The sequence below is a fragment of the Camponotus floridanus genome, unplaced genomic scaffold (assembly GCF_003227725.1).
Source record: "Camponotus floridanus strain SB8 unplaced genomic scaffold, Cflo_v7.5 scaffold199, whole genome shotgun sequence".
Lineage (NCBI taxonomy): Eukaryota > Metazoa > Arthropoda > Insecta > Hymenoptera > Formicidae > Camponotus > Camponotus floridanus.
This window is the reverse complement of record NW_020229324.1, coordinates 137,239-209,327: the sequence shown is the minus strand read 5'-3', so window position 1 is coordinate 209,327 and position 72,089 is coordinate 137,239. Positions and strand designations below refer to the sequence as shown.

Below are 72,089 nucleotides of genomic sequence, written 5' to 3'. Positions count from 1 at the left end.
TTTATGTCAACTTTGAATTGATTTAAGAACTGTTCTAACATATAAGAATCTAATATTTGACTAAAGGTATATCAATCTGTTTTAGCATGTCTTATATTGCATGTAAAACAGATTAGAAATAAAAACAATCATTCGAAAACTGAATTACAATCTATGGATAAAAGAAAACTTGTTATTAAGTATCTACATAAAACGAATGTATAACTAATTAATTATATACAATCGATATTATAATTACATTGATAATACCTTTTCTCTCTCTCGAGTATAATTTTCATTTATATTCCAATATACGTATGTATTGATTTCCATGCGACGTTTAATTAAACAATAGAATACGTTTGTAATTCTCTGCCACTATGTTTTTTTTTTCAATGAAAAAGAAATCGATAAATGAAAAACAATTTCCTTTTCTCTTAATTTTTAATTATAACTAATATTTTATGTATCTCTTTTATATATATTGTATGTTTCTTTAGCATATTAATCTTCACGAATGAAATATTTAAATAAATATCTTGTATTGGGCGTCGAAAAAAAAGTCGATAAAAGTATTTAAAAATATTCTTAAGCTCAGAAAGGTGTTTTGATAGGCAATAATAAATCGATAATGTACAACCATCCTCCAAATTAATATATTCTACATTAGAAATATTTCTCTCCATATTGACTTGTAGCACATTTATCGCTGTTCTAAATCATGGAGATCGGAAAATGTCGCTTTCGACGATATGCCGTGTAGTGTATATTTCATATGGATTTAATATCATTTCCGACATCATTTTAACACAATACGAAATGTTATCGTAAGGAGAGAGATCGGCTGCTGACCCGAGGAACCGACAAGACTGTGTCGATTATCGCATCTTCTTCCGACGATACCAACAAACTGCGTGATCGTTCCATCGCGAGGAAAAACGAGAACGACAATTCGCATAAGAATTTCTCTCTCTCTTTCCTTTCTCCCCCCTCTCTCTCGGGAGAAAAGCGTCAATGTCCGCAAAATCTCGCGCGAATCGAATGTACTCGGATCGCCGAGGAAGGGACAGCGTTGGTGGGAAGGAAGCCCCGCCTCCATCGTGCACGCCTCTCTGCCCCCTCTACCGCAATCGGGTTACGCCCCCACGAGCCCGGGACGCGTGGGTGGCGGCGATGCTGGGTGCTATTCGGCGAGATAAATCGTCGAGACCAGAGAGAATTCCACCTACTGACCGAGACTCTTCTCGGTTGCCCGAAAGACGAGAGTGATTCGGTACTCGTTGCCCGAAATAGCAACGAAAGCGCACTATCTATACTTTGATTAAGGCCCTAGAAGCGCACGCGACCCGAGTACGGTTTGTCCTGACATTTTGCTGACTCGTCTTTTCGCGGAAAGAGGTTTTGCCAGTTATTGTCCCGCGATGAAGCGGTACAATCAAAAGACTCGCGTCACTCTTTTACGATACAAATTTGTATTTCGGTAAACATTTCAAGGAGAAATGTCTGTGCCGAGATTTAAAGTCACGAGCATCTTTGTGACGGATGAAGGGGGAGTTGCTTATACGCGATTCGCTTTCTCTGTTCTTGAATTTAAGTTATATTCTCTGTTGATTTTTTTATCAGGAAATTTCAATGGAGAGCTCAAGATTTCCGAATGTATTTTGAACTTTGTTAGAAACACTGAAATTTTCATTTAAAGAGGTTTCAGTTAAACCATCCGGATCTTCTCTACAAGCGACTAAGTGGTTCTTGGGAAAATTAAGCAGAACTTTGGTCAATAGCTCTAACTATTCTACTTGTGCACAAGAAGATATCTCAAAAAATGATATACTCGTAGAGTAACAGACTATTATTTCTTGTTTGGGATTATTTATGGAAAATCTAAAACCTAGTGCTTTTTTCAAATGTCTTTCTATTGAAAATACAATTAAGTTGGAATTAATTCTGTAAAGATATTAGTCAAGATGGACAGCATAGACATAAGCAATTTATAATTTTTAATTATTTTAATAATTAATAATTTATTACAACGTATCTTGCAACTGACAGAAATCTACAAAAGAAACGAAGAGAAAATTGAAGACGAAAGAATTTTTGAAAACTTATAAAATATATATTTGTAATAAAAACAAATTTATCCTTGTCATCAAGAGATATGGAGCAAAAGCAAAATAGGTCGGGAATAAATAAATTTTGTATCGATGAATTAAATTCATTTTAACGATAAATTCCTGTTTCTACAACAAATTTACTCAGATTCCTCCAATTTACCAATACAAACAAATTTCGATACATTTTTTGCAATATCGAATAATTAATTGTAGCAGCAAGATCACTTAGTCAGTTTTATATCGAATAAGAATAATATTTTGTTGTGGCAAGTTTCTTTCTTTATCCAAAATAAAAGTTAAAAAATTTTAGTAACAAAAGAAATCATCCAAGAATGCGAAACCGTATAAAATCATTAGGAAGGGGGAGGGGAATATACACCCAGATGTATAAAATAATACTATTTTCACGAATTTTTCTCCCAGAAAGTATTAGGATTATCAAAGTTGAGTTCAATATATTATCAATGTATCAATATATATATTATCAATGCATGAGTTTCAATATATTATCAATGTATCAATATATTATATATATTTTTCTTAATACAGCGTTAAATTTTTATTAAAAAGTATACGAGATATCATCTGTTGATCTGTTGATCTGTTGATGTCAAACGTTCGCATGTGTTACGCTTTGCGTTAACCATTGTGTCATCTACAAGGTTAATTTGAAATTTAAAAAAATCAATTGATTCTTAAAATAAATGGATAAATCTAGTCTTTTGTCGTAGTCGATTTTAAAAATTCACAATATTTAAAAAATGGCGTTTATCTGAATCTGAAAGTGCGAATTTTCGCCTAAAAAATCGATCGTTTTTGGCTATAAAAAGAATAAAAGATATACAAAAACACGACAAAGATCGCATAATTTCATGCTAAATAAATAGAAAAAAAAATCAGAATGCGATCCAGTGGTTCTCGAGATATTTTGGTTATTGATTTTCAAAATGCAATTTCGAGAAAAACGCGTTTAAAATTTTAAGTATATGTTTAAACAATATATCAATGATTTTTTTATTTATATGGAATCATTTACTTCAGGTCCATAGTGAATCCTCTGCAGACAGCCTCTATCAATTCAAGTTTGACTTGTCTAGGACGTAATCTTGTCTTCGTTATATCTTGAGCAGTGTCTTCTCTTATTATTTGGCGCGAATCTTCTGGAAAATCATATTGATGCACATTTGGTCCTGCAGTGATGTTCATTGCTTGCATGAATTGATTTACAATAGTGATTTTAAATTTCAAATCCAAATCTACGTGTACTTTTTGCTTTGAATGTTATACTTTGAATATACTTGTTATACTTGACCATCAGCACAATGTTTACATTTCACATACTCAGATATTACTGTAAAATAAAATTCAATACTCTGTATCCAATATTTATTTCTCCTGGCACTAACACATTAGCAGCGTTTCTTAACATTTAGCAAAAAGAAAACGGGTGCAATAGTACGGGACTTGTCACGTTCGCCTGCCAACCGTGAAGCCGAGCGTCTACCTCTTTAAAACGCTCTTTTTTATTTCTTTGAATTTCGACTTGAAACTTTAGGAAAATATTCTTAAGATATGATACTATAAGAAAAAGCAAAAACTAAAAAATCGATTTTTTTTATCCAGTACTGAATGTATGTCCCTCCTTAAAGAGATCGCGTTGAGTTAGAAACTTATTAATCGAAATTATCGAATAATATGAAAGATTTAAATATGCAAACGAGAAACCAAATTAGCTCTTTCATTGATATTATTTGATTAATTTATAATGAGTTTAGACGATTCGAAAACAGTACCTCCAGAAATTATCGAGAATGATTCTGGCAATAATCAAGCGTGACTTTTACGTCATCAAGATATTTCTGTCGGCATTTTTATCGCTCGCGTTCGATGAATACTTTTGTAATTTTATTCGCGTCCTGAATTGTGATATAAATAAATAAATAAATATAAATAAATAAAAAACAATTGGAAATTAATTATTTATACAAAGAAAATAAATAAATGAATCTAAATTCGTACACATGTACATAGATTCTCGCACAGTGTTTGCTGGTATTTAGATAAATTATCTAGATAATTATCTAGATAAAGAAATGGATCATCTTTATCTTTAACTAGATGAAGAAATATTTTTATCTTTATCTTAGATAAAAAATATATGTCATCTTATCTAAAAATTGTCTAAGATGACGTTTTCATTATGCAAAAGAGTTTTCCAGGCAAGCTTTTAAAAATCTATCTAAAATATCTAAAATATATTTTTTATTTGGAAAATAATATTACAAATATTTATCTTGTACTTGTTTTACTTAAATTTGTGCAATGCATTAATGTATATTTTATAAAAATGATACATGTATTGTTACACATTGATTATTATATTATAAATATATTATAAATATAAATAAATAAATAAATATTTATCATATTATTTATATACCTTTTTGTTATTATTTAAATATTCTTTAGGAAAATAGAAAGAATATGTGTTTATGATTTTAATATCCCATTATTTATAATCTAAAATAAACAAAAATATCTAGATTATCGCAATAACCGTCTCATCTTTCATCTAAATTAAGTAAAAGCAAAATCATCTTTATCCCATCTAAGATAAATTTATTTTTATCTTTATCTTTATCTAGATAATTTTGAAATTATCTACAGCAAACACTGTTCTCGCAGGCTCGAGGGCCTTCACCTTCTCCTCTCTCTCGATTTAGCCGAGATACGTATGCAACATGCCAGCAGGCAGCAGTCGGAAAAACAGTTGCGAGAGAGCACAAAAGCCCGTCGTCCGTCTAACGAGCGATTAAGCCCGTCGACGACGACGACGGCGACGATGATGGCGACGGTTGGCACGAAAAATGTCATAAGATGGCATTGTGCGCCCGGCTCGTTCGCACTCGTGGCTCCGTTCGCGCGTACACGATGGCACATTGTTTATCGAGCGGCTGGCGCGTAGAATGCGCGCTGCGCACTCGCGGCTTTTGTCAAATTATGCCAACGCTTCCCCCCCCCTCCTCTCTTCCTCACGCTCCTTTTCTTTCCGTTCGAGCGCGCATACTTGCCTATCAGCGTTGCCGGACCCATCCGGAGAGAATAAGAGAGAGAGAGAGAGAGAAAGAGAGAGGGGAGGGAAGGGGAGGGTGACGAGAGCCACTTGACAAATGCGCCCGCGGAGGGAATTGTATCGCGCGGTTCCCACACACGGAGCGCCCCGGGGCCCACCGGGGGCGCCGCGGGGCCCCACAACGAAGACGAGTAGCGAAGGCATTCGGAGGCGTTTTCCGTGAAGGAGACAAGGGCGAGCGTTGTCGTTATTTCCGCGAGACTGGACCGCGCGCGACTCGGAGTCAAGGAGTCCGTGGGGACGACTGGCGGGACCTTCGCACGGGGGGTCGGCATCGCGGGCCCCCGGCCGCAGGTGAGGCCCCGCTCTGTCCGTGACTTTCCGGTGCGGGACGCATTATCGACAGGCGGGTGCCCCGCGCGGGAACGTCGCGGGGGGCCCCGTCGAGGAAGTCGGTGCCCTGTGAATTTTCAGAGGGAAGGAGGGAGGGTCCTCTTCCCCGTTGATCGAACTGATTGATTATTCAGATGGGCTGGGACGCTAGCTCGATATTATTTCTATCGATACATCGTTTTAATCATCCTTTTTTTTGTACCTCGCGATAGCCTCGACAGCGATATCCTCTTGATACTTCTCCCCTAGAAAACTGAAATCTATCTTGTTTCTTTGTTAAATGTTTATTGATTAAATGCTATTATTATTATATTGAGGACCGAGACAATTTATCATTTCGTTTGTAATTTAATGTTATTATATTATTATTATTAATGATTAATTTAATGTTATTATTATTATTATATTTATTACTATAGCTATTGTTTAATGAAGAATAAAATAAATTATATAATATATTATTGAAATAAATTATATTATATATTATTTAATTTATTAAAATAAATTATTATTTTCTTTAATATTATCATTTTTAATATTTATTTAATATCAGTATTTTAATACATATTATTATTGATCCAAATTGTGATGGTACTCAGCGAAGAGATTAAATGATTAAAAATATATGATTTATATAAGTTTTTAATATAAATATATTTCTCTTAAAATACAATATTTTTCGATTATGCATGAAAATTCTTTTTTGACACAGTGATATCGTTTTTTTCCCGCGAGTAAAACTGACGAGATTTGGAGCACTTGTTACTTTAAATACTAATGTAATTGGAAAAGATTAAATAAAAAAATGATACTTAAAAATAAAATACTGGATAGACATGACATCATTCTATAATAAAATTTTAATTCAGAACACACATATAACATGTATTCAGCAAATTAAGATTTATTTGGATTTTGTGGATATAATATAACATAATATTTAAGATATTGATTTTTTATTCTCGTAGAAATTCTAACTTTACCCCCCTTTTCAATTTCGATTTTCTCACATTTATATCTTCTAGAGGAGGTATTTTGAGATTTAATTTATATAGAAATTAAGTTTCTCTATTTTTGATAAAATAAACAATAAACAAATAATTCTCATTAAAATTCCCATTAGAATTCCCATTAGAATCTTATTTAGAAAAGGAGTTTTTGGAAAAATAGTTATGGCTACGGATTAAATGCTTTCCAAAAAAGAATAATCTGACTTTAAAGCATCAAAGGTAGAATCTGATGAATCTTTGCCGCGGCTTCGAACTTTATTAAAACTTAGCCGCTTTGTACACGCGGCAAAATCGAACAGAAGTCGACATTTATATATTATACGTACACGAAGAGAGAAAAAACGCGCGGGGAACGCGTTTAAAAAGTACGTCGACGCCGAGGGATCCGGGTCTCGAGGGTGGGTTGGAGCGATTGAGCTCTCTCGAGCACTTGAACACGAGCCGGAGAAGAAATGCGGGGAGAACAATGGACAGAGAGGTAACCAGGAGCTGGTGCTGCGTCATCGTAGTCGCCCTGGTAGAAGCCCCGGGTCGTCCCCGACGAACGTAACGAGATGCGCTCGTCTCTTGCTCACCTTCCTCCGTCTCTTTTGACCCGCGTAGTTGAAAACCGACCACCCACCAACCGATCTTCCGCAGATCCCCGCGCTTGTCTTCTTTCTCAGCGCGAATCTGACGGCCGTATTAACTAGGATTGCACGGGACTCGAGAGACAAGACAATATAATGTTATTATATTATTATTATTAATGATTAATTTAATGTTATTATTATTATTATATTTATTACTATATATATATTTATTACTATAGCTATTGTTTAATGAAGAATAAAATAAATTATATAATATATTATTAAAATAAATTCTATTATATATTATTTAATTTATTAAAATAAATTATTATTTTCTTTAATATTATCATTTTTAATTTTTATTTAATATCAATATTTTAATACATATTATTATTGATTCAAATTGTAATGGTGCTCAGCGAAGAGATTAAATGATTAAAAATATGATTTATATAAGTCGTAAAACTATTATATTGCACAAAAATTTTTGAAAATTTAAATCTTTGTAGCAAAAGTCTCGTTTTGTCTCGATTTTATTAACAATTTTTATCTAATACTGAATAATTGTTTAAGGTAATATATTTAACATAATCTTTATAATATAATTTAAGATAATTATTACTATGTTATTACTATGTCATTTGTTTACTTCTTAAATTATTATATATGTATTCATTAGTTTCATATGACTAAATAATTGTGTAAAATCTTATATCAGTTATTTTATTTGTTTTATTATATTTTATTTATTTTATTTGTTTCCAAATTTATTAATATAAATTTATTTATTAATTAAATAAATATTTATAAATTCGTATATAATATAGAACATTGTCAGAATAGTAGCAAAAAAATATAGAAAATAAAACATACGCACAAATGATTAAATATAATTTTTTGTTTATGAAAAAAAAAACTTATAAACTTTTCTTATTTAATTACAATAACTTCAATTTCTTATTTTTTCTTATTTAATTTACAAAAATTTAAAATATATTTTCAATTTTCTTTTTAAATCAATAATCTTAAACAGACAAAATCAATAATGTTATTATAACAATCTTGGTTTTCATATTATCAAGATAATTAAGAAGCTGATATATTGATCTTGTCTCAAATATTAAAACTAATCTTATTGTTAGTATACAATCCTGATATTAATGTCGATAGCGAAATTGAATATTGAATTTTTTTTTGCGATTGCTATTTTTCTTGTTACGCTATTTACAATATTTCTTTTATCTTGCTGTATAAAATAAATAAAAAAGCAGAAAATTGTCTACCTTTTTATTCAATGTTCAAATATACGGAATGATAATAGGAATTATGAATATTTAGTCATAGTAGAAGAAAGAAGGAGACTCCGAATCCAAATATCTCTATGTGCTTATTTTACGATTATTATAATCGTAAGTTTGCTATTATTCAGATAAGTATCAATAATAATTAAACATTTAATTAAAGAGACATAAGTATCGCCAATAATTATATAAATAAAAATATAAATAAATTATATAAATAAAAAATAGATATTACCAGTAATTAGACAAATTAAAGATAGGATTCCAAGAAAAGTGCTCATGATTTTGGTCAATCGAAAAGGCAATCTTCTTCTAATCTCAATCATAACATTAGATTACACTTTAATGCAAAATTAGAATAATAGCTTAAAGAATTGAATCGAGATGTCTTCTCACATCTTTTATTCTTGTCCATTGGGATATTCTCCATCTAATTTTAATTAATAATCAGTTTTTTAAAGATCTACGTGTTTTTTTCTTCTTAAATTGGCCGCTTTTTAAATAAATGTTATCAGAATAGTTGTAAAAAATAAAATTATAGAAAATAAAAGCAAGCATAAATGATAAAATAAAGTATTTATAAACTTTTTAACTGAAACAAACAAAGAAATTTAAGCACTGAAATAATTAAATAATTTCGAGATAATTTATAATCGATAAATTAAATATACATATTATAATTTAAAAAAGAAAAACTAGTAAAAAAGTAATTAATTTGTATTTTTCAGCAACGCTAATTCTTCTCGAACAATAATAATCAAAAATAAAAATCGGAAGCTTCTTACACAACAGCAAGAAAATTCGTATTCCGAATTAAAATTGTTCTCTTATTTTCAGTGTCAATTTTTTCACGTGTATTTTACGCTGTTCTTTGTACCTCAAATGAACAGTAAACGAATGACTTTTTAGAGATGTTTTTTTTTTAAAAAAAAGAGGCAAAATTCTAAGATTGAATAGTCTTATAAGAAGACTGTTCACACTTATCAAAATAGGTATTATATTAATTATATATATTATATTAATAATATTAATAATAATAATAAATATAATAAATATAACAAATTTAAATAATAAATAATAAATATAATTATAATAAATATAAATATTTAAATAATAAATAATAAATATAATAAATATAATAAATTTAATAGTAATAATTATAAATTTTTTTTCCAAATTAAATTGAAGTTTTTAGGAGAAAAAACTTCAACTGCTGACTATTTTCAGTTATTCTTCACATGTGAAATCTTAATTAATTATCGATGCACATTGTGACTTTAGGAAATAGAGCGTAGTCGAATTCCGAAGGAAGCTAAATAAGAGATCTCTCGATGGCACTAAAGAAAAAAAAATTATCGGCAGCTGCTTGATCTTTCTGCGTGGTCTCGCGATCTTAAAAACGATTTTCAGAGCATGGATGCCTGCTTATTAAACGACGTACTCGTCGACAGTAGGGATGGAGGGTAGAGGAAAGTGGAAGGAAGAGAGGCAGAGCGTACACTTGGCTACTTGGCATTTACATCCGTCATCCATTTCGCGCACGACGCGGTCCTCCAGTCTCTCTATTATTTTCGAGCTTTAGCACAAGAGTGTACACGCGCGTTTTTACGTCAGCCGGCAAAGCCGTAGGTAGGTAGACGCGTATTCCACGTGAGTACGAAACGAGAGAAACGGAGGGAGAGAAAAATAAGGGAAGGAAGAAAGAGAGAGAGAGAGAGGCAAGAGGTAGAGAGTTGCTTCGATGTTGCTGCGATCCGTATGCGATCGTGCGAGGTGAGGGCGCACCTGGACCTTTCCTTCCATGTGCTTGCTTCACGAGGGTCCTCACTGCCTTCTACTCCGCGATTCAATCAGCCAACAGAACCCCACACCTTCGTACACCCAACTTTTCTCCTTCTTACATATCGCTTGTCTCTTTCTTTCTCCTTTCTTTCCGTTGCGCGGTGCAGTCGAAATTCGCGTGAGACGTACGAATTTTTACGTTCTAATTTTAGGTTAATAAAAAATAAAATAAAACTAAACTTAAATTTAATTTTGATTAATCTGGAATTTTAATTAAACTTAAATTTTATTTAAAAATTTTTCTGCAAAGATCGTTTCCCAAAAGATTTTCCTCTATTTTCATAAACAGAATCAATGTATTTGAAAATAATCATTGTATAATCATTGACAGTTTCAATTATATAAGAGTATAGTTTTGCAAATCTATAAAATTTCATTGAAAAAATTAGGAATTTTATATAAATACATTTTACAATATTGTTATACAGGGTGTCCCAAAAGTCCCGGACCGGTCGAATATTTCATAAACTATGCACTTTAGAAAGAAATGTTTCAGACAAAAGTTGTATGGCTTGAAGGGGGCCATCATAGTAGCAATGATTTGACATGGGAGAGTCATTTGAAAGTCACGTGAAGATCACCGTCAATTTCTTAAATGGAACTCCCTATTTTTTATTAAATATTCTGGTAACTCACGTCGAGAGCTTTCCAAAACACTATAATTTAGTTTTCATTAAGTACTTTCCGAATTATGAGGCTTGAAATAATTTCTTAATTTTACATAAACCGTAAAATATCTTGTAAAATATTCATTTTTCGATTATCTTACCTTAATACTTTTATGTACAAAATAATTAGAGGAAAACAACTATGTGTTTTCTTTACACCAATTGATTCCTCTCATTATTTTGTACATAAAAGTATTAAGGTAGGATAATCGAAAAATAAATATTTTATTAGATATTTTACGGTTTATGTAAAATTAAGATATTCTTTCAAGCCTCGTAACTCGCAAAGTACTTAATGAAAACTAACTTAATTATAGTGTTTTGGAAAGCTCTCGAGATGAACTAAAAAAATATGCAAAAGCATAGGGTGTCCCATTTAAGAAATTGACGGTGATCTTCACGTGACTTTCAAATGATTCTCCCATGTCAAATCATTGCCACTGTCTGATGGCCGCCTTCAAACCACACAACTTTTGTCTGAAACATTTCTTTCTAAAGTGCACAGTTTATGAAATATTCGACCGGTCCGGCACTTTTGGGACACCCTGTATATTAATAGATATAAATTTATAACAGTGCATTTTATTAGATATTTGACAATGAGTCTTGTTCATTTTTGAGAGATTTATCACGCTTTAAAAATAAAACATAATCGGTGTTTTAAACTCAAAATCAATGAAATTGATTTATCGATGTGAACTTTTATGATATTTTCGATTCAGCGTAATATTCTTGACATCCCTCCTTTTTTTCTCCCTCTCTCTCTTAATGCCTATCGCCATTGACATTAGATTTCAACCGTCCGTTGAATCAGATTCACATAGCCATCGTGCGAATAAGCACGGGCAATGACTTACTTATATTCGACGAGGACGTAAAAGGACGGCATTGTGTCCCGCTGGACAATGGGGAGAAATCGAGAGTGCGGTATGTGTGTCTGATAAGCGACCGCAACCTACGAGAGCAGCAGGGGTAGATCTCTCGGTGCAGATAGAGCTTTATTTCATCAGAGGGACAATAACGAAACCGCGCGATAAAGCGCGTCGTATGTGCTTCGCGGAGAGCAGCTTCTCTATTCTCTCATTCGTGACACTCAATGATCCATTATGTAATCGTACAGCGCGAATGAATGCGGAAAGATGTCGCGTTAAGGATAAACAAAAGGGAGATTTAACAAAACAGAGCGAGAGCACTCTTTAATTTGCGTGAAAAATATTTCACGACAAATGTATATTTTTTCTTTAGAGAAAAAAATAATATTAAAAATATTAATATTAAAAATATACTGAGTGTTAAAAAAGTCTGGACACGGTCGAATATCTCGATAAGGAAGAGTTTTACTAGAAAGTGTTTCAGACAAAAGTTGTACGGCTTCGAGGGGGACATAAAATGGTACCATTGGTTTGACTTTGAAGAGTCACCTGAAGGTCACGTGAGAGTCATCTCCAACTTTTTAAATGGGACACCCTATGTACTTTTGCATATTCTCATAGCTTATCTCGAGATCTTTTCAAAACACTGCAATGAAGTATTTTTTCATTGAGTACTTTTCGAGTTATAAGGCTTGAAATAATTTCTTAATTTTACATAAACCATAAAATATCTAGCAAGATATTCATTTTTCGATTATCTTACCTTAATACTTTTATGTACAAAATAATGAGAGGAATCAATTGGTCTAAAGAAACAACATAGTTGTTTTTAAGAAAAAAATATGTAATTTGCAATTAACAATTACATATTTTTTTTAAAACAACTATGTGTTTTCTTTACACCAATTGATTCCTCTCATTATTTTGTACATAAAAGTATTAAGGCAAAATAATTAAAAAATGAATATTTTACTAGATATTTTATGGTTTATATAAAATTAAGATATTACTTTAAGCTACTCATAACTCGAAAAATATTCAATGAAAAAATACTTTATTATAGTGTTTTGGAAAGCTCTCGAGATAAGCTACAAGAATATGTAATGAGAAAGAGTAGGTTCCATTTAAAAAATTGAAGGTAACCTTCATGTAACCTTCAAATAACTCTTCAAGGTTCAAACCAATGGTACCATGTTATGTCCCCCTCAAAGCCATATAACTTTTGTCTGAAACACTTTCTAGTAAAACTCTTCCTTATCGAGATATTCGAGGTATTCCAGACTTTTTTAACACCCTGAACGTTATGTCTAGAGTCTTTTGTTACTTTTACACTCTAAAGATTCTACATAATTTATACATTATAAATTATATTTATATGTGTAACAATGTTTATTTTGTATTATTAAAAATTTTGTATTATTTGTATTATTTTGTATTATTAAAAAAATATTGCCCTTTCGAGCCAGCTTGAAATAATCTTAAAAATCTTTAGGAAACATAAAAGATTTCAAATCTTTAATTATTCTAGTTTACATGTATATAATTTTTTGTTTGTTTTATAAATTTTATCATTGATTAGAGCAACGTCTACAAAATTCCAATAGCGCTTGCGTAACATTAGATGAAAAATAACGAGAAAATATGGGAATCTAGTGATTATCAGATAGCCTTCATTAAGGAAATATCGTGTATTTCAATACAGAGTGAGAAATTCAGAATGTTACTCGGTCACATCAATTATTATACCTTATATTTAACACGCACGATTTCTTTGCACTTGCAAAGCCCGGTGCTTGTACACTTGATTCAATACATTTTTAATGTATCGATTCTATAATTAATATTCAATTCACGATATTCTCGTCAATGTACTCGTTCTAATCGTTGGACATAAACATGTGACAATTTCGTTACAACTATAAACACGATTGATCATCATAAAAATTACACTTGATTCAATAAAAGACGAAGTCTGCTCATTTCGAACGAAATATGTGCTTCTGTGCTTATACTATTTTTATAAACACATAAACGAAGCGACATTACATCGTTACATTCAATGTGAATGCAGAATTTAATTGTTACGCTACACATACATGATTTAATACAAACGACAATAAAAGCGCGCAAAGAAGTGGAACGAGTGAGCAAAATATAACGTTCTCTTAAAATTCTCTTGAAATATACGTTAGTCGATTGCTTGCTGTCTCTTTTACATATCAATTCGAATTAGTGCAAACATCCGCATTCGTGAGACACGCATCCCGAGTCGAAATTTTTCGCCTACTTTTCAATTTAATGTTGAATCTAACATCTATTCTAACACTTTAAGCATAATCGGATCACCTTCTTTTGAAATTATTTTTAATCTATAGTTTCATCGAAAATTTCTTTAAATGGGAAACTGTCGCTGCTTATATTTATAAAGAAATTTCGGGAAATGCGAAAATTTTGATTTTGATGAAAATTTATATAGATATATGGAGGGGGGATGAATAGATGAATTTAGAAACTTTCAGTTGCTGTCCGAAAATGATTCTAAGGGAAACTACCTTTCATGTGTAGAGTGATTTTTTTACTCTTTTTCGAAAATTATTTCAAATAACTATATTAATAAAATTTAAAAAAAAATAATAATTTTTGAAAAATCTGTGAAAAAAATTATTTTCCCAAAATTTTATTAATATATTAAATTTAATAAAATTTTAATTTTAATTTTATTAAATTTAATAGAATTTTATTAAATTAAATAGAGATGTTTTAATCATGAAACTTCTATATAAATTTTTTGATATGTCGAATAATTTTCAATCATTTTTGGGTAGCAATTAAAAATTTCTAAATTCGTTTATTACGCCCGCCCCCCCACATGTGTGCAAAATTTCATCAAAATCAGAATTTCGATTTGTGAGATTTCCTTGTCAGAGATACAAAGCGCGAAAACAAAGGGATCTCGATTCTTAAATAAATTAAATCTATCAAAAAATCCTTTAGAATCTATAAAGAAGAATAAAATTGAGATTGAAAATAGGAGAAAAATTTCAACACGGAATTGTTCTTATTATACATAATATGTGCATATATGGTTCATCGATTATGCGTTTTCTTTTCGTGAATTCCAGGATAAGAATGAAACGGAATACAATTTTGCGTTAAAGGGGCAAAAATCAATTTGTAAAAATTTATAAAAATGCGTAACTCCTAAAAGGTATCCTATTTTACACAAATATCTTGTTATAAACTTCTCAGAGAGAATCCAAAATAAAAGAAAAGACAAAATATTATATTATCCGCTCGATAATATCATGATGTTGAGAAAAAAAAATGTTGAATATGAACACTTGCACTTGTAGTGCGAATATTTTTTTAAAACTCGAATGTGTTTCACCGTTTGCTCTGTAATGATCTCATTTAGAACGCGTACTTTGACAATGATCTTAATAATAGTCCTTACAATAATCCCTAATAAACCCTAATTATTATGATTATTATTATGCGTAGCGAAAAATTCTTCGCGAAAATTCAATCTTAACTATGATGCTTACACGATGTACGATAAAGGTAGTCTTCATCTTTTCATATTGATGTCTACATCTATCGTCGCCATCTGTCTCGGTGACCTCCTCCATCGCTTCCTCGAGTTGAAGAGTAATTCTATAACATGAGATGACCAAGCAATGTCTCGATTAAAGTTCTCTTCTTTCATCAAGATGTACTATTTTGATAATACGCTATTATTTCTCTTGTTGTTTCACGATCCATTTAAAGTTAAAATTTTCGAAGAAATAAATTTTATTTTTGAATCTCCTTTGATATTAAAGTTACATATAACTAAAAAATATGAAATAAAAATGTCGAAAATCGCGGATCGAATCTAGCTTTTCTCGATTCCATTGCATATCGGGGCGCGATAAAAATAAGAGACATACATACCCCTTGGCTCTGATATCCTTGTTGCGTGCTCTGATAATTATTCCACGAAGATTGCTGATGATGATGATTGTTATAATGATTACGATGCTGATACTCAAAAGGTGGAGGTGGACCAAAACCGCTTGCCCATGGTCCACGATTCGGTCCATTCTGACTCGAACTGGCGCTATTGTAACCGTATCTCGATTGGTAGTCACCGCTTCGATAGCCTGGAAACAAACGTTGATCGTGGCACATTGAATACAGGAAGTAACTCTACAGGGTGGCCCCGAACGTTCCAACCAGACTTTGAGATCTTATAGGAAATTTAATTCTGAACAAAAAATTTCCTATAAACATGGGTCGAAAAATGCTTCCTTAAGAAGTTATCGCTCAAAAATCTCTGATCAAGGAAGAGCAAAAGGTGAAAAGAAAATGAAATAAAAAGAAAATGAAATTAAATAAATTTCTTGAAAAAAAAAACGATAAAAATAAAAAACAAAAATCTTTTTCTTTTATGAAAATAAAATAAAAGTTAGTTAAAAAAAAAATTATTTTATTTTGATAAAAGAAAAAGATTTTTATTTTTTATTGTTATCGTTTTTTTTCAAGAAATTTATTTAGTTTCATTTTCTTTTTATTTGATTTTCTTTTCACCTTTTGCTCTTTCTTCATCAGAGGTTTTTGAGCGAACTTCTTAAGGAAGCATTTTTCGACCCATGTTTATAAGAAATTTTTTGTTCAGAATTAAATTTCCTATAAGATCTCAAAGTCTGGCTGGAACGTTCGAGGCCACCCTGTATATATTATGTATACGTATGCGTTTGTATTTTAAAAAATCCTGACATAATGATATGATATTGATGATATAGTTAAAAAGGATAATTATAATAATATTGAAAATATATAAGTCGAAAATGTGTAAGATGAAATTTTTTCGAGATTTCATTTCAAGAAAAATCAATCTTGAAAAACGATAACTATCGTTAAGTTTATGAATAATGCTGAATTATCCTATAATATAAATCATCAGCAGTTGTAAAAATAAATAAAGAATTTAATATGTTAATTAAATATTTATAAAGTAATTAACATATTAACTCTTAATAATTATTAAATAATTAATACTTATTAATTAATCAATTACAAACATTTTGAAATAGCCTAATAAATGATTTGTAAAATATTCAGAGATTTTATTTTCTTAAAACATTTATATATATATATATATATATATATATATATATATATATATATTATATATAAATATACTTAAAGAAATATATTTTTTCTCTTAAATATTTGTACATTATATCACACATTTTTCCTTCAACAATATTGATGCTGTAGCTTATTCCGGTTTCGCAAAATATTTGCGTGTACAGGAATAAAGTACAACAATAACGATTCGAGAATTTATTATTTACTCGCGCGGCTCAATCCCTTAATTAAATAATATTGCAGCATATTATTATTCGGTTATTGCGAATAATTAACATGGACGAGACAGGAAAGGGAGACAGGCAATAATATAGGCCGCCTCCAGATGAATAGGAACGTGCCGGCGCGTGTCTCCAGAGTTCCTGGAATAATATGCAGTGCGTCAGGACCTCGGTAATACGTCACTGGATAAGCGTCTACCTCACGTGCACCGTGAAATGTCATAATAGCCCGTCGTTAATAACGGATTTTCGAAAGCACACTTTGCGAACAAGGTATACATATAGATGGATAGGTAGGTAGGTAGATACACTCGGCGTCATTAATGTCTTCCATTTTCGGTTTAGCTATTTTTGGGATGGAACAACTTGCATTTCAATCGCGACTGTTGTTTAAAAAAAAATTCGAAAACATTTTTATTTTTTATTTTTGTATTTCTATTTTTGATTTAATTTAGTTGATATCGTGTGTGTGAGACTCTCCTCTATTGTATGTATATTTTTACATGAAATTTTTATCTTTGTATATATATTGTATATTTTTACATGAAATTTTTATCTAATCTTTTTTCGAAAATCTTGAAAATCTTTAATAAGAGATTTTAAATAATTAAAATAAATCCTTTATTTTATAAATAAATATATTTATTATATTTATATAAATAAATGTATTATATATAAATAATTATATACAAATGTTATTTATAAATAAATTTATTTATTTATTTACAAAATAAAGGATTTAATGTATAAATAAAATAAATAATTCATTTTAATTATTTGATCGCTTAGATATTCCAGGATTTTTGAGAAGCAAAAATCGTGCAAATATTTCTCTACATCTTCAACTTATTTTTACGCATACAATTATAGCGTAAGCTTCCTATATCACGCGTGTTACTATCGGATTATTCTGTATAAAGTACTTACATTATATTTGTACGTAAAAAGGGGAATATTATTTTTGTTCCGCGTCGGATAAATTTCATTGTATAACGTTATGCGCGCAATATTGTGCCCTATCTTAACGTCGCTCGCCTCTCGAACCAGTCAAATCCTCTCGCAAGTCGACAGAAAAATTGGAGAAGCGATATAATGATCGCGCTGACAAAAGGACAAAACCGTAGTCTCTCCCGTTTGAATATTTATAATCTCGCTTTCGAATTGCGATTCGATGCTTTATGAGAGCTCGCAAGGGGAATGCGGAATAAGAGAAGGAGGCTGGAAGGGGGTGAGGGGGCGGTTTATTTGATGTGTCACCCGCGGATGGAAATCAATTTTAATTGAATTGATTGCGCACGCGATGCGTACACATTCCGTACAATCGATCTCGAGTAGGTCTTACCTCGATAGAATTTTAATTTTAGACTCTTAATTATAAAGGTAGATAATTAATATAACATCGAAATCAGAAAGTGGCGACAAACAACAAGAATATTTTATATATAGATTCTTTTTTTTAATATCTGATTATAAGAATCTTGTTCATTTTTTCTAAGTTTATCCCATCTTAAAAATAAAAGAGTTTAATGTATAAAGTTTGAATAGTTATATAATAATATGCATATAACATTAATATACAGGGTGTCCCAGACAACCCGTACACCTTTTTGAAAATGAAAATAAATAGCTTTTATCAAAAATCGCGAACAATTTTTAAGTAAATCAAGTACGCTCTATCAAATGGTAATATTTTCAACTTTTGATTCCGACCGGAAATACGCCATCCGGATCGGAAGTTGAATTTTTTTTAGGGGAATATGGTACTTTTTATTATAGATTCGAATTGTACGTGAAAAAATAAGAAACTTTTGTATCAAACGTTTTTTTCTGAAAGTGCCTCTGTCAATCTTAAAATTGAAGTTCATTATTTCATCACAGTTACTTTCAAGGTCAATTTTAAGATTGACAGAGGCACTTTTAGAAAAAACGTTTGATACAAAGATTTCTTATTTTTTCACGTACAATTCGAATCTGTAATAAAAAGTATCATGTTCCTCTAGAAAAATTCAATTTCCGGATGACGTATTTCCGGTCGGAATCGAAAGTTGAAAATATTCACCATTTAATAGAGCGTACTCGATTTACTTAAAAATTGTTCGCAATTTTTGATAAAAGCTATTTATTTTTATTTTAAAAAGAATGTATGGATGGGACACCCTGTATATGATTATTACTGACTTTTAATATTCATATAATTCTGTACATACATCTGTAGATCAGTAAAATACTTTCTGATCTCTGTTGAAGTTTAATCATGACGCTTTCACTGAATCAGTTCAAGGATGGACCACCAGCATCCAAGAATTACGCACAAAGTGGCGTAACTCTTTAACCCCCGAGATTTTCAGCGCATAAAGGCTATCACTGACGCACGATAATCGTATAGTTTGGGTCAATCGAGCTCGTAATGGGAAGCGGCAAACACCGTCGACATCATCGAAGGGGATGACGTCTCGCGCACGTTTGAATGCCATATATTATAGACTATCGTGTCTATGGCAGAAGGTGCGTACGTGTACGTGTGTTGTGTATGCATTTCCCTTTTTCTTCCACCCTGCCTCTCCCTCCCATTCTTTCGCGGCAACAATAACATCCCCCGTAGATTCCAGACGACCCGGTACCGTCCGACCCCCATGATAATCCTCATCCGCAACCCTCGATGGAGGAAAGGAAGGAGGGTTTAACAGTTTACACGTCGGATCATCCCTCGTTATTGTTGCGTTTATCATAATAACGGCCCGCTCGCGCGCGTTTTAACCCCATCGCGAATCAAATTCGTAGCACGTGATCGTGCTCAGGTAGATCCGTGGTTAATTAAATCGCCGGCATTTCGCTGTATTTTCGATCGAAATCGATTACATCGCGATGCACGAATTTACAAGTGTCTAGGAAATTTCTTCGAATCGCGGCAGCAAAATGCGATTTCGTAAATAGAATTAAATTATATTATATTATTATATACAGAGTGTCCCAAAAGTCCCGGACCGGTCGAATATTTCATAAACTATGCACTTTAGAAAGAAATGTTTCAGACAAAAGTTGTATGACTTGAAGGGAGCCATCAGATAGTGGCAATGATTTGACATGGGAGAGTCATTTGAAAGTCACGTGAAGATCACCATCAATTTCTTAAATAAAACTCCCTATTTTTTATTACACATTCGTGTAGCTTATCTCGACAGCTTTCCAAAACACTGTAATAAAGTATTTCTTCATTGAGTACTTTTCGAGTTATGAGGCTTGAAATCATTTCTTAATTTTGCATAAACCATAAAATATCTAGTAAAATATTCATTTTTCGATTATCTTACCTTAATACTTTTATGTACAAAATAATGAGAGGAATCAATTGGTCTAGAGAAAAAACATAGTTGTTTTTAAGAAAAAAATATGTAATTTGCAATTAACAATTACATATTTTTTCTTAAAAACAACTGTTTTTTCTTTACATCAATTGATTCCTCTCATTATTTTGTACATAAAAGTATTAAGGTAAGATAATCGAAAAATGAATATTTTACTAGATATTTTATGGTTTATGCAAAATTAAGAAATGATTTCAAGCCTCATAACTCGAAAAGTGCTCAATAAAGAAATACTTTATTATAGTGTTTTGGAAAGCTCTCAAGATAAGCTACACGAATATTTAATAAACAATAGGGAGTTTCATTTAAGAAATTGAAGGTGATCTTCACGTGACTTTCAAATGACTCTCCCATGTCAAATCATTGCCACTATCTGATGGCCCCCTTCAAGCCATACAACTTTTGTCTGAAACATTTCTTTCTAAAGTGCATAGCTTATGAAATATTCGACTGGTCCGGGACTTTTGGGATACTCTGTATATTTAATTATTATTATATTGATAAGGCAATAAATAAGCAAATTTTCGAATCATTTATGTTAGATCATTTTACACTCACTACGGAAAAAAGTTAGTGTCAAAAGATTTAATTGTTGGAAAGCAACATTTCATTAGAAATTTTTGAAAAGCGCAAAATTTCTATAAATTTACGAAATCAATAAACAAAAAATTTTGTTCTTTAACATTATAATATAAATTCTTTATTTATCGATATCATGGGGATCTATAGTAAATAAAAGTCTAACTGTAGTCTATTCACTTTAAATTATAATACTTTTTTAAATGTTTATCGAAAATGTATTTTTCTCTTCATGAAAAATTTCAAAATTTCTCTCTTCCTACATTAAAAAAAATTTTTTTGAATCTAACATATATTTTCATACATATATAGTTAATTATTCTCTTTTTAAACTTTATTTAAAACTTATAATTATTTTATAATTTTGTCGAAAATTCTTCTTTTAAACCTCTAATAAAAGTGAATAAAGGTAAGAACTGGGAAAACTATGTACCGTCTATTTAAGATATATAAAACAGAAGTTAAATATCTATTAAACTTATCAAAAAACTCTAGAATCTATAAATATAAGAAAATAAAAATTGAAAATAGAAGTAATATTTCTAATTTCCTTTAAATCTTCTTTTCTGTTCCCAATCTCTTGAATTAAAAATAAATGTAAAATTATATAAAATCAACTGCATCACTTTTAGAACTTTTATATCGCAAAATACTTAATCAAGAGTGACATGGATTTACTAAATAATTTCTGCCACTTATAAATAGGGATAACAACTTCGAAATAAATCATTGATATGCATACACAGTATTGAACGAGGATCATTGGAATTTGGGAAAATGACGCCTGTCCAGTTAGATGAAATTTTGGCCGAAGAAGCGAAATTGTATTGGAAACCAGCTCCGGAGAAAAAAAGTAACGATGAGAGGAAGGAGAGGGAGAGAAAGAGAGAGAGAGAGAGAGACGATTCGTTCGTATGTGTATTCGATGCTACGGGTATTGGATTGGATTGGATTGCCGCGTCAGCAGAACAAACACTCAAAACCTCGATGTGGGTCGGCCTCTCCCTGTTCCTGTTTCAAACTGAAATTACACTTTCCCGTCTACGTTCGACCTGTCACGTCGCGTAGTTTCATTTTCTCTCTCGCGGCTGCATCTTCCATCGAGAGAGAGAGAGCGAGAGAGAGCGAGAGAGAGAGAGAGAGAGAGAGGGGAGAGAGAGAGAGAGAGAGAGAGAGAGAGAGAGAGAGAGAGAGAAAGAGAGAAAGATATCGCGCTTATAAATAGTATTCGCGGACTAAAAGCATCGGGTGCACCCCTTATTGTTTCTTATTCTCTTCCTTTATGTGTCTAGTCAGAACGTAATGAAATAATCGTCTGCCAATATTTAATATTTAAGATTTAAGAATTTCTACATTTTTCAAAAATTGATATTTATTTCCCGAAAAATAAAAGGAATCATAAAGTAACATGAAATAAAAAATTCTAGATAATTTTGATGCTTTATAAAGTTACACAGATTTTTTAGAAATATTCATGATGAATTTTTTTTTTAATTTCACATTCAAGATAAAGTAGATAAATAAGGCGTCAAGAATTTTAATTCGTCTTCGATGCAAATAATGATATTTATTATTTGCGTGCACGAAACTTTTCCATTTCAGCGCACGAATTTAAAATAGAATTGATTAATTAAATTAATTAAGTAAGTAAAAATATATATATATTATATTCCTTTCCTTTTTTTTATTAATTAAGTAAAAAATATATTAAAAATATCTCTTAATTAAGTAGGTAAAAAAATTATATATATTATATTCCTATTTTTTTGTAAGAAAAACAATTTTATTACATGAACAAAATGAAAAGATTGAAATTTTACTGCACAAATCAATTTTAGAAAAAAAAACATCGACTCGCATCTCAGTATTATAAACAACAATTTCCGGAAAGATGGACAGCTGTAACCTTGAGCTCCGTCTTTTCTCCTTAGAAATCGCTTCCTCTTACGCAAACATTATTCCCATCAAACAATTCTCCCGGTCTTATATGCTTATACGGTGGGTGTAGGCAAACATTGTACGACACGTGTGTGAATAAAAGGTAAGCTACATAAAAGTCCTCCTCTTTTTCTTCGCCTTTTACAGACAGATTAGCGTCTTTTATCGGCGAGATACGCAAATTTCTGCCTCGCGACGATCTCATGTTCTGAAAAATGGAAGAAATCACACTGAGAAAAATCGTTTGATTGTATCAACAAGACGTATATGATTGAAGGCATTTTGATTAAATCAAGAATTTCTAGTTATCATAATAAGACTCGATTTTTTAATTAGAAATTTTTTTATAATTAGAATGTTTAATAGATTTTACTATAAGGATTTGGTTAGTATTTTCTGGTTGGATCTATAAAATTTCTTGTTACATTAATTTCTTTGCTTGCTTTTTACCTTAACTCGTGTTCAATATTTGTCATGAAATGTATATAAAGAACTAGTATTAACACTAACTAGTATTAAATCCAAAATATATTTTTTTTTCTCTTAGAGAAGTAATGCCAGAAAGAGGACGCTAGCTCTCTGATTGTGTGTGCTTGAGCTGCATCCTCTTCTTGCATCACTGTTTATCAGTTTAATTTCTAACAATCTAAAGTTAAAATAATTTATTCAATAATCTGGATTGAATTTATCCAATAATCGTGTTGGAATTCAGAATATTAAACAGACTTTTGAGAGTAGATGAAAAAAATTTTAGACGACTTGGTGTTGGCGAGTTTAGTATTATTAACCAGAAAATTTGGTAAATTTAATATGAAGAAATTAATAATCAGATTTATCTGGTAATTCCTACAGAATTCTGGTTCGTTCATTTTCCAACAGACATACTGGTTGAATTTACCAGAATTCTAATTAATGCAACCAGATTTTTTTCTCAGTGTGTAATCGACAAAATAATTTATTCAATAATCTGGATTGAATTTATGCAATAATCGTGTTGGAATTTAGAATATTAAACAGACTTTTGAGATTAGATGAAAAAAATTTTAGACGACTTGGTGTTGGCGAGTTTAGTATTAACCAGAAATTTAGTAAATTTAATATGAAGAAATTAATAATCAGATTCATCTGATAATTCTTACAAGAATTCTGGATCGTCCATTTTCCAACAGACATACTGGTTGAATTTACCAGAATTTTAATTAATGCAACCAGATTTTTTCTCAGTGTGTAATCGACAAAAATAATTTATTCAATAATCTGGATTGAATTTATGCAATAATCGTGTTGGAATTCAGAATATTAAACAGACTTTTGAGATTAGATGGAAAAAATTTTAGACGACTTGGTGTTGGTGAGTTTAGTATTATTAACCAGAAAATTTGATAAGTTTAACAGGAAGAAATTAATTAACCAGATTCATCTGACAATTCATCCTACAAGAATTCTGATTTGTCCATTTTCCAACAGACATACAGGTTGAATCTACTAGAATTCTAATTAATGCAACCAGATTTTTTTCTCAGTGTGTAATCGACAAAAGAAGAGAAGACGAACGGTAAAAAAAAATTTATTCGATCTACAATTGCGTCTCTTGCGATTAATTTGGCGATCGTCGACCTGCCAATTTCTCGTAAATCCGCCTGCTCGGAACTCGATCGACGAGGCCGGCGCGAAGGGGTGAAAGGGGAAAGGGGAGGCGAAAGAAAGAGAGGACCCGCATCCCGAGAAACTTACCTGGCCACGAGAACAATGCGCGTACACGTTTCTCCCCCGGATAAAACTCCGCACCCGGTACAAGATGGCGCCACCGACGGGCCAAAGTACCACTCGAGCGATTTCCGGTGGCTTTGTTCCGCCCACCGTTCGCCGGGCAGGAGAAGAACTAGAGGAGACGAGGGAGGAAGATAAAGGGGGGAGGGAGGGATCGATGCAAAACTCGAGGTGCGCCTTTAACGCTTACGCGATGCGTATGCGAAATATATATATATATATATATATATATATATATATATATATATATATATTTATTTATATACAAGGTGTCCCAAAAGTCCCGAACCGGTCGAATATTTCATAAACTATGCACTTTAGAAAGAAATATTTAAAACAAAAGTTGTATGACTTGAAGAGGGCCATCAGATAGTAGCAATGATTTGACATGGGAGAGTCATTTGAAAGTCACGTGAAGATCACCGTCAATTTCTTAAATGAAACCCTCTATTTTTTATTACATATTCGTGTACCTTATCTCGAGAGCTCTCCAAAACACTATAATAAAGTATTTTTTCATTGAGTACTTTTCGAGTTATAAGACTTGAAATCATTTCTTAATTTTGCATAAACCATAAAATATCTAGTAAAATATTCATTTTTCGATTGTCTTACCTTAATACTTTTATGTACAAAATAATGAGAAGAATCAATTGGTGTAAAGAAAACACATAGTTGTTTCAAAAAAAAAAAATATGTAATTGTTAATTGCAAATTACATATTTTTTTCTTAAAAACAACTATATTTTTTTCTTTAGACCAATTGATTCCTCTCATTATTTTGTACATAGAAGTATTAAGGTAAGATAATCGAAAAATGAATATTTTACTAAATATTTTATGGTTTATGCAAAATTAAGAAATGATTTCAAGCCTCATAACTCGAAAAGTGCTCAATGAAGAAATACTTTATTATAGTGTTTTGGAAAGCTCTCGAGATAAGCTACACGAATATTTAATTAAAAATAGGGAGTTCCATTTAAGAAATTGAGGGTGATCTTCACGTGACTTTCAAATGATTCTCTCATGTCAAATCATTGCCACTATCTGATGGCCTCCTTCAAGCCATACAACTTTTGTCTGAAACATTTCTTTCTAAAGTGCATAGTTTATGAAATATTCGACCGGTCCGGGACTTTTAGGACACTGTATATAAAGATATTTATCCCTCTATGAAGCCAGTTAGTCGGGTAACTTTTCGTTTCTTCCCCTCCCCTCCCTCTTTCTGTCATTAACGTAATTTTTTTACTTCGCTTCTTTCCTTTTTTTCGTCTTGTTCCTTCGAGGAAGAAACGAACGGTGTCGCGAGGGAGATTCTTTCTTAATATATATTCTCTTCTCTCCCATCTTTCGCCCCCTGCTTCCAGTTGGCAACGGTAATGGAGGCCCTCAAAGGCGACTCTCGTAGGCGCCTCGACGAGCCAGTCGGCGAAACGAAACGAAACGAAATGAGACGAGACGAGGCGTTTACTCCCAACGGCTCTTACGAGCTTTCCTCCCCCTTTTCGTTTCTTCCGCATTTCTTCTCTTCTCTTCTTTCTCTCTCTGTCTCTCTTTCATATCTTTCGCCCTATAATTCTAGAGGAAAAAGCCTCGCTATTTATAGGAAAATAGCCGTTTACATTTTAAAAACTTACATATTAAAGATTTCCTTTTCATTTATTAATAAAATTTATTAATAAAATCATTTTCTCTTCGAAAAGATCGGTAAAATTTTTTAATCATAAGCTTTTCTCTCCTTTTTCGCGTTTCTTCCATATTTCTTCTCTTCTCTTCTTTCTCTCCTCTTTTTCGTTTTCTCTTTTTTACCTTTCACCCTTTAATTGTAGAGAAAAGAAACTCGGCGTCACTATTTTTGTATTTATATAAAAATAGCTGTTTATTAAAAGTTTACGTTTAAAGGTTTCCTTCCCATTTATTAATGAATCTCTAAAATTAATTTTTCTTCAAAAAGATCGGTAAAATTTTTTAATTGTAAGCAATTAGAGAAAACGAAGGGCTTTCTTTGCGAATTAAGTTTCAAATATTAAATTAGAAAATCTACCGTTAAAATATGCAAGATATGGAACAATTGGTAATGCAATCATTATTGTAGTGAGTTTTAATAAGAATATTTTGTAGCATTGAGAGAAATATAGTCCACATTTAAAAAAATTTATTATTATTTATATTATGTATATAATTTCTCTTAATTAGCTGAGATTACATTATTTATGCTATTTTGTGATATTTTTAAATTTAAATATCACATCTCTATATCATAAAAAAACGTGAAGAAAATGGAAAAATATAGGAAGAGAGATATCTTCATATTTATTATAAATATTATATTATATTATAAATATTATATAAATATTATATTATAAATATTATATTAGCTCAATTATAAATTCAAAAAATATACAATAGAAGCTATAACAAATCTCTATAAAGAATCTTTTTTTCTTTCTACTTTATCTCTCTCTTACAATTTAAAAAAGGATATTTTCTGAGAAAAGAATTATCATTAATTATAAAATAATTATAAATATAATTATTGAAAGTCACATGAATTTATATAAGAATTAATAAATAAACTTCTAAAAATCAGAATCCTTCTTTCTCTCTATTTTATGCTTCTATAACTTAAAAAGGAATATTTTTTGGGAATATAAAATAATTATAAATATAATTGTTGAAAGTCACATGAATTTATACATATATGAATATAAAATAATTATAATTAATTATAAAATAATTATAAATATAATTATGTGAATTTATAAAGGAGAGAAATTTTGTAAAAGTTATACGAAAATGCAATAGAGAAAGCATGACAATAATTATTCCTTTTATATATCTCCGATAAAATTATCTTATATAAAAATCTATCTAAATCTGAATCTAAATTTATTGTTGTAATTCAAATAATATTAATATTATATTATATTGTAATTCAAATAATATTAATATTATATTAAAAAATAATCAAATAATCTTAAGTGCTTTACCTTCTTATCATTTTTAAAGACTGACAAGAAATAGAATCTATTACCTACTTTGCGAAAATTGAACGAATCGAGAAATAACGAATAAAATTCTTGATTCTCCATCAGCGAAAACCGATTCCCTCGAAATTCATGCGTGCAAAATCTACGTGAAAAGCAAGCGATATACATCGATACTAAAGCATACATATAGCGTGTGTTTATTTCACTGGTCGAGCGACGAGCGCAATTTGATGGCGAAACGATTTCAAAACCTGTATCTGCTAAAATGTTCGATGCCGTTTGTCGAAACAATTCAATCTACGGCTCGATGAGCTTTTGGGAATCAGCGAAACCGAAACTCGAGTGCGGAAAAGCTCCGATTTCCAACCGGCTCGTGAGTATTCAGCCGAGCTTTCCAATCGCGCGTTTCAATATCGATGGCTGGACGAGTCGTGGTGTGACACGAAAAAGAAACCGCCTCTCGTTCTATGTACATAATCAAGGTGTTTACTCAAATCTTGTGAAAAAAATTTCTCCGATCTTCTTGAAGGCACTCTTGTTTCCAGGTGAAGGAAATATTAAAATTTTGTTGGCAATTTTTTTTTATAAAGCAAATTTCTCTATTGCATGTGCGTTTTTTTTAATGTTTTCCACTCATACCAAGGAAAACCACAGAGCTTCTTAAGCTTCAAATGCTAGACTTGTAAATGTACCGAAGAAAACTTTGATAAGAAAGTATTTCTACTCGCATCAAATTTTCATTTTTTATCACAAAATTAAATAAAAATAAATTAAATAAAAAAAATGAGATATAATTAAAGAGAAATTACAATAAAGAATATGTACTACAAAATTGAATATACATATTCAATTTTATTGAGACCTTGAATATGTAAACAAAGATAGATATATATTTATAATATATTTTAAATATGTAATTTACTTGGCTTGTGCCAATTGTTTACAATATGAGAGCAATTTTATCAAAGAGAGAATTTTTTGAAAAATTCCTTAAGTATCAGAAATAAAATTCCATGAGAATTCCTTGATTTTTCCAAAAAAATACAAAAATAATCCTAATATAAAATCTTTCAAATTTTCTACGGTTTTCTAAGGAATAGACACCCTAAGTAAGTGATTATGTTTATATTACATTGATCATTGAAACAAAAATATACATAATTTTACTCTGTGTTCGCATCGAGTCGAAATCATTTTACTATTTTTGGTCCCAATTTTTAATTTAATATCTACTTTGATAGCTATTTAATCTATAATTTTGCTGAAAGCAAGTCTTTTAAACCTCTAACAATAAGTGGAAAATCAACTGTTCATTTACTGTGTTTGTTTGATAGAGACTCAATTCCTATATAAATTCAAAATCAATTGAAATCTAGAATTTGTAAACATCAATTGAAATCTAGAATTTGTAAACATGAGAAAATAGGAGCAAAATTTCAATCCAATCATTGCATCCATTCCAAATTTGAACATTAGCGAGTTTATTTGTCGACGAATAGACTTGGATCTAGAATAAGTACAGATAATATTAAGCAAATAATTGATTTTAAATGTAGTCGATAAACATATACATAATATATTAAAATATATCCGATAAGTAAAATTATATAAGAAAAAAGCGATTTCTCATGCAAAAATAAGACTAAAAACATTTATATAAAATGTCTTTGTTTGCTTCATTTTCGAAAATTAATTTTGAAATTTGAAAAATTAACACGAAATATTATATTAATAGTAATAATATATTTGCACTTGAATGATTTCTATGCGTGTCATATATTGTCAAGTTTATTCAAAACATTTTAATTTATTTGCTGTCGAAATAAGATTTATTTCTGAGAAAATTTGTAAGTCTACAATTAGGAGAAAAGAAAAGAAAAAAAGAAGAAAAAAAAATCGTTAAAAATGGCTGAAAACTTTATTCTTATTTTATATTTCGTCATTTTAATTGTTGTTAATTTTAACGATTCCTGCGATCGATGATTCGAATGATCTTTATTTAAACCTTTTTCCTTCTTTTATAATTCATTTTTCTATCGTAAAAAGTCACACACATAAAATTCGAATTATTTTCCGGAAATGCGTGTCTAAGAAATTTTTATACAGAGTGTCCCAAAAGTCCCGGACCGGTCGAATATTTCATAAACTATGCACTTTAGAAAGAAATGTTTCAGACAAAAGTTGTATGGATTGAAGGGGGCCATCAGATAGTGGCAATGATTTGACATGGGAGAGTCATTTGAAAGTCACGTGAAGATCACCGTCAATTTCTTAAATGGAACTCTTTATTTTTTATTACATATTCGTGTAGCTTATCTCGAGAGCTTTCCAAAACACTATAATAAAGTATTTCTTCACTGAGTACTTTTCGAGTTATGAGGCTTGAAATAATTTCTTAATTTTGCATAAACCATAAGATATCTAGTAAAATATTCATTTTTCGATTATCTTACTTTAATAATTTTATGTACAAAATAATGAGAGGAATCAATTGCTGTAAAGAAAAAACATAGTTGTTTTTAAGAAAAAAATATGTAATTTGCAATTAACAATTACATATTTTTTTAAAAACAACTATGTGTTTTCTTTACACCAATTGATTCCTCTCATTATTTTGTACATAAAAGTATTAAGGTAAGATAATCGAAAAATGAATATTTTACTAGATATTTTATGATTTATGCAAAATTAAGAAATTATTTCAAGCCTCATAACTCGAAAAGTACTCAATGAAGAAATACTTTATTATAGTGTTTTGGAAAGCTCTCGAGATAAGCTACACGAATATGTAATAAAAAATAAAGAGTTCCATTTAAGAAATTGACGGTGATCTTCACGTGACTTTCAAATGACTCTCCCATGTCAAATCATTGCCACTATCTGATGGCCCCCTTCAAGCCATACAACTTTTGTCTGAAACATTTCTTTCTAAAGTGCATAGTTTATGAAATATTCGACCGGTTCGGGACTTTTGGGACACTCTGTATACATATGTACACATTTTTACGTTTTTATATACATGCGGGTCTGCAAAATTTTTAAGGGATGCCGAATTTTAAGCATGAGCAATTTGGCATTTTTGCGACGTGGTTTTCGCGAACGCGAGTACATATTTCCAGCATTTTGCCTTGACGTCGCGATGCCAAGTATTCGAGCAGTAAGCAATGTATGCTACGAGGGGTGAGGAGGAGGAGGAGGAGGGGGGTGAGGACGAAGTGGAGGAGAGCGAGACAAAAAGAGGGAGGATCGGAGAAGGAGAAACACTTGACCCTCTGCTTGGCTGGCTGCCGCACACAGCTGATCTCGATGCTGCGCCAGCAAATCCCCACACACCGTACGTTAATAAACGCATGGGAGAGTGTGTTGGTAACTTGGTCGTCCATGCGATCTCGCCCCTTCATCCCCCTCCCCCTCCTTTCTGTCTCTTTCCCTCCTCGATCTGCTCCTCTCTATAACATTTTACATCTCACCAACTAATCCTTCTATTCGTCATTTTCGTTTTGTTTTCCGTTTCTTCGAGTATTCCTACCCTTGCATTCCTGCCCCAAGTTTCGCATCGTCGCTTTGTTGCTTGACACGACTCTCACCCCCTCCAATTTAATTCCTTTCGCGTCTCATCCGCTATCTAAATCGTCTCGTATATTTGTATTTTGAATTTCTGCCCTAGAAATCTTTTCTAGAATCGAAAAGATCTATGAGAAAATTAAAGTCGAAAAGACTCGGGGTGGGTAAGCTTTCTTGCTGTTGTTGCTGTAGAATAAAAAGGGTTTCCTGCTTTATTTTTGACAATTGAGGTTCGAAGATTAACGTTTCTACGAAATTCAAATTTTTTTCGTCAAAAAACTTGCTAATTTTTTCTCACAAAGAAACCACTTCATTTAATCATTTATATATGTTGCAATTATTTTTATTTCCTATAATTATCTTCATTTTCTATAATTTTCTCTTTTAACTTTTTGATAACACCAACTAAAAGATGGCTGAAAAATTTATTGAAAATTTAATAATAAAATTTATTAGATTTATTAAAGCAAAGAATATGTTATAAACACATAAGGCAGAGTCTTCACCAGACGTTCCCTTAATTCCGCGATTCTCGTATCCCGCATTTGCTCTCCTCTCTCTATTTCGTTTCGCATTATATACATATATATCTTTGTGTGTGATCGAAGGATACACCATACAGGCACGATTATAGGGGAGCGATTCGGAAGAAAGGGTGGCCGACACGAGAGTAACGTGTTGACTCTCGCGATCGTGCGCCGTTCCTAATTTATTTGCTATTTTACAAGGGGAGCTGGATTTTTCATCCTCGATATCATTCATGAGATCGATTCTTTCTGGCATTAGAGACGTTTAACTTTCATCGAATATTTTTATTCATTCGAGATTGAATATCATGATTAAACGTGACGGAGGGAAAAATCGACTCTTAGATTTTTGCGATTTTCAGATTTATAAATCTCTCCGAAACTCACTGAAAATAAACAGTACGTTATAAGTCATTTAAAATTTGTAGATAAACAATTGTCATATGTCTGTCAGAAAACAATTAATTCGCTTATTTAATACTGCTGGATTTTTATTTCTATCCTTTTATATACAATAACTTTTAAAAATAATTTAATAAATGATTAAAATATTGCGAAAAACGATTAGAACATAAGAAGGTTTATCACATTTGTCTTCAGAGGAGCATTATATAATAAAGATATGTTCTTTAATTTAAAAAATATTTTTAAAGATTATTTTAAAGATTACATATTTTACAAATAATCTTTAAAAAAAATCTTCTATTTTGAATTTAAATTTTTATTTGAATATATGTAATATTGAATTATCTTATTTACATTAATCAATAATAAATAAAGATTGAAAAATAATTTTATTTTTCTCTCTGGGTTTGAAAAAGAAATGACAATCATTAACGATTATTTTGCTTTCATTATCTCGCACGTTGAAAAAAAAAATAAATGACCGTCCATTTTGGCTTCCATTCAGAAAGAAGTTGAAAAGATCGAGGCGCAATGAATGATGTATGTTCTTTAATTTAAAAAATATTTTTAAAGATTATTTTAAAAACTACAAATTTTACAAATAATCTTTAAAATAATCTTCTATTTTGAATTTAAATTTTTGAATATATGTAATATTGAATTATCTTATTTACATTAATCGATAATAAATAAAGATTGAAAAATAATTTTATTTTTCTCTCTGAGTTTGAAAAAGAAATGACAATCATTAACGATTATTTTGCTTTCATTATCTCGCACGTTGAAAAAAAAAATAAATGACCGTCCATTTTGGCTTCCATTCAGAAAGAAGTTGAAAAGATCGAGGCGCAATGAATGATGTATGTTCTTTAATTTAAAAAATATTTTTAAAGATTATTTTAAAAACTACAAATTTTACAAATAATCTTTAAAATAATCTTCTATTTTGAATTTAAATTTTTGAATATATGTAATATTGAATTATCTTATTTACATTAATCGATAATAAATAAAGATTGAAAAATAATTTTATTTTTCTCTCTGGGTTTGAAAAAGAAATGACAATCATTAACGATTATTTTGCTTTCATTATCTCGCACGTTGAAAGAAAAAAAATAAATGATCGTCCACTTTGGCTTCCATTCAGAAAGAAGTTGAAAAGATCGAGGCGCAATGAATGACTCGACTCGATGACGCTTATCTTTGACACCGAATTTCTGGCTTGCTGGCAAACGCGAAAGAGACACAACTCGGTGGCAGCCGTGTCAGAGGCGACCAATAAATTTATCGAGCGGGTGTTGGCATGGAGACTGCCGGACAGAGCTCGGTCGGATGGTCCGGAGGGTGATGAGAGGGCTCTTGAGAATCCTCCATGAGACCATCACGGAGAAATTGGAGGCAGCCACCGGCACCCATGGCCTACGAGAAGGAAGAGACGGGGAGGGGAGAGAAGAGACGTGCTCGAAGGTAAACTGTACGTAGGTGCGCGGAAGTGGATGTGTGTGTGTGTGTGTGAGAGAGAGAGAAGGAGAGAGAAGCGGAAGTGAGAGGAGGAGGAAGAAGAGGTAGGATATCGATTCCTCGCGGTGATCCAATCAACGATGGCGCCTTATCTGACGCCTTTACGGGCTTTAACTTAGCTGCCATTGGAGATGATACGTTCATCTTTGGTGAATAATTTTCAATCTCAGGTCTGTAGAATGAATGGACCAATAACACAGGCCTGCAAAAAAGGGGGTCAAAATTTCTTTTTAAGATGCAATAGTGACTTTTGACGTAATTTTGTGCGTTGAATTCGAATCTGGCCGCCGAATTTGCGTAGCACGTCAGGTTTTTGAGTTATTTGTAGTTGAATAGCCCAAAAATCGCTATTTTGGCCAATTTTATGAATTTATTGGGAGTAAAGCAAATTTTTTGAAATATTTCTGTCAATGGCATCGTATAGTACTCACCTTCATCTTTCGAATCCACTTTCGATTACCCCGCCGCACGATTTTTTTTCGCTCAGATATACAAGTTATAAGACTGATCATGCATAGGGATTTAATAAGCCATTCTAAATCAACCGTGCCACCTCTCTATCTTACTACGAATCAAAATTAGGGTAAAAATATACATTTTTAAATACCTTCTGTCACCTTTTAAAATTAAAAATGGCGCATCCAATATGGCGAATAGAATCATAATAAAAAAGCATAAAATTTAGAAAAATTTATCAAAATGTGTAACAACTGTATTAGACATTTCTTTACAATATTTTTTTAGCCAACCGAACCTGACATATGTCAGTCTTTTCAAATTTCAAGATCATGGATCTACCATATTGATGTCTATATAAATTTTCTTTAACGTAAATTTTCTTACAATGTCATACTTATATATCTCAGCGAAAAAAAATCGTGCAGCGGTAATCGAAAGTGGATTTGAAAGGTGAAAGTGAGTATTATACGATGCCATTGGCAGAAATATTTTAAAAAATTTGGTTTCCTCGCAATAAATTCATGAAATTGGCCAAAATAGCGATTTTTGAGCCATTCAATTACAAATTACTCAAAAACGTGACGTGCTACGCAAATTCAACGGCCAGATTCGAATTCAGCTCACAAAATTACGTCGGAAATCACTATTGTATCTTAAAAAAAAACCTCGCAGGCCTGTGTAATTCTTGCCAGTAGAGATTAAACGGTTTTATTTGACATAAAACATTTTATCTAATTGTATATTGAATTGGAAAATTAATATAAGACACTCGCAAATGCTCTTTTAAACTTTGACGCGAATTTCAGAGTTTATTCGAATCAAAATTTTATTCCTATTTTCAATATGTTTATTGATTTTAGAGGATTTTGATAGGTTTCGTTTATAAAATGTTGTATTAAACTCTCTTACTTTGTATCTTAAATAGACGGTAAATTCATTTCTCACTTGGAGATTTAAAAAAGGAATCTTCAGCAAAATAATAGATTAAGTAGTTTTAAAATATAATGATTTAATTGCAAAAATATCAGAAAGTAATTAAATTAATATTTTAAATTAATATTTTAAATTAAACATTGAGGTAGCAGAAAAATTTCGGATAATAATAATCTTAATGATTTGATTCAAGATAAAACTGAAGAGCACAAAAAAAAAGAGAAAGAAAGAGAGAAAGAGATTTTATAAGATAAATTTTGCTCTTATATTTTCAATGTTAATTTTCATTATGAATTCTAAAAAAAACGATAGATTTAATTTAACTCCTACTTCTTTTTATCTCAAATATACGATCTCAAATAAACGATCAATAATTTCCCACTTAGAAATTTAAAAGAAAAATTTTCGGTAAAACTATAGATTAAATAAATTTAAGAGAATTATGTAAACTGCTAAAATATCAAAGTTAGATTGAAAATCGAGATCTGAGAAACAGTTCAAGAAAAACTTAAGATTCGAAAAGAGTATTTCTTAAAAAGAAGAAATTAAAAAAAAGATCGCGCGATAATTAAATTAGAAAATGAAATAAAAGTATAAACTAAAGGCAAAATTTTACATAAAAGATTTGCAGAATATCAATGAGATTAATGGCCCGATATTTGAAAAAAAAAAAAGAGATACAAACATTGCGAGATAATTTTGTATTTCAATACATATCCCATAAAATAACTGAAATGTCAAAATTTATTTTTTGATTATTTTATCTGAATATTTTTGTCTCATATTTATCTTAATATTTTTATAGGCAGAATTTTATAAGCAGAGAGGTTTTCCCAATTTGTGCCCCCCGCAATTTATATTTTCATCGTTTATGAGACAGAAAAAGGCGAATATCGGAAATTTGACGGAAGGAGAGAACAGAAGGGAGAAATATATTTTCCATAGTTACAGCGGCAGCTCTCTAGATTGAGCCGATTGCGCCGATTCGAATCTCGCTGCCATCGTATTGGCGTTTTTAGTATATAGAGTGTCCCAAAAGGACCGTTCGAATATTTCATAAACTATGCACTTTAGAAAGAAATATTTCAGACAAAAGTTGTATGGCTTGAAGGGGGCCATCAGATAGTGGCAATGATTTGACTTTGGAGAGTCATTTGAAGGTGACGTGAAGATCACCATCAATTTCTTAAATGGAAACTCCCAATTTTTTATTAAATATTCGTATAGCTTATCTCGAGAGCTTTCCAAAACACTATAATAAAGTATTTCTTCATTGAGTACTTTTCGAGTTATGAGGCTTGAAATCATTTCTTAATTTTGCATAAACCATAAAATATCTAGTAAAATATTCATTTTTCGATTATTTTACCTTAATACTTTTATGTACAAAATAATGAGAGGAATCAATTGGTGTAAAGAAAAAACATAGTTGTTTTTAAGAAAAAAATATGTAATTTGCAATTAACAATTACATATTTTTTTTAAAACAACTATGTGTTTTCTTTACACCAATTGATTCCTCTCATTATTTTGTACATAAAAGTATTAAGGTAAGATAATCGAAAAATGAATATTTTACTAAATATTTTACGGTTTATGTAAAATTAAGAAATGATTTCAAGCCTCATAATTCGGAAAGTACTTAATGAAAACTAACTTAATTATAGTGTTTTGGAAAGCTCTCGACGTGAGCGACCAGAATATTTAATAAAAAATAGGGAGTTCCATTTAAGAAATTGACGGTGATCTTCACGTGACTTTCAAATGACTTTCTCATGTCAAATCATTGCCACTATCTGATGGTCCCCTTCAAACCATACAACTTTTGTCTGAAACATTTCTTTCTAAAGTGCATAGTTTATGAAATATTCGACCGGTCCGGGACTTTTGGGACACTCTGTATAATAGCACTCGGGAAAAAATGCTAGATACTATAATTTATCGTGTAACACAAAAAAATACAAGAATCTTTGACAATCATACGTGATAATCTTTTCGAATCAAGGCTCTCTTATTTCTTCATTTTATAAAATTATTTTGAGAGAATTATAACGTCAGGAATCATTTGCAAAAAAATTTTTTCTTAAAAGAAAACCGATCTACCTCGACATGTTTCATAGAAGTACGTTTTTAATTTCATATACAGCACAGAAGAGTGTTGTGTATTTACATCTCTCTCATGTAACTATTATATAATTTTTTAAAATTAAATTAAGGTTCTTTTTTAAGCGGCTAATTTAGATTGATTGGTTGTAGGATTCGTAAAGTGAGGAAAATAAAAGAAGCGGTATAATATTCGTATGCTTCGGATGCAAAAACGGACATCGGATTTTAATTGCATCATTTTATGCATTGAAATGCATCGAAAATATGGATCTTGCCGATTGGAGCGACACTCCGCGCGATACCACTTGAAACATTCAATGCTGAATCCACTCGTGCACCATTGATATAGCACCGCAGGCAGAATGTACAAAATTCTGATTGGAATTGTGAATTTTGGCTCATTTTTCTATTTTTTTTTTTATTTGCTTCTAACTCTCTATTTTATTTGGAATCTTCAAAATATCTCTGATATTAAAATTCGCAGTATCGTCAAGCAATTTTTTCCGGCCATTATGATCCGCGTAATTGGCTAAATTTATTTTACATACGCCGAGAAATTGTGATTTTTCTCAATCGCGAGGAGCACAGATTTTTCTTTTTAAAAAATATAAAAATTTTTTCCGAATCTTTAAAGATTGCAAAAAATATTGCTTTCCGATCGCGATTGGCCGGTTTGATCCTATGCGTGATTATTTCGAGGAGCGAATAGAAGGGACGAAATGAGACTGAAGAGTCGTAGCAAGGCGAGTGTCGCAAACTTGAGCTGTCGAGGAAAGAGAAGACCGATGGAGAAGAGGAAAGAACCAGGAAGGATACACGAAAAAGAAACAAAATGGTGGCTGTGTAAGGGAAAAAAGAGACAAGGAGACAGAGAGAGGGAAATGGAAGGGTAAGACGTTCGTATGGGAACGAGTACGTTGACGAAGAGGAAGACGAAGAGGAAGAGGAAGAGGAAGAGAGTGGTCCTTGTACAGCAAGGACCCCGGGATACCGGCAAGGAGTATCCTAGAATCGTCGAGGATGCTTCACTCCCATAGCCCTCTTTTTCGTGCCCCTTCCGCGATTCGTTCCTCTCTTCCCTCTCTCTTTCTTTTTTCTGTTGTAAATATGCTCCACTCTGTCCTGCTCAGTGGATTTATTCCTCGCAAAGGGAATCATCGTCTCTTACAAACGCGAAAAGGGGTACCGCTGAGGGGGTTCCTCTCTCTCTCTCTCTTCTTCCTCCCTTTTTTCTAACGGATTTAGACGCGGCGCGTTTCTTCTCCCTCACCCTCGTTTTATGCGCCGCAAGACCTTGGTACTCTCGGATTGCGAAATCAAGGGCTCTTCGAGGAGCCTAAAGTAGTTGAGCGTATAGGGATTTTGCCTCTTCTACACGAAACGCTCTATATCGAAATAATCATCTATTCTTCCCTTTATGATTGAACTTTATTAAGCGAATGCTAATGATATTCACCGACGCGACGTCTCTCACTTATACTGCAGTCCTAGAATGTCCACGGACTGTAGAAATAGGAATTTACATCATACACAGTGTGATCAAAGTAGGATTCCTAAATAGAATTTTATCCTCTCTACTATTATTGATTTTATTACTATCCTATATTTCATGTTATTTTAGTAGATACTCTTCAGAAATAAATCCAGCAAGTGGAATGATGATAAAGGAAGGATCTTATTCTACTCGTGCGGCTCGGACTCTCTATGAGAACGAAGCACGAGCCGATCTGCACCGCAGAAATGCCAAGGGGAATCGGCTTTCTCCGGAAAGATTCCGCGTGCTAGGCCAATAAAACACGGGTTCCCCCATCGTATACGATCGTTAGTCAAGTTCTCCAAGATACGAAGAAACTGGATCTTTCAAGAATGGAACGATAGGTCAACAAGTCGAGGCGACCAGAGATCACTTCGAGGCACCCGAAGGGGCCTGGACCGAGAAGAGATCTCTACCTAGCCGTGACGACTTAAAGAAACCCGATACGATTTGCGAGATTCCGAACGTATCTCGGATACCAAATTTCAAGCACATTTATATGGTGTTTTTCACACTTCCGACGACAAAGACTGACAAGTATCGATGATGTACCTCGACTCGTTTCTCCTACTTTCAACCTTAATCTTCTCATGTTTATGGAGGAATTTTTATAGAGAAATTGAATTTATATAAGAATTCAATTCTTACTTTTTTGTGTGTATCTCAAATAATGTTTCCCACTTGAAGAATTATACAAAATTTTGATCAAATTATAGATTAAATGGTATATTTTTTAAAATTTAATTTGTGCGATTTTCTGACTTATTTGTCATATTTTGTAATAACTCTTGTGTTAATTTTATATTTGTTATTTTCTATATTTTATATTTTATATTTTATATTTTATATTTTATATTTTAAATTTTATATTTTAAATTTTAAACTTTATATTTTAAATTTTATATTTTATATTTTATATTTTAAATTTTATATTTTAAATTTTATATTTTAAATTTTATATTTTATATTTTATATTTTAAATTTTATATTTTATATTTTAAATTTTATATTTTTAATTATTGTCTCTTGTAAGTTTTCTGCTAATGTATCTCAATTCTTTTTCTCTGTGTATTAAAAGGGATTTTTCTTTCTCTTAAATAAATGCTTCAAAAAAGTGAATAATAGTGTAATATTTCAAAAAGAGTGCTTCCTAACAGCACACGTAAATACTGAGAATGTTCGAAGAATATCGCAAAAGTGCATATATTATAACATATATTATAGCATATATTATTACATCATAACAATGCATATATTCTCAGACATTCGAGATACATACAATGATATAAGTATATACTAGGAATGCTCTAACGTTCGCCTATTTTGGTTAATGGCAAATACTGAGAATACCTTGTAGTATAATTCATATATGTAATAAAAATATTTTTAATAAATGCAGTAAACGCACATACTATTTCTTATTTTAATTTCAGATAATCTTTTTAATATTCTGAATCCCAACAAGGAATCCAGAACAATTAAACTACTAAACAAATGAAAAAATTTAAATTAAGTCAGTTTATTATAAATTAAATTGATTAAAAAGAAAAAAGGAAAAAAAAGAAACTTTGGAACTTATGTTAGTACTAATCCTTTATATCCATTTCATCAAAAATTAAGTAGAGTTTGGTGGCGCAAAATGAGGAAACACATGCAATATTATAGAATATCTTGAAAATATACGATAAAAAATATACTAATACGAAATATGCAAAGTATATTCTGAGAATATATGAAAAATAATATACAACAAGAGATGTAATGGGATTATTCTCAGTATATTACATCTGTAACGTATATATTTACGGTATATTCGAATGATATGTGCTGTTAGAGATCCCATTGTTTAAAATATTGAAAAATAAGCGTTAGATTAAAAATTGAGGTCAAAATAGATGAAACATTTCACAAGAGCAGTTAAAAGAAAAACCAATATCGTTAAAACATCAAACAATTATGGAAAATATGAAGCATATTAGTTCATTATAACGCAAAAAATTGACAGCGTTGAAAAGTAAAGCTGAAACATAATTATATTCTGTTTTAATAAGATTAATTATTAAAAGACAAATTTATTTTTACTTGTTATTTTATACATTTGATGCATCAAATATATATATATATATACTTTTCTATTGCGAGAAGTGGATTTTGAAAGCTGTCGAGAGGAACGTTATTGTTCAGCTAGTCTACGTGAAAAAAATCGCTCACCGCGGCGGCGCCTACAAAAATCCGATTCGCCGGATGATCCTCACCGTTTGCTATGGGAGGGCACAATAGAGGAGATTGAGAGAGTGGTGAAAACTGAAGAGGGGGCGGGAGAAAAAGGAAAGCCCGAATTCTTACTCCGCAACCTCTCTCCCTCTCCCTCTCTCTCTTTCTTCGTTCCCTCACTTCGCGCGGAAATGAGGTGGAAAACCGCATCCTCCGGGGATCGACTCACCTTTTCTTTACTTTCCACGAGGATACTAACGTCGGATTTCGAGCACCGCGCCTGCGGTTTCCCGATATTTCAAACGTGTCCGAATCACGAAGCGGATTCCCGAGGCAACCGAGCGCGAGAGAGTTCAACGTCAGACCGCGAATAAAAGAAGAAGAAAAGAAAAAGACGCCTCGTTTATCATATTTCATTTTTTATCACGAAAATTCCGCGACAGTCGAGAAAAAATAAATATAAAATTGAGAAAAATGGAATATTGTCTAGCCGCCATCTTAGAAACTCAAGATAACGTTCTTTCTCCGAATCGAAAATTTTGCTCTTTTTAATTAATTTTCTCTTATTTATTTTATTTAAAGAAATTCAGAGAATTTTATTATTTCTTTATTATTTTTCTTTATTATTTTATTATTTCTTTCCCCGAATCAAAAATTTTGCTTTTTTTAATTAGTTTTCTCTTATTTATTTTATTAAAAGAAATTCAGGAGATTTTATTATTTCTTTATTATTTTATTATTTCTTTCCCCGAATTGAACATTTTGCTTTTTTTAATTAATTTTCTCTTATTTATTTTATTTAAAGAAATTCAGGAGATTTTATTTATTCTTTATTATTTTTCTTTATTATTTTATTATTTCTTTCTCCGAATCGAAAATTTTGCTTTTTTTAATTAATTTTCTCTTATTTATTTTATTTAAAGAAATTCAGGAGATTTTATTTATTCTTTATTATTTTTCTTTATTATTTTATTATTTCTTTCTCCGAATCGAAAATTTTGCTTTTTTAAATTAATTTTCTCTTATTTATTTTATTTAAAGAAATTCAGGAGATTTTATTATTTCTTTATTATTTTTCTCTATTATTTTATTATTTCTTTACAGAAGTCGAGAAGCTTTTACTTTAAATAGACAATAAACGAACAGTTTTCCATTTAAAGGTTCTAAAGAGAAGCTTTCGACAAAATTATAGATTAAATAGAATCGGTATCAAAGTAGATTAGTTGGATTAAAAATTAAAATTGAAAATAGGAAAAAAATTTCACATGCACAATATGCACCTGGCAAAAATAAAAGAATTGCGAAGAATAAAGGAGAGAAGATGTTTTCGACAAATAATTATAAATTTTCACAAAAGATGGAACAAAAGTTAAGAAGAGTTTAGTATACAAAGTTTCGTTTTTTTTCATTATAACCTTTGAAAACGGAAGCATTTTCAAGCGTACGTTTATCGAAGCTTTTCCTTTTACTCAAAATGAAAAATTTTTTTATTCCAAGGCTATAGTGTCCTCGCGTTTGATTACGTTTTATAGAGCTTTTTTTATCGTGAAAACGAGGGGCGCGAGAGCTCGTCGACATTTTTGAATTAATCTCATTCGACTGCTCCCTTTATGTACGATGGGCTCTCCCTCATATATCCCGTGGCGAACCGCTTCGTGGCTTCAAGGTTAATTGGAATAAAAGCGAAAGAGGAAAGAGTACGAAGGGCCGAAGGAAAAAGCGGGATGCTGAGAATAGGAGCGGATCGAAAAGACGACGAGTTTTTCTTACAGTTCGCCGAACCACTTATGGCGTATGGTACATAAATCTTGCGAGATTTTCGTACCCGAGATGCAATAAGATTGTCTCAAGAATTCGTCTGGAAAATTGAAATCACCGAGAACAATCGTAAGAATTTAAAAATTTGATAAATTATATTATTACAAAAATATTATAAATTAATATAATAATTATATAAATTAATATAAAAATTAATATAATAAATTATTATAAATTAAATTATTATAAATTAAATTTACTATATTATTATAAATTAAGATAAATTATTACAAATTAAATTTACTATATTATTATAAATTAATATAAATTATCAATTATTATAAATTAAATTTACTATATTATTTTAAATTAATATGAATTATTATAAATTAAATTCACTATATTATTGTAGATTAATATAAATTAGTCTAAATTTACTATATTATTTTTTCAATTTTATCTAAATTCTTCAACATTTTCTGGCTTCAAAGATATAAATAAAAATAATCGAATGTAAGAATAATGTCTTGAGATCGAATTTTAAGAAATGGCTGCATGATATTTTCCAAATTTCTCCTGTCGTTTAAGAAAAACAAGTATGATTTATACCGCCAGAGTCAAGATCGATGTTAAAATGTATAATAAATTAAACGATTAAATTCAATCCGTCAATTTATAATGTCGCAACACATTTATTCAATTTCGGAGTCTCGGGATATCGCGAGGATCGCGTGAGAAGATAAAGAAAAGGAAATTAAAGGGAGAAAGAGAGGGGGCGGAACAGGTGTACGTTTGCTCCCGAATAGACTTGTCCTTTCATAATCTCTCGGAAATACGAGCCATTTACCTTTATGCGGTATTACACGAGAAGAAGAAGAAACGAGAGGGAGGTTCATTCACGTGAACGAGACTGAACGAAACGATTTTCAGACCTCCCCCTCTATTTTTCTTCCTTCTTCCAGTTTGATCCCCGACCTTTTCTCGAGGTAAACTATGGTAAACAGACCAGCCCCAATTACCGAAGACATTCGCTTCTTCGAGTCAGGTCATGAGGATGTAATTCGAAACGACGCGTGTGTAAGCGAAACCGGAAGTCAATGGTGAGGAATGACCACGTGACCAAAATATTTTTCGGACTACGGTGGTCATCGATTACTCTCTAAAAGTGAATCAGTATTATCACTGAAAAACAGTAAATAGTCACTGATTACAGCAGTTATAAGTACAGCACTGTAAATCAGTGATATTTTATTGAAAGAATCAGTTAATAATTTTGACTGTTTCAATCAGTAATATTTCTCAATATCAGTAATATTCCTTTCCTTATTGTCAGTAATATTAAACTATAATCAATCTCTCTATCTATTTCATATAAAATTAAAAATTTTATTTATATTTACTAAATATTTACTATATTAAAAATTTTATTTTATTTATATTACATGCATATTGCACTTGTTATTTTAAATAGATAACGAACGAATAATTTTTATTAAGTCGCCAGACATTTATTTGTCCGACTTATAAATATCGATTTAATATCTGAAGCCTCTCTATTGAGATTATATCAGAAATTAAATCGAAGTAATACTTCTAATTTTAAATGTCGCTCTTTGCAAACTTTATATAATTCTTATAACTAAAATTAAATACGAAAGAGATAGCGATCGTAGCAGTAAATGAACGAACTAGCGATTACTGGTTTTACAGTAAAATTTACTGATTTTACAGTAAATTTTATTTTAACTGACCATAATCAGTGAGATATAAGATAAAATAATAAAAAAGTAACGAACGCTTCCATTTAAGATCAGTAAAATATTCACTGATTCTCAGTGAAATTTTATTTTACTGTTTAAATTAGTGATATTTTCACTGATTCACTTTTAGAGAGTAGATAGATAAAAGTTTGCCATTTGTAAGCAAATTTTATTGATACACTAAAATAAAATCTTAATTCGAGAGATACATAAAACTACAACTTTCAACAAATTTTTACTCGAATCTGATTATTTTTTGCATATATTTTCAACAATAAAAAGTTAATTTTTTATTTATTTATAAACAATTAAAGGTTTATTCAGAAATGTACTAAATTTGCACCCTTTGAATTAAAGCTACGAGATTTTATATACAACTTGTGACATCTGACATCTCGTGATTCCATCGAAATTTCAAGACAATCGATTGAAAAATGCAAATTTAATAAAGTTTACATTTTAAAAATGCTCGTTTTAAATAAATTTTACTAAAAAAATAAATAAATTTTAAATAAATTTTAAATAAATTTTACTAAAGCACTAAAAATGCATGTTTCATTCTCCAAGTGTCTTCTCATTTCACAGCCTATAGCCACAGGGAAGAAACTTAATTCTGTTCAGTCACTAGAAATTGCTCTGACCCTTCACGACACACAAATCGAAATCGCATACGACGATCTAATAGAATTTCATGCTTATCGGAGCTGGACGTGTCAAGGGAGAGAGGGTAGTCTTTTCTGCCGGACGCCAAGTTCGGTCAGGCGAGGAATTGATAATCAAAGCAACCCGGTTAAGAGGATCGATTGAAGTAGCCCATTAGATTCAAACATTACACCAGCAAGATCTCTCGAGCGATCTCGTGATGTTTGAAAATCACGTATTTCAAGCAAACAAGGTATTTAAAATAGAAGATACATAATTTATCAATTTTTTCAACACAGAGAATATTGATTGATTGAGTGCTTTAATAGAGAGATCCTCTTCTTGTGATTTCAAGCAGAGAAATAAATTGAGAGACAAAAATGGAAACGATAACATCTGTAATTTGTATCTTATTAAATAAACGCATAGTTCGATATATTTCACTCTGAATAAATTTTTATCCAACACAGAAGCTAAAGAGAGAGACAGTTTTGTGGAAGTTATACAAGCTTTTTTGTGTACAAAATCACACAGAAAAAAAGAGAAAAAAGAAGATTAAATTAATATTTTTAAAATCCTAAGTTTGAATTTCTAAAATCCTAAGTTTGGATTTCTGAAATCCTAAATTTGGATTGTGCACAAAATTACACAGAAAAAAAGAGAAAAAAGAAGATTAAATTAATTTGTTTAAAATCGCCAAAGTTTGGATTTCTAAAATCCTAAGTTTGGATTATGTACAAAATTACACAGAAAAAAAAGAGAAAAAAGAAGATTAAATTAATATTTTTAAAATCGCCAAAGTTTGGATTTCGGAATTTCCTCGAAATAAAAAGTGTGTTCAGTTGCTCCCTTTTCGGATAAAGATGTCTTTGTTATTTCGAGATAATATCTTCATCCGTTTCGCGACGAAATCACGAATGCTATTATCTATCCTCCCCTCATCGCAGCACTCACGCTCTTAAGCAAAAAAATGTCATCTTTGACAAAGCCGAACACAAGTAGTCGTATGTATCCTTAAGTGACAGCGGTGCTTCCACGCTAATGAGGCGCGGCGTAATTAGTGAGACTGTCTACCGGATGGAGTCCCACGACAAGAGAGAGAGAAAGAGAGAGAGCGAATCCCTCTCGACACCCTGAGTCGCTCACTCACCCTTCTTCACGCATCCTCGAGCCATACCGCAATTTCTTGTCGGTAGATAAGAGAATACGCATTACCTCTAAAAAACTCAACTGTCTTTCTTCTATAAAACAAAAGGAAGATATATATTGCTGACACTTTATATTATTTTCAGAGATTATGGACCTAAAATAGATTTTTCACATAGAAAACATATTTTATCGACTCATATATGTTTTGTCAAATGCGAATAGCAGCATGTAGCAAAAAAAATTCACACGCATTTTTCGTTTCTGACTTTATGAGCCAGTGCAGCTAAAAAATATTAAAAAATAACAATGATAAAAAAAATTTATTTCTCGACAGAAATCATCAATCATTATACATTAATCAATATTAATAAATAATAATATTAATAAATAATAATATTAATCAATATTAATCAATATTAATAAATAATAATATTAATAAATAATATATTATATACGAATATAATATATATTTTAATATTAAATATTAATATTGAAATTAATATTAATATAAATATTAATAAAAATTAATATAAATATTGAAATTAATATTAATATAAATATTAATAAAAATTAATATAAATATTGAAATTACTATTAATATAAATAATATTAATTAATATTACATATGCATACATTTAATATTAATATTAATATTAATAATATATATTGCTGACACTTTATATTATTTTCAGAGATTATGAACCTAAAATAGATTTTTCACATAGAAAACATATTTTATCGATTCACATATGTTTTGTCAAATGCGAATAGTAGCATGTAGCAAAAAAAATTCACGGCATTTTTCGTTTCTGACTTTATGAGCCAGTGCAGCTAAAAAATATTAAAAAATAACAATGATAAAAAAAATTTATTTCTCGACAGAAATCATCAATCATTATACATTAATCAATATTATAAATAATATATTATATATAAATATATTTTAAAATTAGATATTAATATTGAAATTAATATTAATATAAATATTAATAAAAATTAATATAAATATTGAAATTAATATTAATATAATTAATATAAATATAAATAATATTAATTAATATTACATATGCATAAAATTAATATTAATTTAATATTAATAATATATATTGCTGACACTTTATATTATTTTCAAAGATTATGGACCTAAAATAGATTTTTCACATAGAAAACATATTTTATTGACTCACATATGTTTTGTCAAATGCGAATAGTAGCATGTAAAAAAAATTCACGACATTTTTCGCTTCTGACTTTATAAACCAGTGCAGCTAAAAAATATTAAAAAATAATATCGATAAAAAAAATTTATTTCTCGACAGAAATCATCAATCATTATACATTAATCAATATTACTCAATATAAATAATATATTATATAAGAATATAATATATATTTTAATATTAGATATTAATATTGAAATTAATATTAATATAAATATTGATTAATAAAAATTAATATAAATATTGAAATTAATATTAATATAAATAATATTAATTAATATTACATATGCATAAAATTAATATTAATATTAATATCAATAATATATACGTGTTATCAATCATATATCATTTTTAAAGAAAATTTAAACATAGATTAAGTCCCGAATTTTCTCATAGATATACCTCTTGAATCGATATTTATCTTTCTCCTCTTTAGTAAGGCAAATAATTCTTGGCGGAGGAACTGAAAAGATCGGCGAGAGTTAGTTTCTATTAAAGCTATTCACACAGACAGCAGTGCATCACGCAGACAAAACAGCTGAACCCACCCTCACCCCCTCTGTCTTTCTCTCTCTCTTTCAATGAACTCTGACGAATTCACGGAGGGTTCGCGCTTTTCGATGCGTGGCTACGGTGGGTGGGTGAGCCCGCGAGGGCGGAAAGGCCGATTTAGAACACAATGCGGCTCAATGCCGAGGAAATTAGCCGCGGCGCTGCCGGTGACGCCCCGTCATCCCCATACCATGGAAAGCAAGCCTCATGCCTTACGTGTCCCCGCTCGATTCTTTCGGTATTATCATCCATCGATTAATTTATATCGCGCCTGCGATATCATCCATCGACGATCATCGAGATACGTCTCGTTCCGATCTAAACTAGCTTGTTGCTCGGTCTAAACTATGCTTACACACAAAGCGTTCCAATAACTTCTGGCTTGAACTATAGAAGTAGATTGTAAATTTAAAAAATGTATAATATACAAGGTGGCCCCGAACGTTCCAGTCAGACTTTGAGATCTTATAGGAAATTTAATTCTGAATAAAAAATTTCCTATAAACATGGATCGAAAAATGCTTCCTTAAGAAGTTATCGCTCAAAAACCTCTGATGAAGGAAGAGCAAAAGGTAAAAAGAAAATGAAATAAAAAGAAAATGAAACTAAATAAATTTCTTGAGAAAAACGATAAAAATAAAAAATAAAAATCTTTTTCTTTTATGAAAATAAAATAAAAGTTAGTTTAAAAAAAAGAAATTATTTTATTTTCATAAAAGAAAAAGATTTTTATTTTTATCGTTTTTTTTCAAGAAATTTATTTAGTTTCATTTTCTTTTTATTTCATTTTCTTTTCACCTTTTGCTCTTCTTTCATCCGAGGTTTTTGAGCGATAACTTCTTAAGGAAGCATTTTTCGACCCATGTTTATATAAAATTTTTTGTTCAGAATTAAATTTCCTATAAGATCTCAAAGTCTGGCTTTCGGGTCCACCTTGTATACTAGAGAAAATATGAACTTCGTATGAAAATAATGGTGTGTCTGGGTAAAAAGATTTTTACAAAGTATTTTTTTTTTCATTATGTATAAAGTTGTGTAAAGAAATATTAGACACAGTTAAATAATCGAAAAGTGAAAATATCTGAGAAGATATGTGTAATATATTTATGCGCTACAGATTATTATATACATATAATACGTAAGCCCACAAAAGATCACATGTTCTCTAATAGCAGATTTTGTAATTTTGTAACCAATAAAACAATATAATTATTTCCTAGCAAAAATCATTTAAACAATTGAAAAGTTTTTCATAAATTAAATTTGATGAAGATTAGAAGATTAATTATATTACATTTTATTATTATTATTATTATTATTATTATTATTATTATTATTATTATTATTATTATTAGATATTTATTTTAATTCCAAGCTCATAATATTTAACATTTTTTATTATAATTTCAGGTAGAATTTATTTTAATAATATTATTTAAATTTGAGGTTTAGTTATAAAAATATATGATGGAAAAAAATTGACATCCGTAAAAAATAAATGTTCTGCAAAAATAATTTTTCTCGAAATTTTCGTTGAGGAAAAATCGACTTCAAGTTGATCGAAGGATTCCCTATCAAAACAATATCAGATTTTCGCTGATTTTATATGTACGTATTATATACAAATATTGTATATGTGTTATAAAATATATCTTCATTTCCATTTTTAAGGATTTTATAATATTATTTAATACTTTTAATACTATTAAAAGTATTAAATAATATTATAAAATCCATGAAAGTTATTTAATTATATAATACTTTTGTATATATATATACGCAAAATAATTAGGAAAATCGATTTATGTAAAAAAAATCATGCAATTTTATTAAATACACAAATTAATTTCCAAGTAATTTGTAAAAATTAATATGGAATCTAAAAAATTGCTAAAATCTCCGAAAGTATATTAATTTATAAATTTTAAAAAATAATATAAATATTAAAAAATAAATTTGCAAAATTCAAAGAAAGAGAGCGAGAGAAAATATAAATACTGGAAATTTAAAAGTAAAAATAGAAAAATAAAAAGTATTCGGAATCAAAAAGCGTAAAATGATAAATTATATATATGCATCTATGAAACCGAAGAGATTAAATAAAGTAATACATATTAATTGACCCATCCCGTTAATATTACTTATAGATTTTATTGAAATACACGAAATACACGAGATCACATGCATTGTATTATGTCGTAAGTGGCTCGAGAGACGCTATCCTCGTAACTCTTTGAAAAACCAAGTCAATGGCGATTAAATTTCTGCCTGTCTTTGGCGTCAAGGATTATCAAATGTTCCTCTCATTGCCATCTCGAGGCGAGGGTCAAAAGAGAACCGTAGACATTGACTGCCTCTCTCTGCCAAGATCCGAGGGATAAATTCGTCATTGCACGCGTAGGTGAATGGAGCCCGTCTTTAATGGGGATCCCATGATGCGCAGGTAGATAAACGTACCGTGAATAAAGGCCGCGGTTGAATAAACGGTTAAAGAAGAAACGGTAAAGAAGAGAAGGCGCGCACCTTTCGTGCCGTCTCCTTTCGTTTTTGCACATCTCTCTCTCTCTCTCTCTCTCTCTTTCTCTTCCTTTTCTTTTAAAATTCTTCACGCGTATATAATACTTATACGCACGTATATCCGTTTTCTAGTAAGTTAACATTGAAAAGCACGTCGCTCTGTAATTAGTTCTTGCATCCCCCAACTTGAAACATGCTATTAAAAAACGCAAGAACGTCTAATGAAACTGCAAAAAGTTTTGCTGCACAAAGGACAGTCTTTATTTCGCGTGCGACAGCATTGATTACTGCAGATTCAATTATTTAATCAACCTTCAAAGTATTTGCCAGAAAAATATTATTAAAAATATTAATCAATGACAGATCCAAAGTCATTTCATATGAATTATAACAAAAATAAAGAAAATTTCTTCGGAAGCAGAACTTTTTTTAGCGGTTTTCTGACATTTTAAAATTATTCCTACCTGAAAAATATATGAGATAATTTTATAAAAAACTATAAAATGTAAAATAAGTATAAAATAAGTAGAGATGATCTATAAAATAACTATAAAATAAGTAAAGATGATCTTGAAAAATTATGTATGTAAAGTTTGACTGAAAAATTAAAATATCTGATAAAAGAAGAAATTAAATGAAGAAAACAATAAAAATAATCATTTTGTTTTTTTTTACTACATTCTAAAGTCGAATTTTATCATGAAAATCCTATTCGATAATGACATGTGTTCAAATGACATACAAAGCAAGAAAAAAAATAAAACAAAGAGAAAGAGAGAGAAATTAATTAACGTGACAGATAAATGACATACTTCTTGGAAAAATTCCAATTTGAAAAAAAGATATGATTTTGATATCATTATAAAAATTATAATAAATATTATAATTAATAAAAATTATAATTAATATTATAATATTAGTATTAATATATTTAGTAATTAATTTGTGTATTTATTAGTAAGCAATTTTTGCATTCATTAATAAATAAATGTATTTATTAATAAATAATTTTTCTATTTATTAATAAGTAATTTTTATATTTATTAATAAATAATTTTTGTATTCATTAGTAATTTTTTTTATCAAATATATATATCCTGAAAAAATACCGTACAGTTGAACGGGAATTCAATTAAAGAAAGATGAGAGATATAATATTGCTTCAATCTTCAATTATATTAGCCCGATATTTTTTTAACCGGTAGATAAAATTTTCATCAGTCTCGCTTCATGACAATTACGATTTACTACAATCGTTTCTAACGCTCCCCTCGAGAATCACCGATAGTCGCCTTCTCTCAGGGAAGCGAGAAAATATATTGAAAGAGTTAAATGATAATTTTGAGAACTTTGCTGGGGTTCAAGATGAAACTACCGTGTCACCGGCATCTTTTCACCGGTAGCCCTACAGATCCGGGGACTCGTCTTATGCTTGGTTTCTACACGATTCGAGCCTCTGCTGCCGTTGCTGCTGCTGCTGCTGCTGCTACACGAGTGTTTGCAGTCCACTTGAAACCAGTCCCGGACGAACAAGCGCACGTGTATGCGTGTAAATGTGTGCGTAGAGAGAGTGAGAGAGAGAGGGAGGTGGACACAGAGATGAGAGTAGACGAAGATGTAACACCGAGGCCAGAAAGGTTGCTTAATTTGTCTAACGAGGGCTCCCTGCACCTGTCATCTGAACGCCGAGATGGACGAGCGAACAAAGTATGATCGTCTCCCTTCACCCCTTTCCCCCCTTTTTCCTCCTCATCCCTTCCAGATACCGTTTACTTGTTTACTCGCTCGCCTACATCGCATATCGGGTTAATAATGCACGAGGAGCGTGCTTAGATTTGCGGCGCAGCTTGAGAAACTTTCGCCCAATGGCACTTTGAGGAGAGCATAATAATTTGCGTTTGCTATATATATGTATAAAATTAATTAATGGTATAATATTCCGTTTTTCTGATTCACATTTATTGTTTGCCTCTACAATCGATAGTCTGCTCTTATATTTAAGATCTTAAGTAGTGGTCTTAGGTTGTCTTGAGACCTTTCGGCTATGAAAGGATCGTATATTTTCAAACTTTACTTAAGACGATCTTAAATAAAAGTCTATGAGAAAACTTAATTGTACAGAGTGGCCCCGAACGTTCCAGCCAGACTTTGAGATCTTATAGGAAATTTAATTCTGAACAAAAAATTTCCTATAAACATGGATCGAAAAATGCTTCCTTAAGAAGTTATCGCTCAAAAACCTCTGATCAAGGAAGAGCAAAAGGTGGAAAGAAAATGAAATAAAAAGAAAATGAAACTAAATAAATTTCTTGAAAAAAACGATAAAAATAAAAAATAAAAATCTTTTTCTTTTATGAAAATAAAATAAAAGTTAGTTAAAAACAAAAAATTATTTTATTTTCATAAAAGAAAAAGATTTTTATTTTTTATTTTTATCGTTTTTTTCAAAAAATTTATTTAGTCATTTTCTTTTTATTTCATTTTCTTTTCACCTTTTGCTCTTCTTTGATCAGAGGTTTTTGAACGATAACTTCTTAAGGATGCATTTTACGACCCATGTTTATAGGAAATTTTTTATTCAGAATTAAATTTCCTATAAGATCTCAAAGTCTGGCTGGAACATTCGAGGCCACCCTGTATATTTAGGAATAAGATTCTCCCTCTTTCTTTTATCAAAATAAAAAATTACGATAATATAAAGAGCGATAGAAATAAATGGTAAATGTGAATCAAGGAAAAGAAACATTATTAATTACAATGATATTAATAAGAAAAAATTAGTAAATCAAATTTTTGTCCATTAACATTATGTTTTTCTTCTATTTTTTGCATCTATTAAAATTAATTGGGAGAAACAGAAGAGAAAAAGTAGATATTAAATTTAATATTTTTCTCTGTGTGTTTTCTATTAATTTATATTGTTATATATCAAGCAAAGTAAAATTTCATGTAAATTTCGTGAGTTTTTAGCCCGTAAAAGATGCAGTAATTTCAAAGATAAATTCTGTGAAAAAGCTTTTTAAGAATTTAAAAAAAAAAATTCTTCAAATATGAAGAAAATACGCAATTCAATTCTTAAAATTAGTAAAAAAGTTCTTTAAGAGAAAGATTATTGTATTGACTTTTCATGAGTTGAACTTATAAGATGAACTCCACAGTATTTTACTATATATATATATATATATATATATATATATATATATATATATATATATATACAATATATATATATATATATATCATGTAATTTAATCATATATGTCATATATTTTTAAATAACGAGATAAGAAAAGATATTTTAATATTTTCGCAAAAATGTTGAATAAAATTGTAATTGATTAAAACTGTAAATACAATAATAATAATAATAATACTAATAATAATAATAATAATAATAATAATAAGTTGATTATTTTAAAAATGGTATCTTTATGAAAGAAACGAAATTTAAATTTGCGATCTTTAAAAATATACTACATTATTTCAAATTATATTTTTCTAAACTTTTTTACTAACTAAGAATTAAATTCCATCTCAAAGTAGTATTTCTTCATTTTACAATTGTCTTAAGTTATTTATTTTGTGACAATTTAAAAAATCATATCTTGTAGATACACGTTTCTTTAGAATAGACTTATAATATTTGAAATATCCTATAAATTTTAATCAATTTTATTCAAATAGATATGATAGAATAGATGATGCTTACTTAATAGAGATTATAAAATTTAACAAGTTTCTTCCACGTAATAATAGTAGTCACTTTTTCATTATTAAAATTTATCGATGATCCTTTTAATTTTTTAAAATGGTAAAGTAATAATTGCATATTATTTTCTGTTTTATTTTTTAATTTAGAAATAATCTAAAACTATTCAAATTATTTCTTATGTATTAGTTTTCAAGGTATAAAGTTGGAAATAGAACATATTGAAATAAATAAATAAATTTCATTAAAATATCAATTTTTCCCCAAATTTAAGTTAAAAATAACAAATTTTTTTATATGATATAAATATTAACGTCTGAGATTAAACTTTCAAATTAATAAATAAATTTTACGAATTTTAATTTTGGAAGAAAGTCGCGTTTTAAGATAAAATCGCGTCTGCGTGGAAAAAAAATGCGAATTTCTTATGTTTTTCATGGAAAGACCATTTCGTATCCGCGACACTTACTCTCTCGAGGGTTCGGCTCTTGTCTGTGCGTGGCATTTACTCCCCTCGGTAAATCAATCACACACATTCATCGTACCCCATATAACGTTTTGTTTTTATGCTCGCGCATAAAGACAATCGATAGATAAGATTCGAATGGAATACAAGACTCTGAGCTATATAAACGCGTATAAGAAATTATAATATATTAATGTATAATATATTACGAATAAAAATTGTCGAGATAAATAATTAATATAAGCTTGAACGAAAAATAAAATAAAATAGTAATGATTACTGGAATCAATAAATCATATGAAATGGATTATAAAATGAATAATTGGAATAAATGGATTATTTTTTTACTATTATTTTCCTCTATTTTTTTTCTTTTCAATTATTTTTCCTCTAAATCTTAAATTTTCTTTAAACATTTATTATCTAATGATGAGATGCTATATTTTCAAAACATTTAAATCTGCAAAGTGAGAAACCCCGAGCAAACTTCCCCAAATATTTGATGGAATATGAATTGCACGTTTTTGTCTTATATTTTATTAACAATTCACTTATTTATTTTTCTATTTTTATAAAACAAAAGAAATTCTTTTTCGATTTTCTAATGATGAGATGCTATATTTTCAAAACATTTAAATCTGCAAAATGAGAAACCCCAAACAAACCTTCTCAAATATTTGATGGAATATGAATTGCACGTTTTTGTCTTATAATTTATTAAAAATTCACTTATTTATTTTTCTATTTTTATAAAACAAAAGAAATTCTTTTTCGATTTTCTAATGATGAGATGCTATTTTCAAAACATTTAAATCTGCAAAGTGAGAAACCCCGAGCAAATCTCCTCAAATATTTGATGAAATATAAATTGCACGTTTTTGTCTTATAATTTATTAAAAATTCACTTATTTATTTTTCTATTTTCATAAAACAAAAGAAATTCTTTTCCGATTTTCTAAACGAATTGCGGGATTATTGCTCGCGCATTTAATAAATAAATTCCTGTGGAATATAAAGTATTGATCGTTGTTTCTTTTAATTATATTTTCCATCAATCCTGCGCGTATTCCGGGATTAACAATAGCTACGAGCAAACGCGATCTGGGAACGCGACGAATCCAGAAAAGCGGACGGCGAGGAGGAGAGAGGGATGAGGGCGGGCGGACGGACGGACGGACGGACGGACGAGGGGGTAGATGCGGGGTAGGTAGGTAGGCACGTCTGCTAATTGGATAATTATGGAGTGCGCCGCGTTTGTTTTATAATTGGGCGCAACCCGGGGAACCGTCAGTGCGCGTCGACAACGTGCCAAACAACAAAACGGCCGGAGTCACGCTCTACGTGACGAACTACCCTCGGAGCTAATCCAGGGACCGAAGGGCCCCCCCTCGGCTTCGCGTCCAGCCCCCTCCTCCATCCGGTCCCCCCTCCCCCTCACTCGTCTCACCGTTTCTGCGCCAGCTCCAGCACCATCCACCACTAATCAGGTGTCGTGCGATAAGTTTTGTTTAAGTGTTTCGTCGGTCCATGGTGTTTTACAGCGCTTTTTTTGACGTTGGAGACTTTGGTGGAGACGATGATGGTTGAAATAATGATATATGCTTCCTCTTCGCCCTTATTTCATATGTTATTGATTGTCGTGTTCGAGCCATCTTTAATTTACAGACTGCAATATATTTCAAATACATGAATTATTCGTCATCGAAATGAATTATTACCAAACATATTAAATGATCCTTCGAGTCTAACTAAAATTCACGCATCGCGAAGAGGATGACTGAAGGTTCTAATAGACAGGAGGTTCAAAGGAGTCGCGTGCGCGCGCTTTAATTTCGCGACTCTTCCAGCCTCAGTATTGTGGAGGAGAACAAGGGGCGAAACAAGTGGTGGGAGAAACTGGTTCCAGTTAGAAGACGATTGACTGACTGACTGACTGATTGCAAAACGCTTTCGTTAGGGTCGCGCCACGCGTGGGCCTTGTCTCTCTCTCTCTTTTCTCTATTTCCTTCTCCCTTCAACCCTCCAATTCAATCCCTTCCCGTCCTCGTATGGCGAGGTTCCCTCTCAGCATCCTGCGTATCACCTACGTACCTACCTACCTACGGCAAAAGTCGCGACGACCTGTCATCGATCGATACATCATCCCCTTTCAATTTCCGAGCCGCAAAATTGGCCAAATAAAATAGCGCAATATGTATTCATAATTATACAGAGTGTCCTAAAAGTCCCGGACCGGTCGAATATTTCATAAACTATGGATTTTAGAAAGAAATGTTTCAGACAAAAGTTGTATGGCTTGAAGGGGGCCATCAGATAATGGTAATGATTTGACCTTGGAGAGTCATTTGAAGCTGACGTAAAGGTCATCTTCAATTTCTTAAATGAAACTCCCTATTTTTTATTACATATTCGTGTAGCTTATCTCGAGAGCTTTCCAAAACACTATAATAAAGTATTTCTTCATTGAGTACTTTTCGAGTTATGAGGCTTGAAATCATTTCTTAATTTTGCATAAACCATAAAATATCTAGTAAAATATTCATTTTTCGATTATTTTACCTTAATACTTTTATGTACAAAATAATGAGAGGAATCAATTGGTCTAAAGAAAACACATAGTTGTTTTAAAAAAAATATGTAATTGTTAATTGCAAATTACATATTTTTTTCTTAAAAACAACTATGTTTTTTCTTTACACCAATTGATTCCTCTCATTATTTTGTACATAAAAGTATTAAGGTAAAATAATCGAAAAATGAATATTTTACTAGATATTTTATGGTTTATGCAAAATTAAGAAATGATTTCAAGCCTCATAACTCGAAAAGTACTCAATGAAGAAATACTTTATTATAGTGTTTTGGAAAGCTCTCGAGATAAGCTACACGAATATGTAATAAAAAATAGAGGGTTTTATTTAAGAAATTGACGGTGATCTTCACGTGACTTTCAAATGACTCTCCCATGTCAAATCATTGTCACTATCTGATGGCCCCCTTCAAGCCATACAACTTTTGTCTGAAACATTTCTTTCTAAAGTGCATAATTTATGAAATATTCGACCGGTCCGGGACTTTTGAGACACTCTGTATATCAACCTGACATACCTGATTATATGTTTATCAGATTTATATTCCAAGTGATTTATTTTTCCAGATATTTTTTTCTATTAGATTTATAGATACTTATATACTAAAATTTTAGATTAGACATATCACATTTATAGAAATATCTTAAAGTGTATCACGACTTGCAGCAATATTTCTAAATATCAATGGAAATTATGAGAATGGTTACAATGATAAGAACCACCAATGATCCACTTATGTGGATACATCATATCGAGTATATCACATCTCCATATTTTTCTCTTCAACATTATAATTTTACGCGTTTGATAGATGTATCATTGACTTCTGAAATAAATTAATCAATGTGCATGCATATCATTGACTTCTGAAATATATTAATCAATGTGCATGCATATAAGAGTAAAATGACTCACCATGAAATTGCTGATATAAATTCACTGGTGGAGGAACATTCGCATACATCGGCGGTCTATTGTGATTTGTATGATGTCTGCAAATATAAATTTTGTTTACTTAATGTTTTGTCTTATTTAACGATTACATTAATGCAATCAGCCTAATCAAGATATTTTATTGAAAAGAAAGAAATAATAAAATAATACTTTCTCGAATTAATTTTTAAACAATTAAAAGAATTTTTTATATATATGTGTATAAATAATAGTTTATATAAGTATTTAAGAAATATTCACGAGAAAGAGAGTACTTGGTAAAATATGCTTAGATTTTGTATAACATATATTATTAAGCATTTATATAAGATATTCCTTTGTGCTTTTGTTATTTATTATTACTTTGTTCTTTATTTTTATGTATATATATATATATATATATATATATATATCTTCATATAAAATAATATTTAAAAACGTTTTATTTAATATTTGATCCTTTCATTATTTTTATTTGTATTATAATCGAGACAACTAAATAGACCTCTGTAACAATTAAATTATTCTTCTCTGTATAAAGTTTGCGTTGTATATGTAAAGTATGTAAAATTTTAAAAATGCATAGCTAACATGTTTTATATGCACAGAGAGTATCTACAAATCCTGTAAAAAAATTCCCTGAAAATCCTCTGCTCTTCTCGGTTTTTTTATTTTAAATAAAATTAGAAAAATTATTTTTGGATATAGCTTTTTAAAATTAATTTCTTCATTGTGTACTTTTTAAAATTTTTTACTCATATAATTAAGAAAAAGAAATAAAATATTTGAATAAATGAAGAAAATGAAAACTTAATTATTTAAATTTAAAAAATTTAAATATTAACTTAAAAAATATACTGAAAAGAATTGAATAGCTTTTATAAAATAATAATTTTTCATTACTTGTACAATATGTTCATTTTTTTATCACTAAGAATAACAATAAAAATTATCTATTATAATTATTTATTACAATAAAAATGATTTAATCTAAATTTAAAATAAAATTCTCCCTAAGCCTAATAAAATTCTAAATAGTTTTCTGATTTTTCAAAAAAGAAAAAGAAATCGTTCAAAATTCTAGATTTTCTAAGTTTCCAGGAAATAGTATCATTTTGATAAATGATAACAATAATTGTTTCATATGTTATAACAATAAAAAGTAGCAGTATATTCATAATAGATCCTTCTCGAGAAAATGCATTCTATATGTTATACAATTCTCATGGGTTATACAAAATTCGAAAATATAATTTTATTATGAAAGAAATCTTGCTTTAGCATTATAATGTAATAAAACATAAATGCTTGGTTGTAATAATATTTTTGAATTAATTTTGAAACAAAATAGAAAGGAAATAAAAATTTTTTTCATTATATAATTTGAAGTATGATTGAAGAGAATTTATATAAATATAGAAATAGGATATAGATAATTTATAAATATTTTAGTAATTTATATAGAAATTTTTAAACAACTTAAAATTTATCGACAAGCATTTATTATATTTATATGACATAAATGCTTGGTTGTAGTAATAATACGTACTCGACCATTCTATGTCCTGCTTGACCTAACGAAACGGATTGTGTAGACCGAGTAAAACCAATTTGCGGCTTCCACTGATTCCCATTATTGCGATTCATAGCTTCAAAATCTTGCGGCTTCAAGACACGCGGCGGTTCTTTAGCTCCTTTTAATTTACGAGCGAGGAAAATATGAGTGCTACTGTATTTAGGATCCTTGAATTTGACACTATAAATCGAGAAAGATATATATTGAGATTTTCAAATGAGATATCAAAAAATTATAATTATGTTAAATAAATGTAATTAGTTTACATTTTCAGCTATACAGTAGGACATGATAACTTGTATGACTAACTTGTATGACGTTGAAAGAGCAGAAAATTTTTTTTAGAAAAGTTATCTGCTATTATCATCATAGCTATTCGTGTCCTACTGTATTTGTATTTTGTATGTAAATGTATACGCACCAGTACACTTTATTATTCCTGACTGGCAAACCTCTCACAGGTGAAGGTAACGTACCCCCATCAATCACGCAATCTTCCGATAAGAGTACAGTGCCTCGCATGCCATTTATACTTATTTCGATCTCCTTATCAAATCCCATGTGATTCGTATATAAACCTTTTATAAAATTATAATTGCTATTCCCCATACCAATGTACAATCTGTCATTGCCGCAAATGTTTCTTTTTTCTAAAAATAAGAATGGGATATTAATATAAATAATTCAATATATACTTATATAAGATTTCCTTATATAAATCTTTCTGTATAACTAACATCTCAACTAATGATTCAGGAAGATGAATCAATATTAATTTCGAGCATGTTTGAACATATTTAAACTGTACTTTTATATATGATGACTTTTTAGAGAATAAAAAAGTAACATTTTTTAAATCGTTAATTTTTGGCAATAATTATCTAGAAAGATTTATATATATATATATATATATATATATATATATATATATATATAACTGGCATATCTAATTATATATATATATATATATATATATATATATATATATATATAATTAGATATGCTAGTTTAAAAAATATATCACTTACTTTCTGCTTCTGTCAAATTGTCGTAATATGGCATCAAAGCTTTGAATAATCTTTTTTCATCGACAAACGGAAGCAGAGCTACACCTTGCCATGCAAATTTCTTTCCATTTAAATCGATTTTAAAATCTTCCGGATAAAAATCAATAATTTGAGATTTCTGTAAATAAATAATACAATGAATACAGATAAATGTATATATGTTGTATATATTTTTTTATATAAAATAGAAGAAATTGTATGAAGCTGACGTGGCACAAGATAATGTTTTATATTAAATTTCAATTCATATGTCTGAAAAATAAATCAACTAAAGACAGTTATTTACAGCTATTTAAGATTCAACTTTTCATCATAATTTAATTTTAATATTTAATATATTATTATATATTATATTACTTATTATGTATCTTGTTATTCATCTAATGTTTATATCTTCCTACCTTTACTCATCATTTGACAATAAAAGATATTAAAAGGAAGAAAGATAAGAATTGTTTTCAAATAAATGATAAGTAATATAATAGTTTGCCATGCCATGTTAATTCGTAAAAATAGTCTAATATCATTTTTAACAATTTCTGATACATACTGGATCGGTCATTAATTTTGCCCATGGTGCAGGTACATGTTTTTTACTAGCAGCAGGAAATACTCCCATCAATTGCTCTAATGGACGAAACTGCAAAAAGAAAAAGTCATTAGATCAGAAAGGTACATGCAAATATATTTACATTTTGCAAATTTTTTTCTTACCGGTACAGTGTCTTTCTCAAATTCCGTAGAGAGACCACCGATATTAATAAAATCGCTTGCGAACGGCGCATAATGGTATGGGAAATACCATCTCCACGACGCACAACCTTGATAATAATATCGCAAGACCCAACATAAACCACGTACGTATTGTAAAGCGACGTTATTTCTAGAAACAAACGAGCAGATTAAACATTTATGTGTGGTATAACGCGTCAGCTTTCAAAATAAATTTTATTTATTAAATCAACAAACATTTGCAAATATAAAAATCGTGCTACCTATTTGTCACTCATTATTTACCTGAAGGCGAGATTATCTGGTGAGACGTCGAATTTAGATTCATAATACCGATCTTTGAAACCATCTTCCCAAAGTCGCACTTCATCGTGCGATTGCTCATCATCATCGTCGTCTACCGATGTTTCTTCAATTTTACGTTTCTGCCCTGGAATCTACATAATATGCAAAAATTAAGAGCAATGTGTATGCAAAGTATATGTAAATATAATATACAGGGTGGCCCCGAACATTCCAGCCAGACTTTGAAATCTTATAGGAAATTTAATTCTGAAGAAAAAATTTCGTATAAACAGGGGTCGAAAAATGCTTCCTTAAGAAGTTATCGCTCAAAAACCTCTGATGAAGGAAGAGCAAAAGGTGAAAAGAAAATGAAATAAAAAGAAAATGAAACTAAATAAATTTCTTGAAAAAAACGATAAAAATAAAAATCTTTTTCCTTTATGAAAATAAAATTTCTTTTTTTTAAACTAACTTTTATTTTATTTTCATAAAAGAAAAAGATTTTTATTTTTTACTTTTATCGTTTTATTCAAGAAATTTATTTAGTTTCATTTTCTTTTTATTTCATTTTCTTTTCACATTTTGCTCTTCCTTCATCAGAGATTTTTGAGCGATAACTTCTTAAGGAAGCATTTATCGACCCATGTTTATAGGAAATTTTTTTGTTCAGAATTAAATTTCCTGAGATCTCAAAGTCTAGCTGGAACGTTCGAGGCCATCCTGTATAAAAAGTGTAATTTTTAGAAAATCTCGGGTATGTAAAATTGTCAGAAAAAAAATCAAAGTTCTACTACAAAATAAAGTTCTTACTTCGGGTCTCAACATGATTTCTAAAGCATGATTAGCGTTTGTATTTTCGCCAGCATTCGTATTGTAATTCCTACCCTGTACGCGCATTTGATAAGCTTCGTAACGTGCATTTTCTATTGGTTTCACTGTCTGTCCAAGGGCCTGTAAAGATTTTTTCGGATTATTATAATACAAATATATAAAGAAAAATTTACCTGAAAAATTTCTTTTTACATCTTAACATTCATTTTATATAAATTTAACCATTATTTTTTAGATATTTTGTTTACAAAAGTTACAATTAAATTAACAAATTGATCAAATTAATAGTACAAATGAATTGAACGAATTTATGCTTCTTGCTGCTTGTCCCAATATTGTTGATTATTTATATAATTAATACTTAATTTAATATTAGCTTGCACATAATGTAAATTTAAGAAAACTAAATTTAGAAAAAATCTTACAGTAGGCGCAAATTGTCCTGCAGGAATCCATTTTGGTTTAAAGTTACTGATGATTTCTTGTCTCCTCTTTTTGTCCTTCTCACGTTGTTTAAAGGCCAGTTCATTTTGCTGTCTTTTCTTGAAGATCTCATCTTCTACATCACCAAGGTCTGACATTATTAATTGTACACGATCTAAATTAACATCGCCACTGTCCGTCAAAAAACCCTATGGACAAATAATTCAAAAATGTACCTTCTGTAAATATACTTGCCTCAATTTGCTTATTAAGATATATTTGATAGAAATATTTTTCCTATTTACTAAAGACACATTATTTTCCTATTTTTAAAGACACATAGAACCAAATTAATAATTAAATATATGAATGTAAATAAATATAATTAAAATTTCTGATTTTTTTAATTATAATGAATTATTTAATTGATATGATATTGAAAAGCTATAATCTCAGCAAATAATAAATGATATTTAATGATAAATTTAATGATAAATTTGAAAATTTTTATAATTATTGCTCTTCGATTTCATTTAAATTTTAAAAAATATTATCTTTAATTATAAATAATTAAATATAAACAATCTTTTACTTATTAATATTTTCAATATCAAAAAAATGTAAAAGATAAAATTTGATTGCTTTTTTATTTAATGTGGAGACAATCTTTAAGAAAGAATTTAAGCTCTTGAAACTTATTTGGAATAATATTTACATGTGGAAATTAAGAAATAGAAAAAATGAGGAAAATAAATTAAATTTTAAAATTTAAGAAATAAAAAATAATAATGTCCAATAAAAAAAATGTCTAAAAACTTGAGGATATTCTATGAATGTATCTTTTAAAAGCTACATGAATTAATAATTTTTCATTATTTTTTCTTGTAAGAAATATTACGTACTCCTGTTTTGTACACTGCTTTTTTATACAGAGCAACAAGTCTGTCAATTGCGCCTTCTCTAATTTCTAAAGAAGGTAAATGCGGCAGAAAATCATTCCCTACGAAGAAACACATGAACACCCAATCATCGACAGCTCGTTCAAAATCATATTTGAATGGTAGATTTGGCATATATAACTCTCTTTCTAAATATTCTCTGAGAATATTTAATCGCACAAATATGTACTGGCATTCAGATCCAAATGCATTTTCCTCCTGTCCCTGATTCGGTTCTGCACCTGTACACTCTCGCATTTCATGTCCTAACTGACCACATATATCGCATGGTTTTGGTTTATTCGGTTTGAACTCTTCACGAATAATTGTAAAATTAGGTTCATGCGTAGCAAGACCCAACATAATTAAATCGGCATCTGCTCCGCATAAAACATGTTGCGTGTTAGGGTCGTGATCAGGTTGTGCTGTAAAATAAACAAAAGTTATATAGTATTTCGATGACTTAGAAATGTAATATAAATATTAATATAAAAATGTACATCTTTGTCGTCGTATAAAATCCATTATTTTATGTTCTCCTTCGCCAGGGACATTAGCGTCACTTAATATCACTTTAATATTTCTCCAACCTGGGTCCTTATTCAAACGTTCATGAATATAATAATGCAAACATGCTGATAATCTTGCCATAAATGGTGTGCCCTGAAAATATAGAGAAGTTTTTGATATATAAATAATATACATATATTTTTATCAGTAAAATTTCAATTTAAAACTAAAAATTAATCAAAAAGTTTTAATTATTAAAAAATATAGATATATAGCTTATAAGACTCTTAAATATTATAATTTATGTTAAATAAATTTTTTAAAAATATTTTAAATAAAAACATATTTTGCTTTATATTTTTTCTTTGTTATTACAAACCGGCGTGATACAGTTACTATCGAAATGTTCTTCCTTCGGTTTTTCAGGAGGCAAGGGCGCTCCTTTATTGGCTAATTCGGAACGTATCCTTTGTATTTCATTAATTTTCTCCGTTGTTTCTTTCGAGGCCCGAAATCGTCGAGATCTTTGTTGATTCATTTTAGCTCTTGGCGCCTAGGTGATAGTATGCATATTGTAGTTCATTTTGTATTTTTCGCCTCCTCTTTTTTTATATGTTACATACAAAAATACTTACAACTCCATCAATTGCCATATAAAGCAACTTTCTTGGTCTGACAATACGAAACAACCTGTCAATGCACTCAAAAATAGCCTCCATCATTTCGTCCTCATCTTTAGGTGCTGGCCTGTTTTGTACACAAATAAAATATAAATAACTTGCAAATCTTTGCGACATCTCGCTTATACTCACTTATCTTCAGGATGTGTACAGGGATGTATTATGCCATTCATATCAAGATACAAATTATCAAATTCCACTCCATTTGGATTTGGGTCGGCAGAATTCACAGGAATACATACTCCATCTGCAGATATTGTCTAGAAATTTTCAAAATTTCAATTATAATACACTTACATAAAAAAAAGAGAAAAAAAAGATTAAGCTGTATAAGGTGTCCCTGAAAAAATAAAAAAAAAGATCATATAAATCTATATATCTTTCAAGTTGTACGGGCCATTCATCTGTGATTAAAGATCTTTTTTTATGAGAATGTATTGAAATTTCACAGAAATTTGATAAAATATGCATTATTCTTTCTTTTATTTTAATTATAAATTGAAAATGACATTTATATAATAACTCACTTTAAATCAAGTCTAAATTCAAATAAATTGAAACTTTGAATATTTTTTTTACTCCAATATACAGATTCATCATTATAGAATAAAGCTATATTGACTTATCAAAATGCAACATGTGCTGTTATTATTTTTACTGATACTGATATTGTAATTGATAAGAAATTTAGAAATTTAGAAAAATATTTAATAATTTCAATCTTATCAGGAATTCGATTTAGAGACAATTTTTAAATTATAGACATTTACAATTTGAAAAGAGAAAGTTTGATCATAAAATCGTATAACTTATTTTTTCATTTTCAGAGAGAAATGCATATTCTCAATATTTAGTGACTTCAGAAATATTTTACAGATATGCAATCTTTTTAAATTATAAAAATTTGCAGGAAATATTCTATGTAATTTCTTTGACTATTAGAATCTAAGATGATATGTTAAATATTATCCAATAGATGAGACAAAATATTATTTGTGAAAGAAGATATTGCATTATATAAAATAATATAAAATTAAGAACAAAAAATATTGTATGCAGAATTATCTTTTTATATTAAAAAAGAAAATTTCTTCTTTCTTCTCTTTTATAAAATATAAAAATCTTTGCGCTTATGAAAGAGCACACATAATTATATAGATATAACATATTTACATAAATATTTGATTTAATAATAAGGAAAGTATCTCTCATCTTTATAATAATTCAAAATCTTCAAAATAAAAAAAGAAAAAAAAACAGAAGTATTTCTAAAACAAAACTCTAAAAAATTACAAAATCTACAATGCTCATATATTTATAAGTATACAGTTATAAATATACTTAAATCCCTTAAAATAAGATAATTTGTTCCGATATACGTAATTCTCATAATTTGGAATTTTATAAATAAAAAAATTTTTATATTTTTTTCATCAAAATGTTGCATCTATTCACACATATGTGTAATAGTTATTCAAAAACTCTTAATATTTCCTAATATATCTTTTATAGCCTTTACCACATGCAACCAGATGTTACATGTATGTATTTAGATTTGTATGCACAAGTTGAAAATTCCAAAATATATACGTATCATATTAAGAAAAATTCGACCCGAATGTAATAGTTTTGTTTATTAAAACATTAATCAAAAATTTCATTAAAAAGGCACAATATAAATATAATAAGATATATAAAATATATAAATATATAAATAATGCAAATAAGAAGAAAGCATCGAGTAATCTAACCTACCTTTTGCTCGATGCACTCGACAATCACGGAGGGATACTTTCGACTCAACCAACGAAAAAATGCTGGCACACCCATCGTTTCTTCGAAACTTACTCAAGAAAATAATATAAACTTTTTTTTTTAAATCAATCACAACACTGTTATGAAAATGTAACAATACATTATTTTCAATACGTAGATGTCTAACCTATAGAAACGTACGGAGTAATAACTTTGTATCAACCATAGCACACGAGACACGACGAGTGACGAGTAATGTTCCCATTGGTTCATATAACAAGTTTGTCGAACGTCTTGATTGGTTGCATTCAGAGGATTCAATAGTTGGGCAACATTACTAGATTTTCCGATCTAACTCGACGCTGATTGGTCGGACCTGAAAGTAGAGACCAATCACGTTCGATTGCTACTTAGCGGTTGAATTCCGCTGAATGCCATTAGCTATCGAATAGAGAATTTTCTAGTGACATATGGGTCAGGATTTTCGCGCATGCGCAACGAACGCGGCTTCAATAACGTATTGAAAAACTTTTTTTTAGAAATTTTTTCGCGAGTGACCAACGGCACATCTTTTTGTCTACGAATACATATTTACATGTATATATAATTGTAAGAAATTTAATTAAGCTGGAAGAGAGAAAAGTATAAAAATTTATTAAACAAAACATTTTTTGAGTTAAATTAAATTTAAATATTTTTAAATATTTTTAAATATTTTAAATATTTCATATAAAATATTTAAAATATTAATTATAATAATTCTTAATTATAATTATAATTAAGAATTATATTTTAAAATATAAAAAATATTTAGATTAAAATTTAAATATTTTATATGAAAAAAAAAATATATATATATTTTTCTTGTTTAAGCCCAAATTTTCTATATCTATTAAATGATACATCTATAGTGAATTGTCATTACTAGAGAACCTCTAGGAGAGAGAATGGACAACTGATCAAGCTTTTTCATGATTGGCTGGCAGAAAATGTATCAATTTTAGCTATTGCGACGCCAATGCAAAATATGATGACACACAAATAGGACACACATGACACACATATATTAACCTATTTGTGTGTCATCATATTTTGCATTGGCGTCGCAATAGTTAAAATTGATACATTTTCTGCCAGCCAATCATGAAAAAGCTTGATCACATGTCACATGATCAGTTGTCCATTCTCTCTCCTAGAGGTTCTCTAGTCATTACTATCTATTATCGCGCATGCGCGAAAAATCGCCCGTCAACTGTCATTATAGACCTCAGATCAGGAGCTGTAGGAGTTATAAATGTCTGATTTGTGGATTAAAAAGCGTATTATATATTTTGGATCTAGAATTGAATCAAAGGAACATCTTGGATTTAAGATTCGCTTTCGGCTTATACGTTAGTACATATTTGAATAAATCCAAATTTTGAAAAAGATGTTTTCAAAATCGTTCTTCAACTTTTAACCGTAGAAATTTTGTATTTGTATATAAAATATATATATATTCCAGTATATATATTTGTATCTCGACCATTTGTTTCTTATTTTTACTATTATTTTACATTTTATTTGCTATTTTTTACATGTTATTATTTTACATTTTCATATATTTTATATTAATACGTTTTCTGCATTGATGATTTGAACAACATATAAAATGTATTTATAACACATATAATGCTTTTTTGTCAATTTGTCCAAAATTGTTGTTGCCTTTGGTGATTGACCTTAAAAGAAAATAACATGTTTTAGATATTAGATTTTTTGTAATCGATCAAATATATGAGCGTATATGGAATTACAGTATAATCGATGAATCTATATATTCAAATATTAATTATATTTATTACAAATGTATGAAGATGTACGTTTTAACCATGTTATAATATTTTTATGAAGTTATAAGAATTTTTATTTTATTAAAATGAGAAATCTATACATTGAAATTAAATCGTAAACATGTAAAACACACCTTTATATATATATATTAATTTAATTTGTAATTATTTATTTTATTTTCATCTATTTTTATTAGTTTCATTTATTTTACTATTAATATTTTTTTGCTGTGTCAGTATAGACTCATTATTTTATTAAAATAAAATATTAATATATCAGTATTATATAAAGGCTATTGTATAAAAAACTGGTGTTATATAAAATTTTAATTTTGTAGAAATTTTCTTGTATTCTACATAATTATCACTAATTACTTTTTTTTTTAGATGAATTTGTATATAATTTGTATTTAATTTACTTTCTTTTTTCTAGATTATCCAAAATTAAAGATTATTGATTTAATTATTTTTTAAAGTAAGAAGATGCCAGTAGATCAGATTCAATATTCTGAAAAGTATAGCGATGATAAGTACGAGTATAGGTAATTTGAATTATTAAATATCTCTAATGAATAGTTTACAGAAAATAAAATTTAAAAAGTTAAACAAAATGATTATTTAGAAAATTAGATTTTTAATATATTATATAGTTAGAATACAAATTTTGTTCAATATTTAAAAAAAATACAATATATACCTAATTATATATATATATATATATATATATATATATATATATATATTATATTTCTTAATTTAAAGATTTAGGAATATTAAAAATCTTAATTTCATTAAATTTAACAAAATTAAATTAGGAATCATCTAATTTAAATTTTAAATTATTTATAGGCATGTAATATTGCCATTTGATCTTGCTAAATATGTTCCAAAAACTCATCTCATGACAGAAACGGAATGGAGGAATTTAGGAGTTCAGCAAAGTCCTGGATGGGTTCATTATATGATGCATGGACCAGGTATGATTTCACAAATAAAAATATACATGAATTTTAATTATTAAGAATGATAAAAAATTATTACACAATATTGTTTATAAATACTCAGTTTATAAAATATTTTATAAATATTGAGATTAAAATTTTATTCTTTTAGAACCACATGTTCTGTTATTCCGCAGACTGAGGACCGATCTTCTACCATCTCGATGCACTGCTTCACAGAGAGAACAGACTGTTGTGCAATGTAATTGAATTTGAAATAATGATTAAATGTAAGATTATGTCAATGCAAATAAGATGTGTGCAGTACGCAACTATATTTATAAATATGTATTAAAGATGTATTAATTATTAACATAGAAATGAAATCTTTTTTTATTTTATTGATTTCATCTATATATTTTATTGATTTTATATTTGAAATGCATAATTTAATCCCCTTTAAAATTTAAATACTTATTCAAAATTTAAATACTCAGACATATTACTCTTAAGAAAAATCTGAATTTTCTATTATACTTAAAATAGTTCATATTTCAAAAACCAGCGTTTATTGTATATATGTACGTTGATATTATTTACTTTGTTTTTTTATTGCAAAAGAATAATTAAATTTTATTAAAATTCTTATTATCTATTTAGTAATGAATAATAATTATTAAATAAACAAACGCTCGTATTAAATTCTTTTATACACTCTTATATTGTACTCCCGTATTACTGACTTTGGCAATGTGGTGAATGCTTTTATACTGATGCTAACATTGTGTATAACATTGTGTAAAATTATAAATATAATACATCAAAATACATATATATATTTCTACTTTTAACACATTGCCAATTATTGTTGCTAATTTTTTTCTCCTAAACAAAGTTCAAATAAATATAAATATAAAAATCGACTTCTAAACATTCATCTGAATCGCTTATAACAAATTTTCAAAATAAACATGCATATATAAACTGTATAAACATTGCCTACAATTCACTATCCCAATGAAAGAATTATAAATTGAACTGTCCCACAGACCATTGTTGTTACATTGCAATATTGCTGTAATGTAACAACACTGATTTGCGCTGTATGGAGTGTCATTAGCAGTGTTTGCTGTAGATAATTTCAAAATTATCTAGATAAAGATAAAGATAAAAATCCGTAAATTTATCTTAGATAAGATAAAGCTGATTTTGCTTTTACTTAATCTAAATGAAAGATGACATAATTATTGCGATAATCTGGATAATTATCTAGATATTTTTGTTTATTTTAGAAGACTATAAATATGTAAAAAATGTGACGCATTATAAATGAGATATTAAAATCATAAACACATATTCTTTCTCTTTTCCTAAAGAATATTTAAATAATAGCAAAAATAAGGTATATAAATGATATGATAAATATTTATTTATTAATTTATATTTATAATACATTTATAATATATTTGTAATATATTTATAATATATTAATAAGATATAACAATTATAATATTATAATATTATAATGATGTTATCTCTGTGACAGCTGTAGCTCATATAAATTTCTAATTTTATTTTTAAAATCTCTAATTCCAAATTTTGATTTTTATTTGTCGAAAGTTACTTGCAAAGTATTATTTATAAGCATTCCTTGCAAAATAAGGAACAAATAAAAGAGTTATTAAATAAAATATAGTGCAGCACTATATACATAATACACATATAATAGAACACATAGTACAAAAGAAGAATAAAAGATTTTATTCTCATTTCAGCAAATTTGTATTTTTTATAATCCATAATTATTATTTATTTCTATTATATTTAAGAATATTATTATTGTATGTATTATATATATGTATAAAATATATTAATATTATATATATATATATATATATATATATATATATATTATACATATATATAATACACACACACATATACGAGATAATATTTAATATAATATTTATTAATAATTATTGGCTATTCACACTAATACTTAATACCGATGCAATCTGTTTTAGACAATCGACTTAACAGAATTTACAGAAAATTTGAGGTGTATGCAGCAATATATTTCAAATATTAAAAGCAAGATACAAATGCGCTTTTTCGAAATCAAAAATCAACAGACTTACTTTC

General features: G+C 29.5%; 2 protein-coding genes across 7 annotated transcripts; one reads left to right on the top strand and one right to left on the bottom strand.

Moving 5' to 3' along the window:
* Positions 1–14,643: 14,643 nt before the first annotated feature.
* On the bottom strand, positions 14,644–67,394 carry LOC105249372 (5'-3' exoribonuclease 2 homolog). Of its 4 annotated transcripts, XM_025407952.1 has the most exons (17): positions 67,175–67,391; positions 65,552–65,679; positions 65,375–65,486; positions 65,119–65,292; positions 64,730–64,892; positions 64,194–64,654; positions 63,294–63,500; positions 62,848–62,988; positions 62,038–62,189; positions 61,735–61,903; positions 61,571–61,660; positions 60,982–61,138; positions 60,375–60,603; positions 59,927–60,133; positions 58,360–58,436; positions 15,755–15,963; positions 14,644–15,475 (listed from the first exon to the last, which is right to left on the bottom strand). In XM_025407952.1, exons 1-17 carry the CDS (start codon positions 67,247–67,249, stop codon positions 15,416–15,418), a joined length of 2,811 nt encoding a protein of 936 aa, XP_025263737.1. In that variant the 5' UTR covers positions 67,250–67,391; the 3' UTR covers positions 14,644–15,415. The 4 variants fall into 4 exon arrangements, with proteins under 4 accessions (XP_025263737.1, XP_025263739.1, XP_025263738.1 ...); XM_025407954.1 differs by lacking the exons at positions 14,644–15,475; positions 15,755–15,963 and adding an exon at positions 23,079–23,265 and having other exon boundaries at positions 67,175–67,393; XM_025407953.1 differs by lacking the exons at positions 14,644–15,475; positions 15,755–15,963 and adding an exon at positions 56,278–56,519 and having other exon boundaries at positions 67,175–67,394.
* Positions 67,395–68,413: 1,019 nt separating this feature from the next.
* Positions 68,414–70,328, top strand: LOC105249371 (cyclin-dependent kinases regulatory subunit). Of its 3 annotated transcripts, none has more exons than XM_025407957.1 (4): positions 68,414–68,565; positions 69,440–69,548; positions 69,856–69,983; positions 70,120–70,327. In XM_025407957.1, the coding sequence occupies exons 2-4, from the start codon at positions 69,490–69,492 to the stop codon at positions 70,215–70,217; spliced, it is 285 nt and encodes a 94-aa protein (XP_025263742.1). In that variant the 5' UTR covers positions 68,414–68,565; positions 69,440–69,489; the 3' UTR covers positions 70,218–70,327. The 3 variants fall into 3 exon arrangements, with proteins under 3 accessions (XP_025263742.1, XP_025263744.1, XP_025263743.1); XM_025407958.1 differs by having other exon boundaries at positions 68,415–68,565; positions 69,483–69,548; XM_025407959.1 differs by lacking the exon at positions 69,440–69,548 and having other exon boundaries at positions 69,915–69,983; positions 70,120–70,328.
* Positions 70,329–72,089: the final 1,761 nt, after the last annotated feature.

Coding starts and splice junctions, on each gene's coding strand:
- LOC105249372 (XM_025407952.1), bottom strand. CDS start 67,249: ATGGGTGTGCCAGCATTTTTTCGTTGGTTGAGTCGAAAGTATCCCTCC. Junction 60,134..60,374: donor AGGAATAATAAAGTGTACTG/GTGCGTATACAT, acceptor CTCGATTTATAG/TGTCAAATTCAAGGATCCTA. Junction 58,437..59,926: donor GCAGGACATAGAATGGTCGA/GTACGTATTATT, acceptor TTATATTTGCAG/ACATCATACAAATCACAATA.
- LOC105249371 (XM_025407957.1), top strand. CDS start 69,490: ATGCCAGTAGATCAGATTCAATATTCTGAAAAGTATAGCGATGATAAG. Junction 69,549..69,855: donor GATGATAAGTACGAGTATAG/GTAATTTGAATT, acceptor AATTATTTATAG/GCATGTAATATTGCCATTTG. Junction 69,984..70,119: donor TTATATGATGCATGGACCAG/GTATGATTTCAC, acceptor TTATTCTTTTAG/AACCACATGTTCTGTTATTC.